Source organism: Magallana gigas, chromosome 9 (genome assembly GCF_963853765.1).
Source record: "Magallana gigas chromosome 9, xbMagGiga1.1, whole genome shotgun sequence".
In the NCBI taxonomy this organism is placed as follows: Eukaryota; Metazoa; Mollusca; class Bivalvia; order Ostreida; family Ostreidae; genus Magallana; species Magallana gigas.
In genome coordinates this window covers 25775526-25847614 of record NC_088861.1, presented here as the reverse complement: position 1 = coordinate 25847614, position 72089 = coordinate 25775526, and the positions used below count along the sequence as shown (strand labels likewise).

The following is a 72089-nucleotide window of genomic DNA, read 5'->3' as shown; positions in this document are numbered from 1 at the left end:
CATTTTTATATTCACCTATAAAGTTTACATTCGTGTCATATTGAAAAGAATTTATACATGATAGGTACTTATTTAGAATTAACAGTATGATATGAAAGTGATTTACAATGTATCTTATGGGGATTTTTTTTCTTCTCGAAAACAGTCTTTTATCTGATACATTTAATTTGGGACGGTGATAAAACTCAATAGTGACATTTAACCTAAAGAACAAAATCTAGAAGAGATACGTCCCACTAATCATCCCCTTCTTCTTCTGTAATCAATGCCCTAATGCATGTACAGCTGTATTTATGCGATTATGGGTTCATATTTCATACAATAGATATTGAAAAAACGGTAATATTTCCAGCTGCATCCTTAAACTGCATATTGAACAGTGGAAAGCCGGAAAAGTTTGTATTTTTTCCCGTCAGATGCAACAAAAAAAACCTAAGCAACATATATACATGTACATCAACTGGATACAATTATATATGATCAATTTCAGTTAAGTTTTTAAGCATTGTAAACTGCTCAGAATATCACACCAGTTGCTACTTCATTTCATTTTTAAACCATAAGTCAAGAAAAAGAAATAAGGAAAAATTTGGACACAGTATAACGTACAAATATATCTTGATGAACACACAAAGCCCCTTAATGTTTATCATCTAGTATATCAAATACGTATCATTTGTTAAACATGGATTTTATTTTAGTACTTCCATCCCATAATTTACATGTTAACTGCCTGTGAATTCATTTTACTATTTATAAAAGAAGTTGTTGTTAATTGAATAATTAAGATATTTTGGGTAAATCAAAAAAAATCTGAATTTCAATTCATATGCGGTCAATTTGGATACAGATGACTTTAATAATCAGAATACATAGAGACTGTCAAGAATATTTATTTTCCTTAATAACGCAAATCAGCATAAACCTAATTAATATAGTACAAACAGATTCTTTATCAGTTGTTATCAATTTTTCAATGAAAATCAAATCTTGAATGGGACACAATTTTATAATGTAAAAACTTTTACAAACAGCTGATGCATTTATTAAAAGTTAGCGTTTAACTTTATACATCAAAATGTCGCAAAGTTTGATTCATAAAAAGCAATTTGAAATGAAATTTCATTGTTTTGTGTACACGTCATATTTATTTTCTGTTATAAAAAAACTAAACTGGGGAAACAACGTTTTTATTTACATGAGGCCACACGACCTAAACGATTATATGAGTAACTTTAACCATGCTGTTAAATTGGAGATTTTTTTGAAGCTATATTTATACCTTATATCCCAACCTTTTTCGTATGTCACAAAATTTGCCCAAAAAAATGTGAAAATTTTGTAACTTCTTGTATTATCGTCAGCCATTTTCTGTGATAAAAAAAACTAGGCAGTAGCATTTAAATTTGAATATAATTGTTGCAAAAAAGCGAGTTTTTGATTATCGCAAAAATTACCAGATATACATTATTGTCATGATTATCCCCCAGCACAAATTTCAACAATTAACAATCGTTATGAAGTTCAAGTTGGTCGTCTGCATAAATAATATTATTTCTTTTCTAGTCCAGCTAATCTTAATTATTTTAATTTAAGTTTGTGACTTAAGTTGATATTAAGAAGTATCTAAATCAATGTTCAGCATCAACATCAACTTGAATTTAGATGAAATAATGAGATAATGCGCAGTGTGTATCTCGGCTGAGCTGGGCAAGGCACTTAAATAACATGAATAAGGATAAGATAAAAGTCCGATATTTGTTTGGATGACAAAAATTAATTTCTCATTTCGACAGATTATTAATTTAGTTAATAGACAAGTAGTTATTTTAGGGATTTTTTTTACTTACTTACTATAAGGACATTGTATACTACAAGTTCTAAAATATTTTTTTATTGCAACTTTCATATAATTGAACATATGTTTTTTTCATTTATTTGATTTTCAACAGGGATTTGCCTTGTATATTTGGTATTTTTACAGACAAAAAAACGAATATCGCTGCACACAAAACTTGATCTGTATGATGCATACAAAATCAGTACTCTGTTTTCCATCAGAGCTCTGGAAGATTGTAAATTCATGTTGTTCAGTTCTAAATTTCATTAATATTTCAAGTGACCTTGAATTACTTATCATGTTATCATTATCTGTCATATATTATTGTAGAATAAGGGATCCTCGGTGACATTGAGTTTTATACATAAATGCAGTTTTTTGTATATGAACTTTACATAAATAACATTTTTCTGTATGGCAATACGATTTAAATGATAGAGAACAGTAGTCATACGTAAATAGAAAGAGCTATGTTCACTTAATCCATACAACGGTTTTGTCTATATCCCAACTACATGTACATGTTTTTGTTATATAAACAAGACACTTAATTTGTGGGGGAGGGGGGCATTTTAAAGTTTGATTCGAGATCCATGTTTTATGTATCAAATATGAAAAACAAATTTTGCAAATAATATTTGCAATTCATTTCTTTCATAAATATTGACAAAGCAATCTACCGTAAAAGACACCAACATCAAAACGTGTTATAATCTTAGAGGCAAATATATCATTGTAAATACCGGTATGCATCACAGTAAACTAAATGTGTGCTCTTTTCGAATTTGCGAAAATGTTCTGAATTTTCATGAAGCCTGTACTAAACGTTTTTCTTAGTTTATGAAAATCAAACCTTTCTACATATACTTGTGCTTCTTTGACAGACCTTTGAAGACTACGACGAATTTATCTAGCTCGAAGTTCTTTAGCTTCATGTCCCAATATTGATGCAATATTGTGATTTTTTTAAAGGAAGACTACAAACATAATCTTTACTATATAAAAGGATATATTTATAAACGTTTAGTGTATGACAACCTACCTTCAGGTAATGCTTTTGAATGGATCCCTTCAGCCAGCAGATTCATTAACAGGTGCTTAATATTAGTATTGTGACATCTGATTCAAACGTAGGATTATGATCACAGCAACTTCCGAGTCCGAACGTGTAGCCTTTTACGTGGTGTTCGAGAAAATCACGGCACATAACGGAGGAGGCTTTGTAAGAGTCTTCTAAACGGAAAAAAGGAACATTAGAATAATTTGGCAGTGTCTTAACATGGTCAATGCAGACGTATTTGACAAATCGCCGAGAGAAATGCCGAGATTACCACCAATGTTTTTGAGATATTTTTTCCTAAAAATGCACTGCATGAAATAGAAATTCCAAATTTAACTAAAGAGTTATTATCCAACAGGCATGAAAGGTTTTCGAAGCCTTCCGATGTTCTGACACAATCGGATTGCTCTCATAATGACCCGCTATCCAAATTAAAGAGAAACGTCAAAAGAAATCTTCACAATCGTCTGTTCCTTGACCCATTTTTTCAGCGTCCACATCGTTAGTATAAATGTAGGGAATTCTTAAGATTATGTTTTTATTGGTTCGAAAAAAAGCAAAATATTCGTGACGTAAAATTTGTACTCAAAGTAGTCTATTTTCTCTTTATATTTTAACTTCAACAATTTAAAAACGTACCTTTGACTTAAGATTTTTCTCCTCTTCACCCATGATTTACATGCAGTAATCAAATACGTTGTTTGTATCCTTGAAATGCAAAGCTTGTAAACATCTGAAACAATTCTATAGCGCGGAATGACCTGTTTATGCTAATACAAAAACGACACAGTATGGCTCCACGGCAACCGTTCTACACTAATTAGGCCGCACCTTAGACCACTCACTCAGTCTAGATTTATTTCCCAATGAACAACAGACGTGTCTTCTTTCGATATGTAACATGCTCTACCATCTATCAAAGTCTCTCTCTCTCTCTCCCCCTCTCTCTCTCTCTCTATCTCTCTCATTTTATTTAAGTGTTTTGGTAAACGGAAGAGATGTTACTTTATGTCACACACTTTTATATCAGAGAGAGAGAGAGAGATAGAGAGAGAGAGAGACGGACAACTCAGGTACATTTACATGTAGGCAAACAAACGGACAAATAGACACTGTTTGTAATTTGTAAGCATACAGCCATAAGATAAGTCATGACATTTGACTCACGGGTTTGTAAAACTTTGCAAGGCTAACAGGGTTGTTCACATAATATTTCTTATTAATACCAAAAACTAACTCACAATGTTATACGAGGATTGTCCCAAAATTGCGTAGATAAGTAGCGTTATTCACTCAAAAATGAAAATAAAAAATGAAAAGTTAAAATCAGCATAAAGAAATGAATATCGTGACGAAAAGTACTTTTCAAATTAAAAAGAGAATAAAACTTGTTCATGCTCATTTTTTCGCCCATAAAAATTCATTTCGTAGTAAAATGGCGACGTCAGCGTTTGAAGCGACGCAACAATATCAACTTTTGTAATGATCTTTAAACAGATCTTAAGGCGATATAAAAGTTATAAAATTTACATAATTGCTTAGAAATGAAATTTGTGATTTAATAGTCACGCAACAAAAAAAGTCGTCATACGAGTAAGATAACATCATGTGCATGGATTTTATAGAAGAAAACATTTTTATTGATTCCGGAAATATTCACTTATCTCCATCTCATTTATTTTACATACACACAATTGTACACGTATGAACAATATAAAATCATTAATTATATGTAAGTATAAATATTTATAAATGTATTTTATTTCCCTTATATCAAGCTACAAAAGAGCAAAAACGTAGGCTAAAAATCTTTTTTTTTTTTGAAGTCTCAATGGTTATCGCGTGAGCCGAACTTTATCATGTATAATTATATTTCAGAGAGAGAGAGAGAGAGAGAGAGAGAGAGAGAGAGAGAGAGAGAGAGAGAGAGGGGGGGGGGGGCTCAACTTCGTTTCTATATGAGGAAGTTCAACGATGCACAGAAAACTATTTTAACGAACGGGAAATATACTAAGCTGGTGGACAAAAATTGGGTTTTCTCACTCGTCATCTTTAAATTGCATGTTGTTCAAATTTGCTACATGTGCCTGTACATGTATATTAATATTTTACAGTGGTATTTACTTTGCTTCCATAGACTGTACTACATTTATTATCCATTTGTCATTTTTCACATGTACATATACATGTAGTTGTTTGTTTGAAAAATTGTTGATACTCTTAACATCAGGCTGGATTCGGACAATCGTCCGAATATCACCGATCTGATTCAAAATTTATCTCAGATCTATGATAAATGATTAAGCGCTAATTGGATTTTACTTGGTGAATTAACATTTGGAGGACTACCATTCGATCAAGTGTCAATCGGGTTTTAGTACAACCGGATCGATCGAGTTGTACAGTGGTCCTAATTGGTGGTGCTGCATGTAATTTTATGTCGATAATCGTTCCAAATAAATCCTTTCTGCACTGGGCATTGCTAGCAAATGTTAAAGAAATTCCGAACGGATTATTGGTGCAGATATGTGTACCGGGTATACAATTCACGCCCATTCCAGTCAAGCGATTTCCCTTAATTTCAACTTAATTAATAAATGTACATGTATCAGGACTTAGACTAGCATGCAGTTCCAACCACAATTACAGTGCATGGTCGTTTTCAGCGCCGGTGTGCTCTAGGTCGCTAAGTTTAGATGCAAATGTAATTGACGGCATTACAGCGCACGCAACTTTTTTTAATGGAAAAGATGAATATTTTGGCAGAAATAATGGATCCTGTGCTTTATGTAAAAATGAAATCAAATGACACTGAGATTTCCAGCGACTTCCTAAAATCCTTTTGACATGTATGCCAGATTTAAAAGTTTCGAGAAATAATCCTGATCCTGATAATGAAAATCTTGCACTTGAATTGATTCCCAATGACCTATTTTTTGTAAAGGACAGTATCCACAAACAGAACCTATTAAAAAAGTGAATGTTTCCACAGCAGCAAAGAGTACCGAGGATATGATTCACAGCAATTTACAAAAGAGAAGAACAATTTATGATTACGAGTCCCCGTCTCCATCATTAACAGGAACGTAGCATCGTTTTAAAAAGTGGGGGGGGGGGGGCAGACTCATCCATGATAAATTCTTGACAAGCACCCCCCCCCCCCAAAAAAAAAAAAGGGAAGGAAAAAAGAAAAAAGACCTTTCCATAATCATTTAAATCCCAATCCGTGGATTTTACTGTTCATTTCCTTATTTTCGATTTGATTTTTTACTTGGTCCCAAAACTCTATTTTTTTTATATGTAAATTTAAGAAAAATCATTGATGCGACAAAAACGCCCCCCCCCCCCCCCGATACTAAGTCCCTGCATTAAAACTAGATGGTATCCCGCACAAGCTCGAATATTATATATCACTTACACATTAATTGATATGATGAAATGCTTAATATCTTAATTTCTTTAATATTTAGTTAATTTTGTAAGTATCGTGTCCAATTTTTTTTAATAACTTTCTTAACCTATTCCTTAAAATTAAAATAAAACTATCGCAATTGCAAAATGAAAAGTTATAGGAGGAGAGGATAGGGTTGAAAAATCTAAACTCATGATTTATGTATTGTACGTGGCCATAATTCTTTTTATGCAGCTGACTGAAAAAAATATTTTTTTTATATCAAACCAGTAAGTGGGTATATATTTGTGCATTGTATCTCAATATTTTGTGATTTAGGTCCCTTTTATTTTTATCATCCACCCAAATAAGAATTTCAGATAAAATACTGTTTTGAAAAAAAATTTTAGGATGGGGGTCACCCCCTCCCCTTCATCTTCCCCGTTTTGTGCATAAATAATTTATCCATATGTATGGTGGCATATCTCTGCCCCTTGTGTGCAAGTTATTTTTCTATTAATTATGTCGACATGCAAGATAAATATGTTGACAATCAAGATAGTGATGTCAACATGCAACATAACTATGTTGACTTGCAAGAAAACTGCAATCAAAAAAGAGTTATAAAAAATCTCAAATATCGCCAACATGTGACATCCAAGATTCTAGATACGCTACCTATTGATGTCAACATGCAACTTATTTATGTTAACATGCAACTTAATTATATCGACATGAAACTTATTTATGTCGACATGCAACTTATTTATGTCGACATGCAACTTAGTTAAGTTAACATGCGAGATAAATATGTTGATATGCAACATATTTATGTCGACATGCAACTTAGTTATGTTGACATACAACTTATAAGTTGCATGTCAACATATTTATCTCGCATGTAAACATAACTAAGTTGCATGTCAACATATTTATTTCGCATGTCAACATAAATAAGTTGCATGTTGACATAAATAAGTTGCATGTTGACATAAATAAGTTGCATATCAGCATATTTAACTTGCATGTTAACATAAATAAGTTGCATGTTGACATAAAAAGGTAGCATCTAGCATCTTGGATGTCACAGGTGGGCGATATTTGAAATTTTTTTTAGATTTTATTATAATTCTTATCTAATTGCAATTTTCTTGCATGTCAACATAATTATGTTGCATGTTGACATAATTATCTTGCATGTCAACATATTTATCTTGCATGTCAACATATTTGATAGAAAAATAACTTGCACACAAGGGGCAGATATATGCCACCATACGAGGGTCAATCAAAAATACGAAGACTTTTGTCATAGCTATGTTACTTAACGTCATATCATTACTAAATTTGGAAGACATAATTTAGCAATAGTTTCAAACAATTTGCAAGAAAAAAAGTTAATAAATTCCTTTATTTCTAAGAATTATTTAGAATCAAATCCTGCAAAAATGAGGTCACGGCGCACGGTCAACATTTGTGTTATGTCAACAATAAACCATATAATGTTGAAAGTAATATCTATATAAATTGGGCTTAAAACCAAATAATATTGAAACCTCACATTAAGTATAGTCATGGAATTCAATGTTCCAAATAATGACAGGATATTTTGTTTTGTCGAACAGATATTTGTAACTAAAGACAGGTAGTCCTCTTTAGAATTGACCAAAAACATCGACGTCGCCGGACGTCACGGCGCAACGAAAAGTACAAACAAAATGGATTTAACCCAGGAAAAAGCCGATACAAGTTGTGAAAGTCCTCAATGGTGCAAAAAATAAGTCAACAATTATTTGCAGGTTTGTGTTTAACTGTAATAAATTTTGTGGGGATGGTGGTAATTGTATTTTGAATATAAAACAGCCCGAGAGAGAGTAGAATATCTGTAAATATTTGGTCAAAAAATAAGTATCGTTAACCGACGTTCAGGGATATCCCTACTGTAAACTAAAAGATACACGGTTAGAAAATGAAAACTTCGAAGAACTAACTTATGATTCTCGAACAAATGTGTGAAAATAAGATGTTAAAGGGTTCAATGCCATTTTAAATTGTAAGGAGAAAGGCACAAGAGACTAAGCGTGATATAAAGATGGGGTTTATCTATAAACTGTGCGTGTTTAATCTTGACGTCATGTTTTGAACGTTACCGTGCGCCGTGGTGACAAAACATGTTGTTTTTAAAAAGGAGTAACAAAAATACCGTTTCATCAAATGGACTAAAACTTCACATATCAATGACATAAGTATTGATGCACAGATTAATCTGTTAAGTATGACTATCATGAAAAAAATATGATACACAGCCACATTGTCTTCGTAATTTTTGATTGACCCTCGTACATATGCATAAAGACGTATCTACACCATTTGTTTATTGTTTACAAATTATGCATAAGGTGGACAACCAATCCGTCGCGCGATACATATTTTCATGGCGGGGGGGGGGGGGGGGGGGGGTGGGGGGGGGGGGGGTACAGTCCCTGAAACTTTTTACTTTCCCACTTGAACGGTGAGCGCACTCTGAGCGAACGGTAAGCGCACACTGAACGGAGTTTGGTGAACGCTATTGAACGATGAGCTAACGTAGAGCGCAAGCGGAGCGGAAAGTGAGCGATGAACGCACGATGAACGATATGTGAACGCTTTGTAAACGCAAGAGAAACGATATATTTGGAGTGCCTCGGAGATTTTCTTTACGTTGTATTTCGTCGGTAATAAGGACAAAATTATGGTGTTCCGATGGTGCCACATCGACCTTCGCACTTTCACCTGTATGGCGAAGATGCGAGAGTGCGAAGTTGCGTAGGCGAAAGTGCGAAGGTGCGATGGCGAAGGAGCGAAAGTGCGAAGATGCGATGGCGAAGCGCGAAGATGCGAAGGCGAAAATGCGAAGTTGCAAAGGTGAAGGAGCGATACTACTATCGCTCTTCGCCTTCGCAACTTCGCACTCTCGCCTTCGCATCTTCAAACTTTCGCCCTCGCCTTTTTATAATTGTGGAGCTCTCTATCGTATAAAGACAATTTTTAGCTGTATAAAATGTCATATGAGGCAGAAGACGAACTTTTTAGAATTTATTTTCAACAACCTCTGCATTTTGCTGTGTCTCGCATGCAAAGACCGTTTCTTTCATTTTGGAGTTCCGAATGAAAACTGACTGAAAGATAAGTGAACGCTGATCGAACGGTGAACGCTTTTTGAACGCACAGTGAACGCACTATGAGAGCTTTGTGAACGGTGAGCGCGAACGGAGCTGAGCGGAGAGCGCAAGTGAACGCACATTGAGCGCATTATTAAATAAACATCATTTTCATTAAATGAATAAAAATAAATCCAAATGAATGATTTATTCTCAAATTTGATATTTTATTCAAACTGTTGGATTTGATGCGACGGCGAATAAATAAAAAAGAAATAAGTACATGTACATCATTCATGTACATAAAGTATCAGAAGTTGTCCTAAGAATAGACAAATATTCAGCAGCACATGAACCTCCATGTAAGATGCGTCATACCCGCCTCTCGAAAGTTTCTTATTTATAAGATATAGCTTCATAAACATTCTTGTGGGTGCTCAGTCAGTTCATCTCAATCGTATTTTTGTAAGGTACATACTTCTTTACGTAAAGACTTTTTAATAATTGCTTCTAAGTTTTGACAATTATTCAACTGAAAAGATATATATTTATATTCATTGAGTTATAAGTCACTTTCCAGGAGCATGTTTCATTAGAACATCGCAACGTAATGTAAATTACGTAAAATTCAGCAATATCTCAGAATTTTAGAATAATTCCGTGCTAGAAGCTCAGCAAAGAGGGAGGTCTTTCATTAGATAATAACAAACACCTGTAAGATCACTTTCTTGGTCGGCACAGCGGGAGGCTACATTCTGTTGAATTCGCTGGGTCTTCACACCAGCGGGAGGATAAACATTGCTGACCTTGTGCTGGACAAGAGGAACCGCGTTTTGTGTCTCCTTTTCTCTTCTATATCCTAGCGACCTTGTCTTGTGTGTTTACAATTTGAAAAATATTATATGACCTAAATCCACCTTGAAGTTTTTTCTGATGATATTTGAAGAAAGTGCCAAGAATACTAAGTATATATTTTGGTTATATACATGCATATGTTTTCTTAGTGGCATTTTTCAGCAATGTGATATGAGTGTCTCAACAAAAAGCGAAGGAACGCTTAAACATTGCTAACTGATTAATTCAAATAAATACAAAAAATGTTGATTTAAACAGTACCCTTCAAAACATGTCTCTTTGTTATGATACTTTGTACTCAAAATAGATGAACAATCCGATTGATATGAAAGAACCCATTCCAGTTACCAGACACCTAATTCATGATAAGCTTTTAATGCAGTTTATGTACGATATGATGACTTTGTCCCCCAAACTCTTCATCATCAAACAATAAGTAAAATTCAGACACCCCCATCCTCAGTTTTTTTTTCTCTTTGATGCATTCAACTCTTTCTATTTAACAAATTTTCATTTGAACTGTAACGAAATGTATTTTAACGAAACGAAAACTATTTTCAAAAGTCGGGCCCGCCTGTGAAGCGGAAAAATCGAACTTTATCCGATGAAACTCTCCGCTTCAAAATCAGCACTCGGTGTCGTAATCGGGGCGGCCAACAGTAGACAGGGGCGGCTTCCCTGAGTCTGTATGTAAGGTCATGGTAATAGTTAACCCTCCCCAGAGAGAGAAAGAGAGAAAGAGAGGGAGAGAATTATTCACTGCTCTTGGATGTCGTAAAATTCCCACATAGACACATGTCAAAGTCAGCAAGATCGGCGAGAGAGATAAAGATAGAAAAAAAAGTACAAAGATAATTTTCACAGAGAGAGAGAGAGAGAGAGAGAGAGAGAGAGAGAGAGAGAGAGAGTATTGATCTAATCAAATTTCTGTTTATTCTAGGAGAAGAGTGTTTAGAAAATTTATGGCAATTAATTGTTTGTAACGATTTAATTCTAAATTAAGATTAACAAGTTTCCCTTTAAAGTTACATGTAGTTTATCATTTTGAATAGAATGATGCATTATGGACTAGTGTGGTTCATAAAAGTGGGTCGGAAAAACTTGTAAAACAGGAACCATTGATCGCATAATTGAAAAATATTTCGCTTATTTTTAGTACTATTCAACAAATAAATACAGTTAAATGTAGCTAGGTAAAGTATATATTTTATTTATTTTGAATTTGAAATGCACGGCACAGTCAACAAATAACGGTTGCATAAAGACTTCCTGCTGTGCCTTCCTCTGAAACATTATACCATTAACCAATGGAAGGCTGGGTGAATGGGGCATGCACAGAACAGTTAACAGTACGAATGACCAACATTCTAAAATAGGACATACGGATAAACAACAACGGAATTTTGAATTACCACGAAATATAATGATTCATCTGTTTGAATAATGACCGAAATATTGGATATTGTGTGTGAAAGAGGAGAAAAGAATTATATGGATGCCGATGGTTGGATAAATGAAGAAAGAAATAAAGACAACACATGAAGTCGGCCTATAGTTATGGTAAGTCATACATTATACATCAACATGAATACTCGGAATTATTGTGAATATGATACTTAACTGTGTCCACAATTAACTGCAGAAAAAATGCGAAAAGTTATGACGATTGCTTAAGTTATATCTGCATCATTGACCTGGCCTTTCCTTTTTTCTGTTTTCAAGCATAACTTGGCATTATATGCATACTAGTACCTTGTACATGTAACTAAGGCACGTAGCATCGGGTGTGGGGGTAGGGTAAGGGTGAGGGAGCAGCCCCCCCCCCTGTTTTTTTGCGCAGTAAACATTTTTTTAAAAAAATCTACATATAAAGAGGGAAATTAAAATGGAGTTCCCTCCCCCCCCCCTCTTTGGGAGAATGTAAAAAAATTGAATTAAAAGGAAGTTGATGCTATATGAAGTTATAGATAGATATGCTATATTCTGACTCCCCCCCCCACCCCCCCCCCCTTCCCACGGATTAGGATTTTTATGATTTTGAAAGTTTTTTTTGCTTGTCAAAATTGTTGGATGGGTTTTCCCCTACACACTTTAAAAAACGATGCTACGTGCCTGTAACTGCTGTCATAATGGTTTTTAAATATTCAGTTTTTTTTTGGTTTTAATTGTTTTTAATGTAAGTCTTTAACACGCGCGAAATAAATACTAGACCTATAAATGACATAATCATGTCTCAAACCACCTTTCTTCAAAGAGAAAAGAACGAAAAGGTGCAAATTCTTCAGTGACTGTGTAAAGGAAGTTGCACTTATCTATTCCTTCGCCTGACGTAATTAATGGGTTGGGTTGGATATTTATGATATCAAAAATATATTCAGCGAAATGATCTCCTGGATACATGTATATACCATTCTTACCTGGTTACCTAATTTTCTCAAACATAATTGAATGATTTCAGCATCTGGATGTCACTTGCGGGATCTAACACGTTATCAAAAAGGAGATGAACGTTCCAATGAATATGAAGTTTAATTCTAAAAATAAGATTTATGTACAATTTAAATTCAATGAGCATATGCAAAGTGGTGACCAATGGAAAAAAATATGTAGGAATTTCCATTGAAAATAATTGTTAATCACGAGTGTAAGTAGACATGGCTATTTTTTTATAGTTTCAGTGCAGTAAAATTTAAATATAAAATGCATAAAATCATTTTCTAATTTACTATACTTTGAAACAAAAATAATCAGGAAAATGATGGGAAAAATATAAAAGGAGACAGGAATCATTCAAACTAAATCATTATATTTTAACCACTATTTTCGCTTAGCCAATATAACTTGCATGTAAGTGAAGTATTGTAGTTTGTTCACACGTATAAATGACGACACTTGATCTGCACGTGAATTAAGCTTACTTTTTTAAGAGGTCGGTTAACGGTTTTTAGAGATATACCGAGGCTTTTAAAGCGAACACTTGTTGTCTGGCGATATCGAGTTTACTAATCATATCCACAGACCTTGTGGAAGTAAGATTAATCAGTTAAAAAAATAGCTTTAGCTATTAAGCCACGTAGATTGCAATTTTTTAGCACGTTAACAACTATAACTATTATAACTAATAGAGAAGACCCAAAGACGACAAAACATTCAAAGACAGCAATAAATAAGTAGGATTTTGCATGCATTGCATCGTATTGCTATATCTAAACTCTGTTCCGAGTTTTTGCTTCCACCACTCTTCGCTTGATATCTCGATATTCATAAAAACCTTTGAGTCCAAACTACGTTCATCCACTTATATAAAAAAAAATATGTGCAGATTATTTGTTTTGAAACATCCCCTTTACGGCTTGAAGTTTCAATACACATCCCAAAATAGAAAGTCTACGGGGATTTTGCATTACATCAACCATTAATTAGCCCGGATGATAACGTTGAAAAATTGTGCGAGGTATCCCGAATACTTCCGAATGGAGAAAAGAAGTAAACATTTCCCATTATAAATCTCCGTAAGAAATTTGTTTTCGTTCCTGTGAACTTTTATGAGTGAAAAATGATAATTTGTCAATGAAGATATCTTGGATAATTTTCTTTAATCGATTTCAACAGTATTTCTTTCACAGGTATATGGTTTGTTTTTTTTATTAAAAATCATCAAAAAGTGATGGATGCAATATTTTGATACAACCTTTGCATTACAAACATTTTCTAACCATTTCACGTCCAACAAAAACCAAATAACTGTTATAATTTGGAAAATGTGCAAAATTAATCAATGGAATTTTCATTTTCCGTGTGCGCCTAGATTCCCGCCGAATGTACATCTTAAGCGCACACTTTCTTTAACAGATTTAGAATTTACATACGCGCAAATATGATTTTGTTTCGTCAAATGTTGCCAGAATGTGCGTTTTCGGGTTATGTTAATTTTTCTGCAATTTTCGCTACCTTCATATAACCTGTATGAATCATCAAATAAAGCATACCCTCGTTTATATGTACATCGTTCTTTTAACAAATTAATTGATAAAAGAATTGCCATAAGTAATTAAAAATATCTAAATCACAATGCATATACATCAGCAATATGTATATGTACATGATTATTTCGTGCAGTTTGTGATTTTTCTAGGTCACCTTAGGTCTTCATAGCTATCAATTGCAATAAAGGATGACTGCACTTGGCGGCTGGTTTTGGGCCCTTTTTGGCGTTTATTTCTTAACGTAGTATCACTTTTGTTAAAATTTTTAAGGAGTCTAGTCCATTTCCAACATGAATTCTGATTTTAGACTGTGATACTTTACTCTAACAATTTTTATCTCCTTAAAACTTTCGAAAAAAGGAGATTTTTCGCTTATCTGCCCTTGATCAAACATAGACCACTCTTTCACCATAACCCTATCTATTCTATATGGTACAAGTATACTATTTAATATGGTTTCAACAATTAGACTACGCCCATGTAAGTACAGAAGAGACACGATTTCAGGTGAAAGTTTTACTTTTGATTTGTATGTATAAAATAGTTTTTTTTGTCTACTTTGAACGATTTACCCAGATTTGAATGTTAGAAGTCATGTAACAAGCGAGATAGCAGAGGAAAGAATGTAAACAATACTCAAATCTTATATTTGCTTACAAATAACGTAATTTTTGTAAAGTAAAGAAATTGTAATTTCTTTGACAAAATAACTTGTGGAAACAAGATAAACTCATTCAATGTGCTCATAAATAATTTTATCAACAACAAAAAGTAACATAAGATTGATATTCATATCAGTATAACACACATGTAAATGATATCAAGGCTCGAGTTTTGTTTACAGTGGCCCTTTTCACAGAAAATCTTACGATTGATTTTTATCGTAAGTGAAAACTTAAGTTTTTGTTCATTTTCACAAAACATCTAATGAGATTCTTACGTGTAAAATTTGTCGTAACTTTACGATAGCACATACCCTATCGTAAGTATTTCAAAACTGTAAATAATAATCTTATTATGTAAAATAAACAAGAAAAACAGCTAAATATAGTGTTCTGAGCAGCATTATGCCGTTATTTCGCATTATATAGCAGTTATTGTTAAAAAAAAATACACAAATAAATTCAACAAGTTTTTTACGGCAAATTTTTCTCGTAAGATTTTCCTACGTCACACTAAACACACATTGTGATTGTGACGTCATATTTTGATTTCTACTTCATCACATTGATTTCACTCGATGTTAGTGGTATATAATTTCAGTTTTGCATCCTTTTGTAAAGAATGTTGGTTTATGTTTCTCCTGTTTTATAAGAATTATTAGGTGAATTCAAATTATTGCTAGGGAAAGAATAACTCGTAAGTTAATTCTTGAGTGAAACCTGTTACGAATGCGTTCGTGAAAAGCACTTAAGATTTCTAGTAAGATGTTCTTAAGTTAAAATCTAACGTAAAACCTTAAGATTTTTTGTGAAAAGGGCTACTGGATAATTGAGGGGTTGTTTAGTTAAAACATGCATTCTATAGCCATCTTCATGAAACAATACATATGTAAAACTATCTTGGCAGCAAACAAATTAGGAAATATTATTTACTATCAAGAGAGACTTTTTCATATTTTATTGATTACATATTGATTATTGCGTCATCATTTAGATACTAAACTGAAACTGGGTACTTAGTTTTCTTTTTGCAATTTTGTTTGTGATATCAACATTTTATTGATTATTTTAAATTTCTACGCATTACCTCAACATTGACTTAATTTGGCAATATTTTCTTTCATTTTCTCTGTACTTGAGCTGACAAAATCAAGTAAAATGTGAAAGTTTATCATATCAAAAAGAAAGTGGATGATTTCTTTTCATTTTCATAACTATCCAGTAAACTAATTAGTTTTGAACTTCTTTTACAGATCGCTGTGTTGGTTTACACATAAAATCCCTGTGGCACCACTTCCATATAGAAATCTGAGGAGGATAGACAAATTATGTATGTCGATAATTCGAGAACTCTTTAAAATATGACCAGAGAGTAGTATCGGTGATTTTCTACGAGAATAATCAACGAAATCATTGGAATGATGATAGTGACTGTGATTAGTTTATTTACAACACCTACATGTACCTTCGGTGGAAACCCTTATAAGTTGCTCCTAGGAGTTAGTGATGATACTATTTGCTTTTATCTTTTATAATATTATTCTGTTCTGTCATTGATAATACCGTTAAAAAGGAAAACTTTTGACTCACAGGAAGAGCAGACTCCGACAAATCTATATCTTTATTTGACAGTGAAAAAAAGTGCTTTTGTGGGATTTTTTTATGTGTGTGCATGCATCAGGTTTGTAATCTATTTTGGTCAACAAGTCTTCGTAGATCCACACAGTATATGTAAATTTAAAGTTAAAGTGCTTTTTTAGTGAGAATAACAAGGTAAATTTATTCCACTGGTCTGCATCAGCGAAAACTAAAAATATGTTAATGTGATATTTCTGGGGGATTCACCAACTTTCTTGTCTTGCATAGAAGCTAAAATTTTCATGTCTGTTGGTTGCCCAACCAATGCTCTGTTTAACACAGCGATTTATAAACAGCCTTTAACCCTTTAAAATTCTTGGTGAGTCCACCAATTTTAGAACTAGCGACAGCATTTTTCATTTTGGGCATGTTCTTAAAATTTGTTCAGTGTAGTAGTTATTTATATGTTGACATCTTAGAAAATTTTACCTTTTTGACTATTGGTGGAATCACCAAACAATGTTTGCATAATTGTTGATTTTTAAGGATTCGAAAGGTTATTGTATTTGTCATATGTTCTATTATTGCTTTGTTGGTGGATTCACCAATTCTTTGAATGAAATACAAAACTGTTTACGGACAGGTTCACACTTGATTTTTGGTGGAACCACCATGGTCCTCTGTGAATGAGATTTTTTATGCTGTTCAAAATATTAGAATCGCCAATATCTTATTATTGGTGGAGCCACCAAGTATATTCGTAAGTGAGATATTCGATGAATAAAATTGGTGGAACCACCAGGGTCCTCTGTGAATGAGATATTTTATGCTGTTCAAAGTAATAGAATCGTAAATATATTATTATTGGTGGACCCACCAAGTGTATTCGTAAGTGAAATAATCGATGAATGAAATTGGTGGAATCACCAATATTTTGACTGTTAATGTGGAATATGAAGGCTTAATGGTACTGTAAATGTGCTTTTGTGTAAAAAAAAGATGGTGGGTTCACCAATTTATGTTGTGTTCAACGACCAAAATGAATAAAATTCATGTTCATTTCTGTTATTGCATTGTGTTCATTTTTCATTTTGAGCTGAAAAAAAGAGGACACGAATAGAAAATCCTCTTTCTTAATAGAAACAGTTGTATGTTAAATTTGCATATTTATATATATTTTTTAATGTATGAAATATTGTATTTTAAACACTTGATGCTATAGATGGTCTATGTTGAAGAGTTCATCTTGTTCATGTGTTTTTATTACAGGCGTTGTTCACACCTCTTTGTATTATGGCTTCTTTACCTGAGCGATAACTGAGTGAATCGATTAAAATTTGTAAATTTTGTGTCTAAAATTTTCATTCCGGAAAAGGTTTTGAGCATTCAAAGTTACTCTGTCATACAAAACTATATATTTTCTGAAAGGTATATATTTCAGGATGAAAAAAATCTCTACCGAATAAAAAAATATTCGATGGCATTAACGATACAGGTGATTATGTCCGAATGACTGCACAATTACGGCATTCTTTTTCAACGAAATAATTTCATTCCGGCAAAGGTTTTATATATCAAATCAAAACATATGGGTTCAATAGTTACATATTTTAAAGATACGGTCGTAATGATTAAAAACATCGTGTCCGAATTAAAAAATATTAAAAACTTTTTTAGATATGAACTGTTTTATGAAGACGACTACCTCATCCCGGCACCTGATTTTTACGACCATAGCTCATTCCGGCAAAGGTTTTGCATATCAAACATTTAATTGTCACAAATATATTTATAGCCCTATCTCTATTGATGAAAAAACTGAAAACCGAATGGCGATAACTTATACACAACACAAGTTATCGACCTTTTTATACATGCCATTACGTATATTACATCGCCATTCCGGCGAATAGACCTACCCAAATATTTTTCTGTTTCACCGAATTTTACATTTCTTAACCAAATAATTGGTGGACCCAACAATTCAATTAAAGTTCAATGTTGATGCTTGGTAACAGTTTAAGTTTTCATTTTTGGTGCCCCCAACCATCTTTTGTCAATAAAATATCACTACTTGATATGACAAAATATTATGTTTAGAACACAATTGTTTGGTTGGGCCACCAATATCTTTACAATCAGTACTATCAGTTCATAATCGTTTTCATCATTAACTATAATTGGTGATCCCACCATTTCTAAGTATACAATAAAATGAAATTTGATTAAAAAAAAAACCAAATCGTCTTCGAGATCAGTTCATAATTTTTTCATCATTAACTATAGTTGGTGATCCCACCATTTCTAAATGTACAATAAAATGAAATTTGATTTAAAAAAAAACAAAACGTGTTCCGAGTCGTATCTTTGTTCCAATTCTTTTAAATTCAAACAATTGATATTCATCTTTGAACAAAACCAATGAAACATGGTGGACCCACCAATTCATCGTTATAATTTTGGTATTGCCACCATTTTTCATCCAAGCCAATAATTTACAAGGTTTTAAATATTTGATGGATCCACCAATTTCTAAAACGCCACCAATTATTGTAGAACATTTAAAGGGGCATGGTCACGATTTTGGTGAAAAATTATTTGTTTATTTTAATGTTTATAATGCTTCAGCAAGGCATTTTTATAGGCAACCAAAAATTGTCATTTGTTGAGTTATAAGCAAGTTACAGAGCTTACAATTCCTCGTTATGTAAACAAAGCTTTTGTTTACATTTTGAATGTTGAAGTGAAAATTCCAGTTTTAGACCTAAAATGAATGTGTTAATCGTTAGGAACTGTTTATTTATGCTTAAAATGAACAAGAATGTAGATAAATCATCTTGAAAAAGATTTTTACTGGTATATTGAAACACGAGTCTTGTTTACATGACGAAGAATTGTGAGACCTATATCTTGCTTAAAACTCATCGACGTGCACCCAATTCTCTCTTGGATCATTAGAAATTCATTCATAAAGCTTTTTAAATAATAAAAGCAGAAAAATAAAATTTGACCAAAATCGTGAATATGCGCCTTTAATACATTTTGTGACCGACTATTTCTTATATGCACACAATATAAATTTTTATGTATTTATACAAAATATACAGTATTTGTATCAGATTATTTAAAAAAAAAAAACTAATGATATTACTTGTTATTATGCAGTTAAAGCATTTATCTTTGAAAAATTCAATTTAAGACTTCTTCAAAAACATCCCAATTTTCTGAAATTTGTTTAAGTCAATTTGCGTGTTGTTAAAGTGACTTGACAAAATCTATTCTCCTTCACCTGATGATGACAATTGAGTCCATCACTTCAGCATCCAGTATGTTTCGAATTGCATCAGGCAATTCACAGCCTTCCTAACTCGCATTTTCATCGTTTTTGGGTAGTTTTGGCAGAACTCATTGTGCATTTACTAAAAAATGCCTACGATCAATATTCAGCTACATTTCTTCTCATTTCACCATCATTTGAATGGTTCATTTTCCACCATTGGAACTGTGTTTGATCTATCTTGTCAATGAATAAACATTTCCAGAATTTTAGGTGGCTCTCAATTTTCTCAATATCCAATCCATCAAAATTAATGAATAAGAGTTTTGGACTACCACGGATCTCCATTAATATTTGTGTTGATTTCTTCTAAAAAGTCTCCCATCAAGATTTCTCCAGGCTGAAACATGCTTAACTTTGTAGTAAGCTTCCACGACATGACCGCTGTTTTTAAATCTATAATGCAAGTGCTTGGTTTGCTTCCGAACGTCACGAATATTTCCATCAAGCCAAGATCGTACGTCAAAAACATACTTGATACCCGTGACATTAGGTAACCGATTGACCAGGTCATCCAAGGTCTCTGCGTCGTTCCTTCTCGGAATATCCGACACTTTTCTGAAGCAGACATCAATATCTTCGTGCGTATGGGCAAGCATAAGAAAAAACAAATAGACCATAAAAAGGTTTAAAATATAATATGTAATTATATACTTTAAAACTTAATGATGAAAAGCCTTTACCCAAGAATTGTCATTTTTCAGTTAACATTCGTCAAGAAATCTGTTTTAGTATCATGTATATATATTGTCTTGTCTTATCCTCAATCAAAAGTGAATAATATCTAACGGTTAATTACGTTGAAATGTTATTGTTTGTAGCTTACTTCTTAAAAATTATTTTCGTGGACAAGGTACTCGCAAATTGCTAGCAATAACTTGTTTTTTTTTGCCCTCCAACAGCTGTCTTGGCTGCTTGAAAAAACAACACAAGTGGTAACTTTCCTCCCTAATGAAAAAAAATATTTTATTATTGCTATTATTTGAAGCATTCCATAATGCAAGAACTGGAATGGTCAAATCGCACACATACAACGTTATCTGTACTATACTATATGATAAGAATCGTTACCCACATGTATTGGTAATAATGCATTATTTATAAATTACATTATAGAACATTTTATTGCAAAAAGTAAATAAATATTATCGTATACTTATAGAATAAAGTATATTCACAAATTGATTTTGACTCCTCTTCAAATTAAACTGTTTAAATCAATGTACCAGATTAAAATTGGTTCCATATTAACTGTGGATTCCAATCCCGTTTCAATATATGCAAAGTTCACTGTACATGTGAGAAATAATTTAACTTGTATCTACAAAGCCTTTCTGTTCTTACATGCCGGTGTAAACTTTATAAATAAATCCCGATTTTTACAATCTCTCTTCGCTATTACACAACTGTTAATAACATCGATTTCTTGCTTCAATTCTCAGTGTGAATTTCAAATTGTGACTTTCATTTTTTAGGCGGTTTTAGGTTGATAGATCGCTAGGGCACGGAAATTGAAGACGATTCTCTTCACAAAAAAATGCACGTTTTGCAAATCACTCTAAGGTTAAAGCCGCGTACAATTTGATCATAAACAACATTCTACTTTCAACATTGTCATAGTGAGAAAAACTAATAGCCCATATTTAAGCATTGAATGCTTATTTTTTGATGTCGTCGGTGCTATGACACACTAATGCGGTGGAGACACATTGAATACCGCGCGATACCGTATATCCGGGTTTTTTTTTTCGCGGTAACCTACGCAGCTAGGTTAAGGCCACCCATAGATTTCACCTCATGAATATCACGTGACATTTTATGACGTTAGCTCCGCCCATTATTCATGTTTTCATCTTTTTGCCTACTTTCGATATAGTAAAGCGATCGCTGTTAAAATTTATCGATTGACTGCTTTAAATAATCATTTTAAATTTTATTTTAAAGAATATTATATCGAAAATATGTGACTAAAGATGTTTATTTCTTAAAATTACATTGTCGTTTGCTTACCATCTGCGTCAACACAGCGCTCTTACTCGCCTTGTTTTGGTTACGAACAGCTGACAGCGGTGTGTCAAAATTTTCATAAAATGCATGGCCTGCAAGACGCCGAGAGTGGAAAATGCAGCTCAACCATCGTTTGAGAGATAATAAAGGTATGTTTTAATACAGGATATGTAGTGTTGACCTTTTCTTTTCAAATCATTTGCTCTTTTCAGTCCATGCAGTGTACATGTACGTTACACACGTGTTGTTTTGCACATCATCGCTGTTTTGAATTATTATTTCTTATTAGGCTATTCTTTTGTGTATTAAACTACACACCAGACACTGTAAACATTGCACTTGAAATAGGTGGGGTTCCCAGGGTACACAATTGTAGAATTCATTAGGGCCTACAAAGTGCATATGCATGTTTGCATGGTGATTATACACATGTTTTGCACTTCAGTAAATTTTTGGATCTTAGATGATATAATTCATTTTGCTGGTATAGTTTACAGTAATCTATAACACTGTTTTGAATTCTTATTTGTTATGCTATATATACATACTGTATGTACATGTGTGTCTTAGTTCGGGTTTGTATTGAACTATTGTATATACACACCATAATAGATGTAGCATACACTGTATAAACATGTTGGGTCCCATGGTACACAAGTGTAGAATGATGTAATCATCAAGTGCATGTATGCATCGTGATTTTCTTTACTTTATTTTAATAATTTTGTATTATATTGCCATCCACAATTCATTTATGAATTCAAAAATTCAGAAAGATTTGTACTACATATTCAATTTGTATGTGCTGCATTAAAATTATATGATTAATATATTTGATGTGTTAAATATGTGCAGTTATGCTTCATAATAATCTGATAATCAACCCCAACCAGTAAAATCTAACATATGTGGTGGTCAGACTCGGCCGCTTGAGACCAGATTGCATAGTGGCTTAGATAATATTCGAGGTGCACAAGCTTTAAACTGACCTTGTTTGTTATTATTATTCACTACCTTATCCACATGCATACAATAACATATACATTTCCTCAATAGCAGACTTTTTTTTTAAATTAACCAATGTAAATTAAACTTATATGCTATTCTACAATTCATTTATGTATTTTCTTAAAAGAAGATTTTAATTTTAAAATTGAAAAGAACTTAATATATATATTACCCTAAGGTCAGAATTTTAGGGTATTTATATTCCCTGATATTCATAATACAGTCTTTTCTTGATTTTTTTTTTACAGAATCATTGTTATTTGTTTTGAGTTATGGTTTATCTTTATGTAAATACATATTGATTCACTTCTCGGTAAAGTGTTCATGCATAGCACATGTACATGTACATTGTATACAAACAATTTTGAGATAACAAATACATGTGTATGTTGGATTAATTGTTACTAATTGATACATCAGCTTATGTGTGACATTACGGACAATTCATTGATAAAAAAAATGAAACTAATGGAATTATAATGTCAAAGCTTATTTCGAGAAGAGATATATAGTATATCAAAGGAAATTAAATATTTACTATATGTATCACACTTTGAGTAAAGCAGACTCTCTCTCTCAATTTGATATGTGTTAATAGGTTAGACCTAAGCTATTTGGTTTGGTTTTGTACTGCCATCTTGTCATATGCACATCCAGAAATTTTTTTCCAGGAGGGGGGGGGGGGGGGGGGGGTCCGAAGGGTAACTGTTTTTTCATGTGGTCTGAGGCATATTTGCGATAATTTTACATTGTAAAATCTTCCTCCCTTCTAGATCGACGCATGTTTTCATAAATATGACACTGCATAGTCAGTGTATTTTTTTGGTAAAAAATATTCATGTATTTGCTATGCATATGATTTTTTGAATTTTTTATTTCAGCCCAACATGGACTTCTGCTACCACCTGGCGACATGGGTTTTGCGGGTCGATTCTTGTGTGGGTCGATTCTTGTGTGGTTTCAACTCTTGAGGTTACCCTGTCTTCCCTACCCACATATTCCCTGTGTTCTACAGACTATTTAATAAAAAAAAATCTGATAATAAACATGATGGATAAAAAGGTGCTCATCATCATGCTTTGGTGTATTTTGAATGTGTGAAGACATTATTAAAAACAAAATTAAAGCTGTTTAAAAAAATTACAATTGTGAGTTTTGAAATTTTGCTTTTCAATAAAAGTATATATTGATGCCTTTATTTTGTATTCATTTGATATCATATGCACTATTTTTTATGACAATTTTATACAATTATTTATGAAAATCTGACAAATATGAGGTTCAGTGTGTCTTTAAAAGAATTCTGTATCTTAATATGATGAAAAAAATATTCTGACTTTATGGTAGAGATACTCTTATAGTTATAAGCAAGATAAACTTATATCGTGGCAGAGACACCATGCGCGGATCCAAAAAGATTTCCAGGGCAGGGGGGGGGGGTGTCTGAAGGATGATTGTGATTGCCGCCGGGGGGGGGGGGGCGTGTTCGAGGCATATTTGCGATCATTTTACTATGTAAATTAGAAAAAATTTCATATTCCAGGGGGGTTGGGACCCCTCTTACCCCTCCTCTAGATCCGCGCATGGACACACTTGATAACAACGCAGTACAGTTAAGGCGGTCAATAAAAATATGGGCAAATTTTTGTGATGAAAACACGTATACTTTAGTTAAACCGGCATGTCCTTTTTAAAATCAATAACAGTCACTCAAATGCAATATATTTCTAAAATATATATATAACAGTACAATATTTTATGTTCATAGTGGTCACGTGATATGGCAGTCGCAAGGTACAAGCAGATGTATTTGTGGTTTTGAGGTCATTTAAAAAATTCAATATTGCAAGGGCATAATCATGTCAAAATTCACGACTGAATTATGAAATAACTTGATGTTATATCATAGATTTTAAAAAACGGTGCAAACTTTTTAAGATAAGAATATTTGTTAGTAGAAACCGTAATTTATAATGCATATGTTGAATAATTTTGAAGGTCACAGGGTTAATTTCATTAAAAAATAATTAATTTGTAAGATTTTACAAGGATCGTAGAAGTTTTTAAGTTACATAGCATATTTCAAATTCACATGTAAAAGTTTGTCGGGATCAGGTAAGTGTATGCCCTTGCAATTAAGTGATTTATTTAGGTACTCAGATTTTAGATATACGATATTTTATACAAAACCGAGGTGGCTTCTTTAAACGATGCATACTTTTAACAAAATGAAAATAAGACTATATAGGTAGCATTCTACTAATAATAATTTTAAACAAAATATTCATTTATACTTTTCCGTTAATGTATGACATTTATTTTTCTTCGCTATAAAACTGCACGAAATATTCATTTATACTTTTCCGTTAATGTATGACATTTATTTTTCTTCGCTATAAAACTGCACGATAGCCTTCAATGATTTAACTTAATGCGTCATTTTGAAGCATATGACGTCATATTTTGTAGTACAGCGAGAACGACATCTCGCTTATTTTTCAGTGTGTACGATATAACGGACATCAAAATTGTAAGTAATAGCATTTGTTGTTTTTAATTAAAAGATTAGTATAAGTTAATTTTACTAATAAATAGATTAATAAGTACTTTCGAGGTTTGTAATATACTGTGATGTCACAATGCACATTTCCCGTACTTTTTGTCTGAACGGAGTTTATTGACAGCCTTAACTGTGCTGCGAATATCAAATTACATATTTAATAAACAGGGATAGACTGAAGCAGGCACATAGCATACGTACCCCCCCCCCCGATTTTTCTTGCCGAAAATTATATTCTTAAATTTACATATAAGAAATTAATATGCATGGAGTTGGCGCCCAACTGTTTTGAGAGTATGTAAAGAAATATTGACTTTTTTCTTTGCTTGTCAAGGTTTTTTGGATGAGTCTGCCCCCCCCCTCTTTTCAAAAACGATCCTACGTACGCGAGGATCTGGCTTCTTATTTTCTTTTCTATAGCCTGTTATATATACACTTTAATTAGTCTAAAATTATAAGGAAGACATTTATAGAAAACCAGCACCCACCCCAGACCTTAGATCCGCGCATGGGGTGCATTGACGAATCTATCACTCTATTCTGTTTAAAGTGAACAAAAAATAATAAATGGAAATATTCCTGTGTATTTTACGAATTGACAGGTTTAAAAGGTTAATGAAATGTGCAGGAAAGGAATAACCAACGATTAACAATGTAAATCTTTAAATTTTCCGCGCTTCACAACACCACATTATCTGCCCTTGATCCTGTTCATCAGTGCGTTTGAAAATTGGCTAATTTGCAAAAAATCATATACATTTGTCTAAAATTGCAAAGGTTCAACGATATCCCGTCAATTTTAAGGATTGTGTTTAACTTTTTTATTTTCATCAAATACCAGTGATTGTAAAAAGTGCTGGGAGCAAGTTGTTGCTTGAAAGGAAACATTTTTTGACACGTGAATTAACTTAGTTATCGAAATTTTTTATTAAACTTGAACGGTCAATGCTAAAGTTAAGCATGTTGCTGGTACTGCTATAGTTGCTCCCAGCACTTTTTAGATTTAGCAATTAATTTTCTTTTAAGTGATATAAACAACAATTTAATATTTTATTCGTATATCGTTGAACTTTTGCAATAAATGAAGTCATATGTAACTGCTCTATTTTTAGCGTATCACGTGATAAACAGCTGATGCGGTGACTGGTTCCGGTGAAAAATGTAGGGGAGATCGGAAGTAACATAATGATGTATAAACTTTATCATTGCCATATTTGGATGAGTTTGTATACTTTGTCTGGAAAAAAGTCAGTTTTTAGTGTATTTATTTCATACGGTAATCCATGGGCATCCTTAACCTAGCTGCGTATATTTCGCGATCATTTTTTTAATTCGCAAAGATTAAAACAGGCAAAAATTATGTCATTTATCATGTACCATTGAATAAACCTCGTAGTTTACTCTGAATAGAAACTCACTCTGTCACGTGTGCACTTAGCTGCAATAATGTAGCCCTCTCCGATTTTTTATATCTGATGTTTACTGGAGAGGGCTACAATTCCACAGGATCTCCGTAATGGTGCAAAATTAAGTTTTTAATGCGGCTGACTTCGGTCTGAAAATTTCGATTTTATATTTGTCTTCCTTGAGATAAAATGATTTTTTAATTCAGGTTGAACAAATTAATCGTATATAAATCAAAACCAGATAAAACACATCAGCATGTTTACCAGTCGTCTTTTTCAGCAGCCATGACAGTTCTCGCGTGATTTTATGGGATGTACGCTTGGAGTTTTGATGGGCTTGATAACGTGAATGTCAGTGTAAATAATTGATCTTACCTCGTTATATCACTAAAACATCATTTAAGGAAAAGGTATATAATGGAAAATTCATATTTACCGCGTTAATTATGTTTATAATAGGGGAATTCCTATATTCAGTTCAAGATCCGCTCCTGAATTCTCATTGGCTGTCCCAAAATAAAACCGGTCAAGGTCAGTAGACATGGCGGACAAATTCAACTTTCGTTGTTGACATACACGAAAAGTAACCGATATATGGACTATACTTGATATTTTTGGATTAATTTATGCCATAGACATCTACAACGTTTGAGTTCAGGTAAGAAATGCAAATGTTATTGTCATTTATAAACGATTTGAGACGAAATCGTTGCGGGATCCTATGGAGTTGTAGCCCTCTCCCAAAAAAAAAAAAAAAAAAAAAATCGGGAGAGGGCTACATTATTGCAGCTAGTGTGCACTGTAATTACGCTGTTATACGACTTACCTTTATACTAAATGTTATTGAGCGTAATCCTCTTACAACTCTCAACATGTCGATCTCAAGGTGTATCTCTACACCAAATAAGTGTAGGAGATTTTTGTTGCATGCATTTGTTACCAATACTAGGCACAGTATTCAACAATAATATACCTCAAAATACAATACACTATTTTCTAGAGAATTTTTAAAATATCAGTCTGGTTCCAGATAACCCCTTATTTATCAAATTTTTAAACATTTCTGTTTTAAAATTCTTATGAAAGTTAAATGTTATTAAGTTTACAAATGAAAAATAAAAAAATCATGAATGAAGTTTGTATGATTTTTTATTGGAATCCACATAAATATGAAACTAAAATATAAAAAAATTCTGTTAAGGCAAACTGCTGGACAAAATCCCACAAAAACCTGAAAATATAAACAATATTCGTTGGTGAATGGGATAAAGAAAAGAAATTGAATGAAATTGAAAAATTAAAGGAAATACTTAATTATTGCAAAAATCTTGGTATGAAAGATCCTGTTTAAGAGTTGTCTTTCTTTATTTTACATGGTCTCAAATATCTTGGGATCAATTTTTTAATTAACAAAAATCACGAAGAAAAATTAAAAAAGGAACAAATCTATGCTTCATATGTAGATATAAGATAAGTAGTGCTTATGATAATGTTTGAAGCTGAAAAATTATATTATTGATGAATGCATTATATATATTTAACTCTTCAGAACAAAATATTAGTAGTTAATTATATTATAAATTGCCTTTTACTTTTTTATATACAATAGCAATTATAAACAACAACCATACGCATATTAATACATGTACATACATTAGATGTCCATAGTGATACACATGCATGTGTGGAAATGAAAAACATGCTCCTTTTCAGAATCCTGTCTTTCCCTTATTTTGCTTGCAAATCCGGGCTTCCACTGCTATTGCTACCTAGCTGTATCTATTTAAATCAAAATACATTAGTTTAATGTCAAAGTTTCAGTGAAAGTCTTTTACTGCAAATTTTTTTTTTAAATTTGGGAAGTTAGGATCAATTCAAGAGATCGTACTACGGTACTTTCGTTTTATATTCATCATACATATATAGTTTAAATGAAAATTTGACATCTGCTTACCTATATCGATAATCCGCCACATATGTATGATCGTCTGTTGCAGATGACATGACAAAAATGTATTGCCAATAGCAGCAGAGCAGGGAAACGGTATATTATTTAGAGTCCACGTTTTCCGTACAAAACAGCTGATAATCAATGTTAGTTAAAAGCTATAAACAGGAAGAAAATTGACATGTTTTCTAAGCGTTTTGGTGATTTCAGTCCTATCTCGTCTCCTTAGTTAGAAGAGTTCAATTAAACGGTGTATAGCTATTTTGTACCACGACATAATGTTATCAATCCGGAACACAATGGCGTTTCGAACGGAAGTCAGACATGTTTGTGACGATGTAGCCTTCCACCTTAAGATATTTTAGTAAAAAGGACAGTGAAGAATCGATTTCAAATCCTGAACTTGATATCGCCAAATCTTTAATGGAAGAAGTACAAAAAAAATACGGATACCAGCTCTCTTAAATCTATACCAAAAAAGCGGGGACAATACGGAACTTACACTCCTAAACAACGATTTGATATCGGAAAGTTTGCAGCTGAGCACGAACATTCCAAAGCAGTTTCTGAATTCAGCCCCATTATCAATAGAAAATTGAGCTATTAACCGTTCTAGATTACTTATTCCAAATATTTTAGGTACGACAGTTTCCTTACGTTTACGTACGTGATTGTACATTCCTGCAACTTAATCCGAATAGAGAACTGGATATGTTGTTTAGTTTGATAAACTTGGACTAGTGGTCAAATCCGAATAGAGAATTGGATATGTTGTTTAGTTTGGTAAACTGAGACTAGTGGTAAAAGCATGCAATGTTGATTTTGAGAAAATCATACATTTTCTAAATGAATAAACTTGAATATGGATAAGTGTTTTAACAATATTGTAAAAAAGATCCATAAAGTATATAGTGTTTAGCTTGTTTAGCATTCAAGTAAATAATTATATAACAATTTAGCAAATTCCAATTTATATACGGTGGAAAAACTGATAACTGTCAAATTCCCCGACACATTTCACATAACCCATTCGATAAACCATTGGGATAATGACAGTACCATGATTAATTATGTTAATAAAATTACATGCCCCTATGTCGCTAACGTACATGTAAGTGGGGAATACGATTTACCCTTTGGGCCAAACAATTCTGTTGGAGTTTGAGTGTTTCAGAGGACAAATCACCGAAGATTTTCGCAATCTTTCAGTAAAATCTAAAAGATTATTATACGCTTAAGTTCCTCCAAACTGTACAGATCAGCTACAACCTATGGATTTATCTATTAACAAATGTGCAAAAGTTTTTCTAAATTCGGAATTTCAACAATTGTATGCGGCAGAGGTTGTCAAGCAAACGGGGCCTGAGGGTAAAATACTAGCTTCAAATTTGACCTTACGCTTACGTGCATGAAGAAACTCGGAGCGAAGTGGTTCATCAAACCACAGAACACAAAGAAATTAAAGAGGATGAAGGGTTTAGGAAGAAACAACAAATAGGGAATTCAAACACAATTGTTTGTGCAATAACCAGATAAAGACAACAAAATGAAGTGCCAGAAATAACAAGGGATTATATACTAGTCTTAAAAAAGCAACAAAGTAAAGACCCAGTACTTAACTTTCTTATTGAAGCAAAAGAGAGGGACCTTGGACCTGAATGCTCTGATATATCTGCAATGAAAGACAGTATCAAATACTATTATCAAAGGTGGGATTCGTTGGATTTAAAAGATGGAATTTTATAAACATAAGAGGCTTTATCCCTTGGTTAGTTGTTGCTCCTCCTTCAGCGCAAAAGAAACTATTTTATGTCAACTTCATGATGGCATAACTGGAGGTCACGTTGAAATTAAGAAAACTTTGCTCAAGGTTCAAAAGCCATACTTCTAGTTTAATTTGAAGAAAGATGTACAACATTGTTGCAGGAATTGTCTTTACTGTGGCGGTTAAAAAGCCACCACCAAACAGGTGGAGGGCACATCTCAAGCAATACAATGTTGGTGCTCCGTTTTAACGTCTTGCGGTAGACATCTCAGGATCTTTTTTCAAGGTCAAATGAAGAAAATGAATGTTTGTTAGTAGTGGGGATTACTTTTCAAAATGGTAAGATGCTATTCCTGTGAAAGACCAGGAGGCTACAACTAAAGCAAATGCTTCTGTAAATAAAATCGTGTCCATCTTTGGCGCACCATTACAATTACATACTGACCAAGGGTCAAACTGTGTTTAGAGAGATTTGCAAGGCCAGAGAGAGTTGCAAAAAAAAGAGAAACAAAGAAGAAGGAATCTATCCCTAAATAACCACACAACAGCCTTGCAAAAAAGAGACAAAACACCAAACCACAACTAACACAACAGCTAGAGTCAACAAATCAAAGAGCAAAGAGTAATGTTGAAAGAACAAAGGAAGACGACTGTCTCTCACTCTACGCCGAAGGGTTATCACACCACACAAAATACAGGAAGCATTCAATGAGATCATTTCCACGCCTCAACCATCAAATCAAAAAACATCAGCTTCCCATCTTTTAGAAAACCGGCCACCACTCCCTTAAACCTAGTGCTAACATCCAAAGTTCTATCACTTTCAACGTCAACCAGTTCATCTTCACTCTATTCTCTCACTTTTTAAGATTCAAGTACCACAGTACCATGTATTGTACCGACACCAAATATGGACGAAAAGCTCAAGAAGATAAATGAGTCAGAATAAGAGAATAATTCTCAATGTTGGGGGGGGGATGTAATCTGAGACCGTAGTGTCAGCCCTGGAGGCAAAACCGCAGTCGGTGTTGGTAAAGATGATACCACCTGGCGGTGTGAAGCCCTACAGTGTCGATAATGTGTATACCTATTTTCTCAACAGGAATCCGCACAACTTCAAAAACATCTTAGATTACTTAAGAAAAGGAGGAGACCTTTCCTTGGATGCCCTGCCCCTGGATCACAAGAACTTTCGCAAAATCTGCATGGAAGCTAAATTCAATGAATTAAGACACCTGGAGTTAATTTGTGAAAAGAAAATCATAGAAATCAAGAACCTTGACTTAAGTGCGGAGTTGGCTGCACTCAGCAGAATATATATCATTCGAGGAGGAGGGTAGTGATATGACCCATGAACATTTCTTATTAATTTATTGATTAATTTATTCCATTATTATTAAAATACAAAGTTCTTTATTTATTGTTGATATATGTTGTTATAGTATGTTCTTATGTAATTGTTGGTAGAAAAAGTATCTTATTATATAAAGGATTTGTTAGCGCATGCAAATCTTGATGTTTATTCTAAAGTACTGTATTACAGTGTTTTATATACAAGGAATTCTATCCAGCAGAAATACTAAGGGGAAATTATTCAACTAGCAATAATAAACATCAGAACAACTACATGTATCGGTCGTCTATATCTAACAACAACTCTATTTGCTATGAATTAATGCGTCTTGAGTACTCTTGGCCAAAATGATCGCTTACAAGGTATGTCGACACGTGCTCAGCACCTCGCCGCTTCAGAGAACTATTTCCAGCTTTACATACCACATACCAGGATGTTTAGACAGAATTAACACAATATGCGTTGTTTTATTACTTTTGAATGTTAAGACAAATACTTGTTAGCTGCATCATCGTCTTTTTGAGCGGAATCCCTGTAATGTTTTTTACTTCATGAATATTGATAAGCGGGTCACGTGGTAAAGGCTCTTTAAGGCCGGTCCGATCAGATCTTAACATTTCGGTCACTTCTTGTTTTGAGATGAGCCAGTTTCAGCTCTTCCAGCCCGACTTCCCGGCAACGAAGGTGAATATTTTGCTTCTCTATTAGAAAGACATATCTGAACATAGGTTCCATTCATGTTAAGGTTTCAGTAGATCTTCATCATCACCTTCTGCGTCATATTCAGCATCTCTGTTCACCTTCCTCAGAAGGTGCAACTAAATCAAGTTCAACATCTTTTAACTCCTACTACTAGAATTATAACTTGGTTTATGATATTGATATAGTTCATCAAAAACCTAAGTGTTTTTATCTGGTGCACCTTAATAAGGTGTAAGTGTAGTGTAAGTTATAGTAGTCTACACCTTCTATTCATAAGTCAGCACCTTTCCATACGGCCTGTACCTTCTACATTTAGGTATAAAGATTTTATTGAAAGTAATAATGTATAAAACCCCGGCTCCCACCATTTGAAGAACTACCGAGACCTTATTATTAAAGTTAAAAATAGCGTACTAGTATTTTAAATTTCAAATAGGTACCAGTTGCGTTTCAATATATATGGATGTACATTTTCATAGATTTTTTAATATTTATTTTAATTGTACATATTTAATTGTACATATTTAATTATTACATAAACGCAGGTTATGCGAATTTCCTGTCGGCCTTCGTTGCAAATTATATTTTATTACAATGGTCATAAAACAGCTAATGTAATGTTGTTTATAAAACAAAAAGTACCTGGTGCATATTTGCAATTGAATTAAAACCTTTATGATAAAATATATCGATACATTCTTCTCTAGACTATATAGATGGGGTACTCATTCCTGGCTCTATCAGGCTAGGAGGTAATAAACGCTAGCTCGAAAAGCAAGTTTGGAGTATGGCTCCAAATAATTATAGGTTATAAAACCTGGCTCGAGCTCTGTCTCCAAAATTGTCTCGAAAATTTCGAGCTAGTGTACATACTCGAATTGTGGTTATAAAACTTTCGAGTACGGAAAATATACTCCAAATGGAGTATGTAAAGCTTAAATCTCGAGTAAGCTAAAGAGCTTACTCGAACTTGCAAGTTTGTACCCAGAGTGTCGTCTGCTGTCATAGAAATGGCTGCTGTCACAACTGACCTGTTGTGATGGGTTCTTTTAACATTTACCCCTTATGAAATCATATGGATGCCTATTGTTTTCCAATAAACAACAACAGTATGAAAAAATAAACAATAAATTTATCTACATATCTACAAAGAAATTATTAATCATAGTTTTCAACGGGCCTCAATAATCCCGTGCGTCTTTCTACCACGCTCCACCACTTTCCACCACGATCCACCAAAATCCACCCGTCCCCTCAGGTTAACAATAACTTAAGAATTATAAAATTGATCACTGAGTTGTGGCAATAAAAATACAAAAAATGTAGGCAATCAGGTCTCGCAACGCCAGCGCCAACAAAATCCACACAGGCTACATGTTCCCTAGATCACACAGCAGGGGAGACACAAGAGACACACCCAAGTTCACACAGCAAGGGCTTAACATACACGAAAATACTGCTCGGCGTCCAGACCTCTTCTCCCCTAAAGTCAGCCCACACCCCATATATATAGTCATCAAAACTAAGCAAACAAGTTTTACTACTCTAGATACTAAATATAGCGACATCCGGCAACACCCCTCATAAGCTTCTACGTAAACCTGCCAAACAGGTTCGAAGAGAATCCCAATCTAAATATAGTAACATCGAGAACGGAACAACCCAGTGACCAATAAAGCGTAAATAAATGAACGATAACTTAGATCTACAAACGATAACTCTTACATTAAATATAGTAGACAAATATAAAACCAATTATAATAAAAAAATATCATTGGCATAATGTCTATTGTGACAGCTGCACATCAACGCATAGCCAACAGAGAACGCGTTCCGCGTAATTTTAGGGATAGGTCAAACCCACTGGAGGACTTGTCAGCTGCTGACATATTTGCAAGATACAGGTTTCACCCAGATACCATTATGGATCTCCTGAGGCAGCTACCTGACTTATCTACTCCTACAAAGAGGAACCTCCCAATTCCACCCCTCCTTCAGCTGCTTGTGACATTGAGATTTCTTGGTACAGGTGCCACCCACATCCTTGTTGGTGATGATGTGAAGATCTAAAGATCAACAGCAGGGCGATGTATAAGGCAGGTCTCGGCCCTTATTGCAAATTTGGCACCAAACTACATCAGCTTTCCAAAGGGAGATCAGGCGCACCAAGTGATGCTGGAGTTTGCACATATTGCAGGTTTTTACTAAGATAACTATAACGAAAACATTAACTCTAATCAGTACTTTTACTTGGAACGTAACTTGTTTAGGAAATGATTACTTTACCCTATTTATATACATCGACCCTTTAAATGTAGGGGGGTTTTGGAGGAGTGAAAGTTCAGTGAATTTTAACCAGTTCAGAAAATTTGTTCTATAATTTCATTTACCTAAAAATGTGCTTCACAGGTTTTCCAAAAGTGTTGGGTTGCGTAGATGGTACACATGTTCGAATGACCAAACCATCAGGGCCTCAAGAGGCAGATTTCGTAAACAGAAAACAGTACCATTCATTAAACGTGCAGGTACCGATAAATTAGCTTGAAAGCATTCATGCACAAGGCATTCAATATATTTTTTACATAACCAAGACTCTTGTTGTCCAAATTCAATAACTGACTTAAATATTGATATTAATTAAGAAATACATATATATGTCATGTACCAGGTTAATTTCATCACCCTTCCCTTTTCTCATGCAGATGGTATGTGACCCAGCTTTCAAAATTACAAGCATATGTTGCAATTGGCCAGGTGCAACTCATGACAACCGGATTTTCAAAATGTCTTCATTGTGCCATCAATTTGAACGAGGTAAAAGAAGTTGTTCGTTATTATTGAGACCTTGACCTTTCAAACATGACCCTATTTAACAAGAGACCTATGGACCACATTGTTCAACTGATTTTTGAGAAAAAATAAAAAAAACTAATAAATATTAAATTCATTGCTTATAATTTAATTTTCCTACTCTTCATTGTAGATAAAAACGGTCATTTGACCTTTAAAATGACGTAAAATTGTACAAAATTCAAACATTACGTCAGGCGTATTGATACATTTTTGACGTTAGCCTTACTATGACGTAGGCAACATTCTTTATATGATATAAAATTATTTTTTCAGCCAATCAGGAAGCGCGTTACAACCAGAATTAAATAATATCGGTGTATGACTGTTTAAGGAAGGAGTCTTTTCTGGTTTTTGACTTGTCAAACGTAAATTTGATTAAATGTTCTAAATTTGATTAAATGTTCATTAAATCAAGCTGAAAGGAAATTAAAATAGTATATTTTCTTTTTTTACCTTCATACAACTTGGCATAGAAAAAGTAATGAATGTTGAGAATCTAACAAGGGCTATATTTTTGGCATAATATTTGCGTAGGAAAATATCAAATGTTTCGCAATTCAGAATTGCTGCAGATTAATGAGTCTGTTTTAGCATTTTAAAAACAATAACATTAATGTTGGATTTTTTTTACTACTGTCAACTAATAATATGATACATTGGTTTCAGAATATGTTTTTAAAATATATCAAATTAAATTTTAATTAGCTTTTTAAAGCGCCCTTTCTATACACTGATTTTTGTACAGAAAAAAAGTTTTTCTCTCTTATTTAATTGTAAAAATATTAGTTTTTCAGTCAATTTTATATCTTTATAGTAAGTCTTCATAATACTTAAAAATCAGAAATATTTTATTATTTGAAGCACAAAAAAAATAATCAAAATTCCTTCGAAATTTAAGAAAATTAGAGGAAATGCGGGCTAAGCAATATTAGTTTTAGTATAAATATTTATTCCAATTAAGTAGTATAAGCTAATAGACATTCTGATATTCTATCATTTTAGTAAAGAATAGAATCTTCAAATTTAAACAAATGTCTACAAAACTACAAAGAGCTACACTTATGAATAAGATTATTGTAAACTATATTATATATGAATAAATTCATTCATTGTATAGTATATAGGAATAAATTCAATTTGTTATATCAATATTATTTCGAGGTTTATTCTCTCTCTATAACATTCATTATTGACAGTAAATTATTTTTATTAATTTGTCCTAATTTAGTCTTTAAATATTCCATTTAAACCTAAATAAAGCTTGGGGGCGCAATGAGGGAAAATGTAACCCCTTATCCAAGCATCATTTACAGATGCTATTGATGAGGGTAATTTTTTAATTTAGCCGAAAGGCTTCGAGGGTTTAAATACCCTCCCAAAGTGACTTTTACATGTATCTACGTTTAGTTTTTATTTATTTTATTTTAATCCAACCGCTTAATAACAAATTTAAAAAAAACAACAAACATAGTATGATGCTTCAAATTAGACTCGGATACTGGTCAGCAATCAAGAAATATATAGCCAGTTATGAAAACCACTCAGGTATGAATACGTTTTAGGTCTACTGAGTGCTATCCGTTTTCGTCCGTCGTCGTGCATTAGTCCAATCCACACTTTGCAAAAGTTGTTCCCCTTTGCGGGGTCAACCCATAGGTCAAAAGGGAAAAAGCAACTTTTCCCTTCTTTAAGCAACCAAATATTTGGGCGTCCTCTGAAGTAATCTCTTGGAATTTGATTTACTCCTTCGATGTGTGGGTTGCCCCAACTTGGGGCAATTAAAATTCACAGGGAAACGGATTTTTAATGTCAAATGACAAAGTTACAACCCTCTAAACTACAAAGGCTTCTGTGAGAAATATATGGGTTTTTCCCCAAAGATGGCGGCCAAGGGACATAACTTTGTAAAGTGTGGATTGGTCTATTGTACGTCGTCCGTTAACAATTTTACATGTATAACTTCTTAAAAACTACCAAGACTGATTGTTACCATTTTTTATGTGAGGCATCTCGATGGTAAGAGGAATCTAAATTGTGAAATTCATGGCTCTACCACCGTCGGGGCGCCACATGTGGGGCCAAATATGCAAAAAGCCAAATTTTCAAAAATCTTCTTCTCTACTCCAACACATGTGAGGAAAATACTGATTGCAAAGTTATGATGTCCATGAAGCCCTCTACCAAAATTGTGAAATTCATGGCCTCTGGGTCATGGATTCTAGCTCTTAAGTGGGGCCAATATGGCCATATAGTAAAAATGTATTAAATCTTTAAAAATCTTCTTCTCTACTACCATATATATTTGTTAAAAACTAAATGCATGATTATGATGTCCATAATGCCCTTTACCTAAACAGTGAAGTTCATAACCCCTGGATTAGGGTTTCAGGCCAATATAGCCATAATGTTAAACTGTATAAACATTAGAAAATCTTCCATCTCTATTCCCATATATATTTGTTAAAAACTAAATGTATGATTATGATGTCCAGGAGGCCCTCTTCCAAAATTGTAAAATTCATGACCCCTGTATCAGGGGTTCCGGTCCTAGGGGTGGGGCCAATATGGCAATATATTTAAAAAATCTTCTTACCTACTCCCATACTTGTGGGCAAAAACCTGAATACATGGTTATGATGTCCACTAACTCATCTACCTAAATTGTGAAATTCATGGCCCCTGGGTCAGGGGTTTTGGACATGAGGGGGAGGGGCAATATAGTTTAAATGCATATAATGTTTAAAAATTTTCTTTATTCTCACAAATCTGTCTAAAAAACTGACTTATAATTATGTTAACCAGGAAGTCCTTTACTGAAATTTTAATTTTTATGCCCCCCTGGATAAAGGTTTGGACTCTAGGGCAGGGCCAAAATGGATGTATAGGTGTTAATGCATATAATGTTAAAAAAAATATCTTTTTTACTCCCACACACCTAAAAGGAAAACTGAATTCATGATTTTTAAGACCAGATCTATAAAATTTTTGCCAAAATTATAGGTTTCACAGTTCTTTTTAAAAGATTTCAGGCAGGGAGGTGGTCGTCATTACGAATTTATAATTTTTCTACTCCAGAATGAAACCTAATTAATTAAATGCATATTTGAGACTCGACAAGTTTGTGTACGGGTTATGTGCTACTCAGGTGACCGTTAAGGCCAATTGGCATCTGTCGATGTGAGGCATCTCTGTGAAATTCATGGCTCCACCATCCCGGGGCATCACAGGCATATCATGCCAAGGACACATGTACAATCTCACTCGCCAGGTTGGACAATTGATTGTGAATCTCAACCGCTCTGTTATCCCCTACTAATTGGGCAAACAGGCCTGGCTTGATCGATGATGTTGCCCTAGAAATAATCGAGACAATTTTAGATAATAAATGTGTACCAAAATTCTTTACAAAGGTATTATCAAATTTAATTTATCAAATATCCAAATTTGTTGTTGGAATATGCCCATTCTTGAATGCATAAAAAATCAAGAAACTCAAAGGCTTTTCGTAGCAGACTCGAGCAATGTTGCAAGGTAAATCTGCTCTCTAATTAAACCACTTAATGTACCATCCTGAAACAATAAAAAAAAAGTTATAAGCTTTGATTTAATATCTAATTGGCTTCAGATGGCTGTTTTGTACACTAGCAGTACTTTTGATGTGTTTTTGACGTAAAATTACCAAATATTATTACTCACATGACCGCTTGGGTCCCGACATAGAGCTTCTCTTGTCCGTCTCCATTTGCTGTTATTCGTTTCCACTGAGTCTCCAGATCTGTTGCTGACTTTCTCAAGTTGGGGATGAGCGTTCCTCTGATCTTTTAATGTATAACTGAAGATTGTATTAAATATATCAAATTGTTTCCCCCAAGTTCTTAACTGAATTCGTAATTTTCAAAAAATCTTCTTTTCTTCTCCAACACGTGAGGAAAAATTATGATATCTACCAAAATAGTAAAATTTATGGCACCTGGGTCAGGGGTTTTGGCTCTCGGGTACAAGCAGATGTATTTGTGGTTTTGAGGTCATTTAAAAAATTCATTATTGCAAGGGCATAATTATGTCAAAATTCACAACTGAATTATAAAATAACTTGATCTCATAACGTAGATTTTGAAAAACGTTGAGAACTTTGTAAGTTAAGATTATTTGTTAGTAGAAACCGTAATCTATAATGCATATGTTGAATATTTTGAAGGTCAAAAGGTTAATTTCATTAAAAAAAATTAATTTCAATTGTAAGATTTTTACAAGGATCGTAGAAGTTTTTAAGTTACATGTACATAGCATATTTCAAATTCATATGTAAAAGTTTGTCAGGATCAGTTAAGTGTATGTCCTTGAAATTAAGTGATTTATTTAGGTACTCAGCTTTAACATATACGATGTTTTACACAAAACCGAGGTTGCCTCTTTATACGATGCAAACTTATAACAAAATGAAAATAAGGAAAATAAGACTATATAGGTAGAATTCCTCTAATAATAATGTTAAACAAAATGATTTAACTCGATGCGTCATTTTGAAGCATATGACGTAATATTTTGTAGTACAGCGAGAACGACATCTCGCTTTATTTTCAGTGTGTACGATATAACGGACATCAAAATTGTAAGTAATAGCATTTGTTGTTTTCAATTAAAAGAATAGCATAAATTAATTCTGCTAATAAATAAATTAATAAGTACTTTTGAGGTTTGTAATATATTGTGATGTCATAATGCACCTGTATGAGACAAACGTGCTCAAAACAGCATCAAGGTATCCATTATTCATAATACGAAGAAAATGAGAGTCTACGCCACTATCAAAATAAAGAAACATTAAAAAACGAACAATAATGGATCAACACATGATTGAAATTGACAGTAAAAATTTTATTTCAAGTTTGTATGATGTCGTTTGTCAAATCATTTAATACTTATTCGTTTGATGAGATATCGGCGCTTTTGATTGGTTGAAAAATTTCTTTGATACCTGCATCAATAAAATTTTTGCCGGATCTACTTTTCTCAACTGTTCTGATCTAACACTATTTATAGAACGGGAATTTCCAAGATAAACACTGTCAACAAAATGTAAAGTTGTGTCTGTTTTATTGTCAGCAAACAAAATGCAACCTTGTGAATACAAAAACTTGAAAGTTTAACCTTCAGAAATAAATAAAACACATTATTTGATTCACGAAATAGAAAATTAAGCGTCTTCTCACGATTTCGTCTGCTTGAGATCAATCAACATTTACAGCGAGGCTGTCTGTTCCTTTTCCAGGAATATTATTATAACGAACATATAGGCCTATAAACTTTCACGGTAACACTGCTGTTCAAATTTGGTAACTATATTTTTTTAATATACACACGTACATGATCGGTCATCAGAATAAGCGTCGTAAAGAAAAGCTATGAGTAATGCATCAACTCCTTCGGCGCATTCCAAGCGGCAGATATACCATTTAAGTACATCACTGGCTAGCTAGTTACCACAACGTTTACAAAAGTCGCTTATACATACTATTCTTTGTCGACATATCAACTATTTTCGTCCATGATCGCCTCTCCTTGGATGGTTATGTCCAGTTGCATATTCCGGCGATCTCACATGCTAACTAGTTTTATTACGAATTTTTCAGCACAGTGAATAATATCACAAGCTATCGCATGTATTTTCCTTTTGTTTTCAATTCAGCCGGTTCAGATTTTAACTCACTATTTGTGTTTAATCCATTAATTCAACTAAGTAGCTCTGCATCAGCTGAAGGTGCATCCATTTTGAATATTGTTGCTGTTGTTGTTTTGTATTCATCCGCGCCGCTTCATTTACATTATTTACATTTTTGATCAATGACACTTAACATTTTTTTATTTGAAATGTTTTATTAAATGATAAGAAATGAAGAGAATAATTTTTCTATTGATCGACGTATCAAAGAAGAAATTGACCGGAAAACTTTGTCATCAATGCGCGTAGCGCATTGATGAAGTTTTCCGGTCAATTTTTTCTTTGATACGTCGATCAATAGAAAAATTATTCTCTTCATTTCTTAAGTCACAGAGCCATAACCATAGTAAACCAATTTTCACCAAAAAATGAAGTTTGTTGTATATTTTTTTTAAGGTAATCCATCAACAACTTAAATTACTACCCATCTTATTAAATATCAAAATGTGTACGTTGACACGGGTATGATAAGGTAGCAAGGGACAGTTTCGGATAAAGTACCCGGTCAATATTTTTGTAAAATTGAGAGTTGCTGTACTTGAAGGCTAATGAGTTGCTAAAATTCATGAAATGATTTTTAATGACTATCATTAGTTAGAGGGGTGTCTCTTGTTAAAATTGATATGCAATATGTAGGCCCCATGTGTTAGGTACATGAGAATCAGAAGTAAAATGCGAAACCTGCGGCTATGACTGTTGTGTTGACTTTACACAGTGAAATTGCAAGTCACAGACGGGAAGTAAAGTAACACGAAAAGTAGTTGGATGGGACATTGTAAACTATACACCGGTAAGTTTATGACATGTGATAGTGCAACATGCACGCAGTACGGAAGGTCAACCCTCTGAAGGGAATTAGCTAGGGGAGGTCCAAAAAGCTGAAAAATCATGAAAATTACCAAAATATGAAAGGGTCAAAATCTCATAAAAAACAGTATGTAGAGAATTTTACAGGTTTTGACAAGTAATTTTCTTCAGAAATTGGTGATTGGCCTTATTAAGAGTGAATAAAAGGTATTTGTGCTGAATGGGAACTGAGGAAATTCTAGTTACAGAGTTCCGAGGACACGCATCCCCTGGCTACATAAAAAAAACCTATCCTGTACCACCTAAGGCAACTCTCAGACTTAAAATTCCTCTGATCAATACGACGTCACAATAAGCAGCATGATGTATTATTTTAATCAGAAACATGTCAATTTTTACTTTATCTCTGGTTTTAATTATAAAAACTACTGGCGTAAAATGTTACTAGAGACTCTTCTAACTGAATAGTCTAATCCACACTTTGCAAAAGTTGTTCAACCAAAAATTCGAAAGGGAAAAAACAACTTTTCCCTTCTCTATTCAACCTGTGGGCTTCCTGTGAAAAATTCTCTAGGAATTTAATTTATTCCTTCGATGTGTGGGTTGCCCCAATTTGGGGCAATCAAAATTCACAGCGGAAACAGATTTCTAATATCAAATGACGAAGTTACAACACTCTAAAGTACAAAGGCTACTGTGAGGAATATATGCTTCGCGTCGGTTTACAATGGTTTTCTCGGATCGAGTGTCAATTTCAACTGTTACCCTCCCAAAGAGGCACTATTTATAAAATGTTAAATATGTCACTTATGAATATAATATCTTATAGTGAAAGACAATTCAAAGAAGAAATATGATAGAGCCAAAACGTTATGCATTTAGTCATTTAATGGTTAGAGTTTGTATGATAATGACTGCAAATCCCTTGCATTTGAAATGTATCTACATTTTTTAAAAACATTTTTAATAATATACTCTTGAAGGTAATAAGTTTTTGATCTACTTTAATAAGACAATAATAGGTTTTGATATCAGTCTATACATGGTGTTATAGACCCTATAAGAGTATACATGTACCAACCGGGGACTTGAAAAACCACATAAAAAACGGAAAAGCTATGCAGTCCAGTGTAGAATTTTGTCTTGGTGTCACCGTCCTTTATCTTGTCAACATATCGATGCAGGCATTGCATTTTCTGATCTTGAATTTTAAAGCCATGTTTTCTAGCACGAGTGATTTTAGATTACACTGTACACCTACTATGAAATGCATCATGTTTACAGGCATGTTTTAAAAATGCACTTTATCTTTAGTTTTATTTTGCATTGATCCATTCAATTCTGCCTTATGACATAAAAGCTTCAAAAAACCCGCATCTCTTGTATGTCTAACCTCAGTGTTAACATCACCTGGTTCGATCTCCAATCCCTCTGTATCACTGGGTTTCACATCTCTGCTCATGGTGTAGGATGAAGGAATAGTTATAGGAAATCTCAACTGTCTCTTCTCTTGCTCCTTCTACTTAATTATATTCTGCCTCTCCAAAGTCCTACATGCATTCATAAAATGAATGTTACAACTTCATTTTAAACAGCTATATTTTTATTACTAATGATATCATATTATTTTAATATATTTTCATTATTTGGTTTTGTTTATTGCCTAACCTCAATTTAAAACATTAGATAAAATATTGGTAGGACTCTAGTAACATGTACCTTTTGAAATGTTCTTCTGGTTGCTCTGTTCTCCCTTTCTGCAATCTCTGGTTTCTTCTTTTATGAAAATATGGCGGGAATGTAATTCTCAATCTGCTGGGTCATCACTATGCCACAAAATTAAAGTGCTCTAAACACGCAGAGGAGTGATAAGATAAAATCTCATTCATTTATTTGAAAAAAAAAATGCATCCCCTTCTTTTCCCTTAGCATCGTCCCGATTGGTGCACATGGTACACACTACAGGTTCGCACCATAGTAATCAATTTAGAGCCGATTAAAGCGAAAGAAAGCGTCTTTACTAAAAAGTTTGTACGCATGCGCGGAGAGCAGCTCCGCGGTTATTTTGAAGGCCCCTATGCTTAACTCGAAAAGTGCTGTTGGAATCCTGTATTAAGTGTTACTTTAATGCAACATGCCGTTTTACGTGCAAACAGTGTAAAAATTGGGAATGTTTTTTTTTTTGAGAACCCGAAGAAAAACTATTTAATCTAAGAGAATATAGGATTCTAGCAGCATTTTTTATATAAACTAAGATGATGTGCCTTTACTTGATATGAGTATCGGTAGCGTTGTTTTCTTTCATTTTATATTAGGGAATATACGTAAGATATTGAAAGCTATCACCTAATAATGCACTGAGTTGATTGTAATGTTTAATGCAATATCACAATATATCATCGATTGATTTACATTTTGCTTAATTACTCAAGGTTTTTAAATACCACGGAGTTCAAATGATGTTTATTGAAAAGTATAAAAAAATGTAAAATATATCAATTAAACAATTTCTGCTTTGATTTTAGATAGTACTTATTCTTATTAAAAACCCAGGCCGGTGAATAAATCAAGAAATTATTGTCAAATATAAATTTAAATTTCCTGCCGCAATAAGAGAAGCCATTAAACTGTAATCTATGACAATTTATCAAATGACATCCATTCCTGTTTGTTTTATCAACATGACATTAGTAGTAGCAAATCATGATATTCCCTCTAGCCTCTGGATAACAAGTTTTGTAAAATATAAAAAAATGTTGATTTAAGGTCGACTTTCCGCTACATGTATATTACAAACCATGCAGTGACACACGGAGCAGGTTCAATGAAATCTAAAAGCGGAGGGTTAGTGTCGGAGATATCTCCGCGTAGTTGTGGAGATTGTCAAGATGCCAAGTGTCGTTGAAAATGCCTGCTGTCATTTGTTTTCGACATGGTAATTCCAAATTTAGGGAATGTTTTTTTAAAACATCCCAAATACAAATAACATTCTAATTCAGTTAACGAAGAGCTTAACTAGGATTAATTTTTATTTATTTGTCATTTTTTTAACATTAAAAGTGCAAAAAGTTGGTTTTAAAACTTGAGGTATCGTAAACTTGTTCTCTTAATAAAAAGAGCGAAGCTCAATGGAAACGTTCTGTCTATTCTTTCATTTATTTACAACAAATATTAATACCATATTACCGTCATCCGTGACTATAGTAGCAGGGTAACATCTATCATTTATTCATTAGGAATACATATGTTTAACATGCATAAATGTTTTCATTTCCAGATTGTAATGTTTGTGAACATAAACATTTATGGAAGGGAATTACCGCCAAAATTCTATGTATCTTGCTTTTATTCTTATTCTGCTTACTTCTTTATTCTTCATTACATTTTCACATGTATGTCACTTTATTGTATTCATATCCTTGCTTATAATATTTCACTTTGATTCTGTTTTATTCTTTCTGTTATGATTAATTCTATGTTGCGTTATTCCGTTCCTATTCGTATAGCTTCTTACTTCTGTCATGTATTTTAATTCCGGTTATTTACCACATCTCCATTACAAACGTAAAATTTGATTACGCATACAATGAAGCGCTTTCAATGAAGACGAATACAAGTCCAATGAATTTAATGAGGTATTATTACGCCAGGCGGCAGTGCGTTCGCTACAATTGCTGCTCCCATGTTCGAAAACACGCAGCAAGCTTTGTATGAATGGCGAAGTACTACATGTACTGAAACACAATCTGGCTAAATTAGCGAATAGTAAGGTAAGCAAAAGAGAAATCCTTCGATTCTGTAACATATCATATAAATACTGATATAAGCTATCATGATACATGTATGATAATTTTGGCATCTAGTTGTTTATTTGATATTTATTCGTACAAATATTCGACTTGCTGTTTACTCAGTACCCGAATTTACTCAACGTAACATTCATTACATACCATGCATACCGTGATACGAGTTTTTGCCTATAATGAATATAGGCACGAAACACAGTATTGAAAGTTGATTGACTAATTGGCTCAAAAAGCGATAGGGTCTGCTCCCCCGACTGATGTGTGCCTAATCCGAGTATCTCGGATTAATGTGTGTCTAAAGCTATAGTGTGCTGAAGTGGCACATATCAACATAGATATAATGTTTTATCGTTAAAATGACAGAGTGATCACTGATGTTCTGTAGAATTTTTTCCTCTGTACACGCTGCATAGGAAATGAAAAAAAATATTTTGCGTTATATCTTGTCAAAACTGCATTAATTGGTGTGAAACACCTACAGTTTTGCTCTTTTATAGTCTTTATTATTATTGCAACGAAATCACTGCCATTTAATATCTAGTCAAATTATGTATAAATATAAGTAAGTCCGAAATATCTGAAGTTTTCCTGGCTTTTTTAACGATTTTGATATTTCTTATGCCAGGAAACGTCAGAACCGGCGCCACTACGTGAACTGGAAAATCACTGCCTCCAACTGGAAGCGGCATTCTAGGCTCGATTTGAAATAGATATATATTTAAACTGAATAATACAGCTTAAATTATAACTTTACTGAACATTTTGATAATCACACTGATAAACAATAGTGTTGTTGACCTATTTAAAATCGAGCCAAGAATGCCGCCTCCAATTGGAATCGACGAATTTCCAGTTTTCGTAATGGCGCCGGTTTTGACATTTTCCTGGCATGTGACAGTGAAATATCAAAATTGTTAAAAAAGCCAGGAAACTGATATCAGATATATCTGACTAGAAAATTGTGAGGTGATCAAAAAAGATTTGATCACACCCAACAATATTTGATCACCTCATGATACTCAAAGAATGATTCCATATTTGTTAAGTAATAAAAATCTCTCGGGGAATTTTATGGAATGAAAATATACATGTAGCTATTAATATAGATATACATACCGAGCATATGATTCCTTCTATTTCTTACAGACACTTATGGTTAATTCATAGCTCTATAGAAACAGACAGGACTGAAATCTACATGCTCCGTTTATCGATTGGTTGAAACCTACAGCAAATGAAACTGACACCAAAGAAAACATTTATTTGTTTAAATACACATACACACACACTCCTGTATTTCCTATATTTCATATTACCTGGTACAGAAAATTTTGCTAAGTTATGTGTCACATGATATGTAATAGACTGTATAATGTGAAAAGAGTATTTCTTCATTGAAACTTTTCATTCCAATGATCTTTTAGCTTTCATGAATAACCAACTTCGGGCAGCTGAATTGCTGCGGCAAGCTGCCGCAGCATTGACAAACACCACAACATCGACAAACAACCCAACTGATTCAGATTCCTCTAAGCCATCAACATCTGTTCAAAGTGTACAATCTGCAGTTAGAAATGCATTTGCTCCGTACAGACAAGTGAGAGCCAGATATACATGTAACATGCGTGGCAGGGCTGGTCAATTAGCAGCCTCAAGCTCATATTGGACCCATCGGTTTTGCGTTTTGGCGAGTACAAGTCGGGTAAATCTGAATTACTTAGATTATTTATATCTCATCATGTACTCACTAGTGATTCTATGGAAATAATTGTATAATAAACATGCTTAAATATATATATATGTAAAGAAAATGAAAGCAGGCCAATGTAAGCTGTAGTCTTTAAAAAGCTTACATCTAAGAGGCCTGTTTCTTGAAAAACTTCTAACATCAATTATAGCTCATATTATACATTTTGTCAGAAATGCATAATTTGTTTGAAAGATATTTATTGTACTCAAAATATTATGTTTCTTTTTCAGGAAACTGCTCCGACTAGGGAGGAGAAACAGATGTTGTTTGAAGGGGGATTGGGGGAAAGGAAAGTTACTTTTCCCAAAAATGACAGCCCTTCCTCATTCAAACAGGTTCTGGAAACGAAGTTCCCTGGTTCGAAAAATTGTGGAGGATATGAGCTGCTCAGATCAATGGTGGGAAGCAGGGTTTCGTTAGAGAAACTCAAAATGCCAAATAATGGCTTCACCACCAGTTATCTAGCAGCGGAGAGCAATCTGGGCCAAGCCTGCTGCTATATAAGGCCAATTCAAAGAGATGTGGAAATGATTCAACTTGATGACAAGGTAAATTAAACTTTGTTTTTATTAGTACACTTGTAATTTTAACTTTTAAGCAGCATATGCTTATTTTTTCATATTATGGGTCAGAATACATTGTACATATTTTGCCCAAAATCTTTTGATAAGTCAGAGATTAAGACATTTTGATACTTACAGTTACTAGGCTGAGTGACCTATCAATATAAAGGATTTAATGATTGAATATGAAAAGCAGTGTAGAAATTTGTGGTTTTTGGTAATAATAAATATATCAATTTAATATCAACTCTCCTATCAAAGAAAATTATTCTCTATATACAGATGAAACATTTCATTAAGTAATGAATGTATCTGTTATTTAGAATGCGGATGAGGATGAGATGGTGTTTGAGGAATGTTTACAATGTAAAGAATCAATTCCTTTATTGAAATTAAGGAAGCACATCCAGGCCTGCACCCAATCCCTCTCCAGTGATGTAAGTGTTATGAACAATTTGCTTTGTAAGGAATCTTATCTTGATAAATCCATTGGATTTGGCAAAAGTTCATATGTGTTATGGATATATTTAGATATCAGAATATTACAGATGAGTTAAGACCCCTAATCACCCAATTTTAGTGTCAGGCAACTCACTTTCTTGACAACATTCTCATGAATTCTGGTTTTACAATACCTCTTTTTAGCCCAGAAGAATGTAATTAAAATTAGACTTGTAAAACTGCTCCTCTATGATACGCTTAATCTTCCATGAATATCCATGTGAAAGTTAACGCATAATTATGTAATGTGTAAATGAGTCCAGTCGCTTCTTTGCTTGTCAATGCAAAATTAAAAGGCATACAATTTTTCTCAATCACTAATTAGATTTATATTTAATATCAAATGTCCCTACTTTGGGTAAATCAAAAGTGAATCAAGAATAACAAATGATTGGCAATGAAGGAGGAAAACCTAACTTCTGCTTAACTATTAGATAGACAAGTTCCAAGGACAGGTCGGCTCTATTCGGGCCCCTAACCCTGGCACTTGCTATCTTCCCTGACAAACTGTCAGTAATGTGTTTTACAAACAACTCTAATATACAATACCACCTAATAGAACAGCTTCGGCTCTATTCGGGCCACTGATCTAATTGTGTGGGTCCAGAAGTTTAATATAGTGTTTCTGTTACCTTCTCCTTCTACTGCTCAAACAGGAATGACACCGACTCTTAGCTTCTCTCACTTATATACACATGGGAGAGTCCACTGGAAAGGGATGTCGGGTTATTCCATTATTAACATTGATTTATAATAGGACAAAATTCTTTACATTACCCACGCCTCTGGGTTCATTCGTCCCGAATGACAAAACATTTAAAACTTTTTTTTATTCTTTTCTTTTTATTCAATGTGATCCACAAAAAAAATGCAAACTTTAAAACTGCTTAATAGTGGTTAACAAGTACAATGCTCATAACACTATCTGTGTTGAAGATGACAATTTAAAATTTAAAACAAGATCAATTGCTCTGTCGTGGTTTCTTTAATGTCAACCTCGCCCTCTCTGTACTTCCTGACAGTTTTTACTGAAATTTCTCTTCTAAACTCTGTTTGTGTACTAACGTCAATCTTCGCTTTCTTCGTTTGACAATCATCTACGTTGGGTTTTCTGACATCATCTGCTGATGTACGTTTCCCTGGAAGAGAAGGGGTCGTTTTCTTGCGGAAAACACGGCCCACCATGAGATCCGATATTTCTTTATTGACTGTTTCTTTAATCTTATTTCCATCACTGGCACAAGTTGTACTACTGGACGTAGTTTCCGTTGAAAGTAGATCACCTGGGTCTTGTGACAACCATTCTTCATCTTCTGATTCGTCCTCACTTGACACAATATTATTGGCATTTTCAGTGTTCTTCGCCTTTTCCGGGACTTCGTCTGTTTCAACCAGCTTCTGGCCCAATGCAATAGGACTTTCTGTCAATCCAGTGTGCGCTCTCTTCATATGTCTTCTGACATTACACTCTTTCTGGGACGTAACATCGCAAAAATCACATGAATGCTCCTTCATTGCACACTCTACCACATGGGTGGAAAACTCAACATCACCCTGGAAAACACTGGAACACATTGGACATTTCCTTGTCCCGCTTCTCCTTGTCATCTTTGTCTTCGCCATGCCTTTAAATCTAAAACGACAAAGAAAGAACATTAGGTACTAGTATTTAGTATGGCATATAGTATATAATCTAATAATCAGTCTCATAATCTTTTAACCATACAGGGGGTCTTCTACTACGAAACTGTCTTGCAGGCAGTTCTTTTTCTTTACAAGATTGTTGCTCAGTTTCATATTTCTGCTGTTCACTGACAACAACACTCTCGTTTTTGTAATTTGAATTTTCTATTTGAGCCTTTGTATTGTCGCTACATGTTTGATCTTGGAATGTTTCCTCTTTCTGCTCTTCAACACAGTCAGCCGTTTCACCAACTAACGTTTGGGGTCGTTTCAGTCTAATTCTATCAACATGTATGACTTGATTTGACTCACGTTGACCACAATTCACTTTGTATGTAACATCTGACATTTTCTTTATGATTCTATATGGTCCACGCCAATAGCTGGTAAACTTGGGTGACTGACCTGACTTCGTTCTTGGAAAATACACATACACCTCATCATTTTCCTTGAACTGTCCCCAGTTTAATTTCTTGTCATGGTAATGTTTTTGGCGAACCATAGCTTGCTCTGTATTTGCTCGGACAGTTTTATGTGCATTTTCAAGTCTATCTTGCAATTGCCAAACCCATTCATTTTGAGGAACTGGTTTAATAGCGGAAGGTACATCATACATGATATCCAAGGGAGTGCAAACCTCTCTTCCAAGCATCAATGAATTTGGCGAAAACCCAGTTGTTTCATGGATGGTTGACCTATATGCCATCATGACATACGGTAAATGTTCATCCCAATCTGTATGGTTTTCATTTACAAAATTGCTAAGCATAGTTGTTAGTGTTCGATTGAAACGTTCCACCATACCATCCGATTGGGGGTGGTATGGTGTTGTATGTGTCTTTCTGATGCCCAACAAAGAACACATTTCTGAGAACAACTTGCTTTCGAACTGTAGACCTTGGTCCGAATGGATAACTGCTGGTGTGCCAATTCGACAGATCACTTCTTCCACAATGACTCTAGCTATTGTGATGGATTCCATATTTGGGATTGCAAAGCTTTCTGTCCACTTTGTATAATAGTCTGCAACTACCAAGATGTATTTGTTACCTTTCTTTGTTAAAGGTAACTCACCCAAAATGTCTGTCGCTATCCTTTCCAAAGGATAACCAGAATGTACTACTTTCATGGGTGCACATTTGGTAACATTGTCAGTCTTCCTTTTAGAACATAATTCGCAACCCGCTATATACTGACGCACATCTCGCTGTAAACCTGGCCAGTAGTACCTACTGCGAATCTTGGACAATGTTTTCTTAATACCGAGATGTCCTGCTGTTTTCTCGTCATGATATTGGGTAAGAACTGTACGTCGCTCGGAGAATGGAACTATATACTGATAGAGAGTCTGATTAGACGACATGTCTTCCCATTTACGACAAACAAGATTATCTTTGATGCACAATCTGTCAAACTGAGAAACCAGTGACTTCAGATAATGGTTTTCTGGCGATACTTTCTTAACACCTGGAAATGAACCTCCCTCTACCCATGCACGCAACTTCTGGAGATCATTGTCATTTTTCTGAGCCAACAACAATGACTGACCTTGCCCAATTTGGTTACAGTTTAGATTTTCACCTTCCCAATCACTGTGGTATCCGCACTGTTTACAAGGTAGTCTGCTCATGGCATCAGCATTTGTATGTAGCCTTCCAGGGCGATGTGTTATTCTGAAGTTGTATGTTGACAGTACATCGATCCAGCGTGCAAACTGTCCTTCTGGGTTTCTGAATTGCATCAACCACCTGAGGGAACTATGGTCTGTTCTGACCAGGAATTTTCTGCCATACAAGTAGTGCCTAAAATACTTGACAAAGTATGTCACTGCTAAAAGTTCCTTTCTAGTTACGCAGTATCGTCGTTCAGATTTTGACAAGCATCGACTGGCGTAAGCACAAACTCTCTCCTTACCATCGATTACTTGAGAGAGAACAGCACCTATGGCTTTGTCGCTAGCATCAGTATCTAAGATGAAATCCCTTTCAAAATCAGGATGTGCAAGTATTGGTTCAGATGTTAGGAATTGTTTCAATTTGTCAAATGCAGTTTGACATTCCTCTGTCCACTTGAACGATTTGTCGTTTGTTGTCAAATCATGCAATGGTTTTGCAATGGTAGCAAAATCCTTCACAAATTTCCTGTAATAACTACAGAGACCAATAAATGACCTTACTTCTGTAACATTAGTAGGGACCTTCCAACCCTGAATTGCTTTGGTCTTGTCTGGACTTGTAGATATTCCATCTGAAGATACTATATGACCCAAAAATTCAACTTGTCTTGCAAAAAGAGTACACTTTTTCGGTTTCAGCTTCAATCCTGCACATTCACAGGATGAATGACCATCTTTAAGTCCTCCTTAAAGATAGCTTAAAAGTGTTTAAAGGTAGCTTAAAGACGATCTTTAAGCCACCTTTAAGCTACCTTTAAGCTATATGTATTGCTTAAAGGTGGCTTAAAGAAAGCGTAAAGATGGCTTAAAGGCAGCTTAAAGACTATCTTTAAGCCACCTTTAAGGACAACTTATAGGTCCTTAATGTCCAAACTTCTTTAAGCCACCTTTAAGCTACCTTTAAGCCACCTTTAAGCCATTAAAAAAAATTAATTCAATATTGTGCTTAATTTCCAACAAAATGTATTAACTTTATGAAAGAAAAGGTATTAAAACGGTTTTTGTTCTAGAAAGAAAACTGAAAAAAAAAACACAAAAAAAAACCCGACCACGCCGAGAATTGAACCCGGGACCCTTAGTTTTCTAGCATTATCACACATCCTTTACGCCACGGCAACTTACATATATAAGAGCGTTTTTATATCCTATATATCAGTGGATATTGAATCACTGTATTGAATGTGTTTACTTGAAAAGATTTTGACAAACCATTCAGTTTGTAACAATCAATTATATCTAATTTATAAATTACATGCATGCATGTATTTAGAATGAAATACGGAACTTGGTCTTCAGTGAACAAAAATATATTATACCTAAATGGAAACCGTTAGGTTCACTATAGTAGGCTTTCTTACATGTAGTTAATAAATTTAAACCGAGTAGATATACGTTCATCTTATTTATAACTATAAAAATGTAAGAAAGAAAATGAAATCATTTCTTTTATTAAATGCATTGCATTGATACTATTAGGGTATTTGTTCAATTTCCCGCAATTTCCCGGTTTTCACGATCGCGGCGCCGTTTTAATATGTTTAAATATTTACATGTAATTGTATGTACATGATTAATAAACTATCAATTCTATAACAAACAAAATTACCAATTACCGGTGACGTATTTACTGCATGTGGCAATTGCAAATGACTTGTACATACAATTGTATGATGTGCCAGGCCGGGTATATTTGACATATTTACCCTTATACATATATTTAAATAATCAACCCCTATTTATGATCACCGGTACATTAACTAATGAGCCTCAAGATTTTACTCTTACACACATGTATCGTTAATTTGTAGACGTAACATCTTTGAAACCCAGAGCTAGGAAATAATACTTTGAAAATGAATTACAAATGTAAATTAACTTTTATTCACTAGACTTATCGTATACTCGTACATACTAAGATTCAACGCCTTTAGAAACCCTGACGTGCACCTGGGCACACGACACACCTGTTGTATATATCTTGTATATTCTGTGTTAGTTCCAGAGGTTTTCTTAAGTTGGACAAACAATAGACTTTAATTAGATATACACAAACATGCACCTGGGCACACGACACAACTGTTGTGTATATCTTGTATATTCTGTGTTAGTTCCAGGGGTTTTCTTAAGTTGGACAAACAATAGACTCTAATTAGATATACACTACGAACAAAACTATGTCTAGACAAACAAAGCAGTAATATCCTGCCCGATATAACAAAGGCAGTTGAGAGTCTTTTCATCTTTAACATGTATCTAGCAGATCTAGAGTTAGAAATAATGAAAATTGAAAAAAAAAAATACAAACCTTAAACCGATTAACAAATTAAATCATGCATTTTTGGTTCATTATCTTTATTTTGTTTAATAACCGGATGAACTGAGAGAGAGAGAGAGAGAGAGAGAGAGAGAGAGAGACACAGAGAGAGATTTTTTTCACCGATTAATTTATAATAGAAAACAAACATACTTTAGTTAGTTTTATGCACATATTAAGATACAGAGACTGCGCTCATCCCTACAATAATTTTGAAACCCCCAAAAAATTATAAAGAATTTTATAACGGCAATCTGTGTCCATCGGAGCGGTGCTGATGATAGCGATCTGCGTTTAATGGAGCGACGATTAAAACCGCCTGGAACACCCCCCCCCCCTTCCTTGGAAATTATATTATCACTCGGATGACCCCCTCCCAACTCTATAAAAAAGCTTTTGCATTTAATATATGTTTTTATTGTTCAGCTTGATCAATATTGACTTAAAGGCCACTTAAAGACAGTGTAAAGGCAGTGTATAGAGAGCGTAAATGCCACTTAAAGATGCTTAAAGGTGGCTTAAAGTTTGGACATTAAGGACCTATAAGCACTTGCTTAAAGGTGACTTAAAGGCGGCTTAAAGGTCGTATAGCCTTTAAGCTCCTTTAAGTCACCTTTAAGCCACCTTTAAGGACTTGCTTAAAGATGGTTTTTCGCCCTGTGATTCTAACCGATTAAAAACTAGGGACAAATTCTTTACCATATCCCCAAAGTTCTTTCCAAAGACTATTATGTCATCTAGATAGATAAGACACATTTCAAATTGCAGTCCACGCAGAACTGTTTCCATCAACCGTTCAAAGGTTGCCGGAGCATTGCACAGGCCGAATGGCATTACAGAAAATTCAAACAAGCCTCGTCTAGTTGTGAATGCTGTTTTCTGTTTGTATTGAGTGTCGACAGCAACCTGCCAATATCCTGAACACAGATCTAGAGTGGAAAACCATGTAGCACCCCTAAGCTGATCAAGAGAATCGTCTATCCTTGGCAAAGGATAGGCATCGTGTTTTGTAACATTGTTCAGCTTTCTGTAGTCTATACAAAATCTGGTGGTACCGTCCTTCTTTTTAACCAAAACTATATTTGATGCCAACGGACTACTAGATGGTTCAATGATATTTCGTTCCAACAAATCGTCGATATGTCCATCAACCTCTTTTTGCATATGAACAGGTATTCTTCTTGGGGCTTGCTTGATAGGAAGACTGTCTCCTGTGTTAATTTTATGTTTAATTATGTCCGTCCGCCCTAAATCTCGATCAGATTTGGCGAAAGATGCGTGATAGCGCATAAGCAACTGACGAACAATCTCCTTATTTTCTGCTTCCATGTTCACAGTTGACCGTTCAAAGAGATCTTGTAAATGAACAGGCAGTTCCAGCATGGTTTAAAGATCATCACTACCTTTTTCAGATAAAGCCATTACCTCAAACACTGGGTTCAACTCGGCAATGAATGTATCTTTCCTTAAATGTGTTACTTCATTGTGAAGATTCATAAGACGCACAGGTACTTTGTTTTCTGTGCTCCTGGTCACAAGAGTTCTCGCCACCAATGCTCTATCAGAGTCACAAAACTGTTTGCATGGTTCCACTATGCCAAGTATGGGGGTATTAGATTCTACGTTATTTACATTGCAGTATGTCATCACTTCACTCTTTGGTGGTATCCCTAGATTTTCACAAAGACTTACTCTGAAGCAACCAATTTTGCCTCTGTATTGACATGCAACTGCTTTTTCTACTTGACCAAACTTCAGTGTACACTTTTCCAGGTCCACTGCACACTTGTTAAGCCTTAGGAAATCAAATCCCAAGATTCCATCAACATTCAAATCAGCGACTACTATAGTATGGTCAAACAGCATTCCCTGTATAGAAAACTGTACCTCTTGTGTCCCATAAACTTTTAATGGCGTACCATCTGCTATCAAAATATCTGTACTTAGCTTACTGAGTGGCTTGTCAGACAAAACATCAGCAATCATGCATTTTGACACAATGGTGACCGTTGCTCCTGTGTCTACCAAAAACCTTAACTGTTTGTCATACAGTCCTACCTCAATGAAGATACCTGACTCACCAGCTTTGTTTATGGCCTCTGATGCTCCACAATTAAGTTGTGTTAGATTTCCTTGGGGTTGTTCTTTGCTGTCTGTACATGACATTTCGCTTGGTTGCCTACCATGTTTTTGTCTTCGCTTTTGACCAGCTTGTGACGCCAGAAAATCTCTGCATTTGTTCTTCATATGGCTTGGTCTGCCACAAAAATAGCATTTAAACGTTCTGTTTTGCGTTGCGTTTTGTTCTCTCTTGTCTAACCTTGGCTGTGAGGAAAAATGCCCATCCTGCCTCTCTTTTAGTGATTTAACATCTTTCTTTAATAAGGATAAGGCATCTGTTATATCTTTTAACACCTTTTCAGTATTATTTTCTTTGACTTCACTGATGTCTTTTTCCGCTGCTCTGACATATCCCTGACTTTCCTGCATCTTTTTGTCAGCACTCTGAAAAGCTTGTAACTCAACCGCATGGCGCACAGCATCATTCAAATCTACTGGCCGCGCTTGTTTTATCCTCAACCTCATGTCAGGATCTCTCAAGGCATCTATGAACTGCTCTTTAGCCAGTATTTCCTTGAGATCAACTGTTGCGGTTGGGTATGCCAAATTTGTCAGCCTACGAACATCCTGCCCTAACTCTGGAAGAGACTCTACAGCCTTCTGTTTTCTCTCCCGCAGTTGAGCCCTATATAATTCCGTCTGGTTTGTAGGTGCAAACCTTTGCTGTAGTGCTGTACACAGTGCATCGTAAGTACGCTGGTTGTTTGATGGCAGGTTTCCCAACACACCTTGTGCATTTCCCCTAAGAGATACTGCCAAATACATTCCTTTTTCAATCATTGACCAGCAATTCAACTCTGCACATACCTCAAAGTGTGACTTGAAATCACTCCAGTTCGTACTACCATCAAACGTCGCAGGCTTGATAAAATTTCGTTTTTGGTCGGTTTTATGAGGCAATTCAACATTTTGTGTCCTGTCTCTTTGCATATCGTCTGTAATCATGTTTTCATTATTGCGTGCCACGTGTCTATGACTGTGTATGTTTGGTGTATGCCCATGTTGATGTTGGCGTGTCATTTCGTATCTGTGTTCATCTTGGTTTGCCATATTTCTCTGGCCTGCCAAATGACTAGCCAAACCTCCATGGTCTGCCAAACTTTGGATTGCCGTTTGGTATTCATTTAGTCCGGTTATCGCACTTTGGCGAGGCATATGGTCTGCCAATTGACCACGACTTACATTTTGGCGAGGCATATGGTCTGCCAATTGCCCACGACTAACATGCCGTTCAACTACTGGTGTTGAATGCCTATCTCTTGTCAACTCAAACTCTAGCCTATGTATCTCATCCTCTAGAAAGGATATCTCATCATCAATCAAATCATTTACGTTAGATGCCATGCCAAACAATATAAATTTGGCAAGCCAAAATAAAAATCAACTTAATAAATGCAAATAGTATAGCCAAAAAGAAATCAAACAAAGAAACGACCACCGCTGCCACCAAATAATGTAATGTGTAAATGAGTCCAGTCGCTTCTTTGCTTGTCAATGCAAAATTAAAAGGCATACAATTTTTCTCAATCACTAATTAGATTTATATTTAATATCAAATGTCCCTACTTTGGGTAAATCAAAAGTGAATCAAGAATAACAAATGATTGGCAATGAAGGAGGAAAACCTAACTTCTGCTTAACTATTAGATAGACAAGTTCCAAGGACAGGTCGGCTCTATTCGGGCCCCTAACCCTGGCACTTGCTATCTTCCCTGACAAACTGTCAGTAATGTGTTTTACAAACAACTGTAATATACAATACCACACAATAGAACAGCTTCGGCTCTATTCGGGCCACTGATCTAATTGTGTGGGTCCAGAAGTTTAATATAGTGTTTCTGTTACCTTCTCCTTCTACTGCTCAAACAGGAATGACACCGACTCTTAGCTTCTCTCACTTATATACACATGGGAGAGTCCACTGGAAAGGGATGTCGGGTTATTCCATTATTAACATTGATTTATAATAGGACAAAATTCTTTACAATTACATTATTTATATGTTAGTGTTGAAATTTTACTTCTCACTTTCTTTTTATCAATATGTTTCATGACAATATAGGAAGAAGATAGTATACCTCCGAAATTGAAGAAGAGGAAACAAACACCGATATGTCAGTATATGTGTGTAAGTATTTAACTACCGGTACATGTAAATTCACCCCAAATTACAAATTATCAATAGTATTTTCAATAGTTTCCTAGATAGCTCAGAAAAGTATACAGTTTTGTATGTCTGCCCAGAATGTGATTATGGTCAAATTTAGGTCACAAGGTTTCTCATGTATGACACTTCTTTAAGCATTGTTTAGTTTTCTCTTAGAATTTGAATATTTTGAACAATTTATTGAAAACAATATACCTATGCAATAGGATACAGACAGAGATGGACAACTAGAAGAAACACACGAACAACAGTACTTAATTTGTGCTTTATATTATCCAGTTGAATAATTTGGGGTTTTTTTTTAAATTAGATTTATTCATGTACTAAAACTATGCTACACTTTGTGAGAGGAACACAACAATGTTCTTTTAAGTCTGAAGACAATTATCAGGATTTTTCTTAAACTTTTCAATTTTTAGGCAGAAGTGAACAAAAACTGAATTGAATTATGAATTGACAAAGTTTGTTCAGCAATTAATCTACATATACATACATAAAACTGTAACTTATGTTAGTGCATTAGTCTCAGACTGATAAATTTGAAGTTTGACTTGTAAAATCAGTGCATTCTAACTTTGTTGGAGTTTATGTTTTATTTCAGAATGTACATGTACCATATTTTGACATATATAATATGCATCCTATTTTGGCTAGAAAAGGAGAAAATTTAGTTTGGTTGTATTACACAGATACTTTGTAAGCCCAACATTTTCTGTAATTAAACACTATTACAACAATGATAAGTTAGTTATGCTGTGCCTCTTTCTTACAATGGCATAATGATAATATAGAGAAACAGTGTATATTATATTCAGCAAAACATGGTACTGTACATGTTGTTTACATCTATAATCATTGATACTATCATTTCGCTATTTTGATACAATATAATGAATTTCAATTAAATTGTTATTTATAATACATGTACATATTACTTTCTAAATGTTATTAGACAGATAGAGTTTTTGAAAATATAATCATTAATAGATGTCAAAATTTTATTTATGAAGCTCTTTAGGACAATAAATGCTGTAAAGACTGATAAAGCTTATCTTCATTTTGTTGTGACTATTTTGTAGTTCAGCCAAACAAACATTTGGGACATGTCCTATTTATTCCAAAGAATTTGCCAAGGACACTCTCGCAGCACATGCCTCTAATTGTGGAGATGAAAAAAGAAATGAAAAGATGAACATGTATGTAGCATTAGTGTTTATTGTAATTTCTTTTTAAGTCAACTTAACCTAAGGTTTAAGTGAACTTCTTATATTGCCTGTTGTACACAAGCACATGCAGATATGCTTGAAAGGGCTCAGGTTGAAGCTTCAAGAATTATTACTGAGCTTGGAGTACATTGTATATTCCTTCAGATCCTGTTTAATATATGGTGAACGGGGCTGGAAACCTTTACATCTTAGAAAAACAAAACATAATCTACATTTAATGTATAAGATAATGGTAAAGCATTAGATTATTTGTATAGAGTACGGTAATCAATCCATTTTTTCCAGTTCAGTATATGCACAATTTAAGATAAGGATTATTGTTTATCATATGATGTACATGTAAGATCTTCACAATGATATGATTTTTTATTCAATGTGGAGAAATATTTGTTGAAAATAGCATCAAATCTTTTCCAAATGTCTTTAATAGGACTTTGCAAGAAAAAATTTCATTAATTATGGAGCAAATGAAAATGGAATATGAAAAGCCATGGAACGTGAAAGTTGTGAGAAGGCGGTTTGAAACTACCTCCATAGAGCAGTTAGAGGATGGGGATGAAGATGATTGGAAGAGACCTATCAGCATTCTTTTCATCGGGGAAGAAGGCATAGATGCAGGTGGACTTTCAAGAGAATTTTTTTCATTGCTCTTCAAAACTACCAAAGTATTTGAAGGGAACACCTTCTCTGTAGATCCTCAACTTCTGGACAGTAAACACTATAGGTTAATCGGGAAAGCAGTAGGCAAAGCCATAATTAGTGGCCACCCTGGTCCACGGTGCTTAAATCATCATGTAACACAGTACATCCTACAAGGCCAGGAGCATGACTTTTTAAACATTCAAACAAAGGAAATATACAGAGCGGATGCAGCAAAAGCTATCACTGATGTAAGGAACCTATACATTATATTGTAAATTTGGGTAAAAAAATGTGCATTAGTACAGGTGATGTAATGAAAGAAAGCTGTCTACCGTGTATATATAATATCATCATGGTGTGTGGATTTCAATTCACCTGAGTCGAAGTTCACAGGCTTTTCTGATAATGTCTAGTGCCCATCTGTTTGTCATGTAAGTACATGTATTTAACTTTATACATTTTCAACTTCTTCTAAGAAGTTTTGAATTGGCACTGGTTTAAAATTTTAACAAACTGGCCACAAAGGATTTTTGTGTGGAGGAAATCAAGGTTTTTATAACATGAATAGCTATGCCCTCTTTCAAAGATAAAAAATGGAATGTTTTCAAAAAATTCTTTTGAAGAACAATATAAAACTTGTGAAAAAGCTTAACTACATGTACATAGTGTAGATTTAAGTGTGTTCATATCATGACCCTAAGGGAAAGATGAAACCACATTTAATAGATCCATTTTTTTACACAGGAATATCCAGGAAATAATCTTTAAACATCTCAAATACAGAAATCATCTTGAATAGTATAGTTTAAGGTTGTTCCATTAATTACCCTCATGTAGGGTTGGACACTGGTACACTAGAGGCGTATTCAACAGAGCGAGCGTTCGCGAGTGCTCACCAAATTTTAGCGAGCGCTCACTCTGTTTAATACACCTCTGGTGTCTTAAATCACATCTAAAGATATAGTACGTATTATTGTAGAGGAAACACAGGATTTATAGGCTAGCCAATGTCTTGAGCAAAGTATTTCTGTGTCCAAGTAATCTCAAAATTTTGTTTTTTAGATTGAGGAAGCCACAACAGAGAACATCAATGCAGTATTTGATGAACATATTGCATTATTGCAAGCTACAGGTTACTCAAAGATTTTATCAAGCTGTAATAAAGAGGAGGCAATCAAAACACTAAAAGCGTATTTCCTCCTGTATAGACCAATGACATCCATCAACCAATTTGTGGAAGGTATGTGATATGTAGTGAAAGTGACACGGACTTGTTCTACGTTTACCTATTGAAATATTGTAAATAAAAAATATAACTAAATGTAACATACATGTACATGTAAGTGCAGATAAGTAAATCATATGATCTATGTGAATATACCAGTATCTCACTCTCAATTGCAGGACTTAAAATACACGGCCTCCTTGAAATACTTCAGCAACACCCAAAGGAAGCAGCCACTTTCTTCAACAAAAGAAGTTTCCCATCTGCAGATGAAGTAGAGGCCTTTTACATCCCTGTATTTTCCAAAAATGAGGAAGAAAAGGCAGAGGAAGAGCTTGTTATTTACAACTGGGGGAAATGTCTTAAGAACATTTAAAGTAAGCTTTTAAATGTAATGAGCTGAAATTCTTTTATCAGCAAAGAGTGATTATGAATTTGCCAGTTTATTAACAATTTTATAAGGTCACTTGAGTCACTCAGCTAGGTGACTACTGCAATTGGTCTTCATCTGTCATGTGTTAACAATTTAACTTTTCAACTTCTTCTTGAAAACTACAGGGCCAATTGTTACCAATTTTAATGTAGAGCATCTCTATGATAAGAGAAATCTAAATTAAGAAATTCATGGCCCCTTTTAAGGGGATTCAGACCAGAGTTTTGGCCAATATGGCCATATACATGTAGTAAAAATGTATTACATATTAGAAAATCCTCTCTCTCATTCTCTCTCTCTATAAAACATTTATACTTTTTTATGAGAACAATTCTTTTTTATGTTCTGTGCTGACCAAGTGTTTGAATTTTATAAGATCTTATTTTTATTTCAGAGGGTAGAATTTCAACAGCATGGTTTTCTCTTGAAACTGAGGATGAAGAAATGGTTCAGCTAAACATTGGACACCTCCTCCAAGCTTTGATAGGCTGCCCAAATTTGACCCCCAATTTATCAGGCAGACTTATTCAATTTGACCACAGTTCTCTTGATCTTCCAAAAATTAATACATGTGCTCCCTCAGTTACATTTTCAAGAGTAAAACAACTTCAAAACTATTCTGAATTCCAAGAAGCAATGTTAAATGTTATTGTTGGTGAATAAGGTTTTGGAAATGCCTAACTGTTTGAAATATAAAGTTTTCCATGTATCTTGATTTTGTTGTGTGAATTTCTATAAGGAAAGATTTAGATTGCATTCAGTTTTAACAGCAATATGCCTGGGAACAGGAAGCATTATGATATCATTGTCTGTTGAACAATCGTTTGTACATATTTTGAGATATTGAACTTACGATGCAGCTTTCTAATGATAAAGGAAAAGATCATGCTAAGGTTTCAAATGAACTAAGTCATTACTTATTATTCAATTATACCTTATCACTCAATAAACTTAAACAAATTATCAGTTATATCACTCAATAAACTATTAAATTTATGTACATATTCTATAGATTGAAATACAGAATATATATATATACATGCAACTCTATTACATGCTCAAGAGTAATTTTAAGATACAATGTGTCATGATGCCAGAAAATCTATATTAAATCTACCTGGTAGTGTTTCAGAACATTTGTAAGGCCAAGTTAAATAACTAATTGACCACCTTATTTGCAAAAATTTTACCCATGCAAGTACAGAGCAAAAATTTGGATTAATAATGTTTTTATTGGAGATTTTTTGTGGAGAATAAATGACTAGTACCTTACAACTTGATATAAATAGATCTTGTACAATTCTATCAAAAAGACATGGTTCATTAGTGTATAAAAAATCTTTGATTTTGATTATATAAAGGGAGATATTCCAAACACATTTTATTGATATACCAATACAAGAATTATCATTTCCCTTGATTCTTCAGCAATTTTATTGATCTTGAATCCATATGAACATGATGAAAATAACACATTACTGCAAAATTTGAAGAGCTTGCTGAAACAAGTCTACACCGAAACATTCCGAATCTTGATCATGAATATTGTTGAGTTGCAAAATTTGCAAATCTGAAAGTTCTTCTGTGTTGGAAATTTCAACGCAAATTTTCGAATTAAAAGATGGTGGGCCATCAAAATCAAAATCTACACCATAACTGCTTGTCTCTGCCTCAAAAGAAAGAACATGTACATGTATTATAAATGTTTTTTACAATCAATAATGAAGATCCAAAAGGTTAGAAAAAATGATGTAGGAATTGTAATTAATAAATAAAGAGACACTTGAGATGTAGATTCGATAGGAATCTAGGCCCATTATTATCATTTACTGATTTACCCCTCATTGCCCATTTCAGATAGCTTGTTTTTTATAGTAGGAATATACGTGAAATTAAAAAAAATTAAACCAATATTTAAGTACTCAATTTTTGTTTGACCTTATAGTTCAAGGTTGAAGACATTTAATTTTGAATCCATCAACTATTTTATCAAAGATTCAAATATTTTGCATTGGTAATTGACATAATAATCGCATAATCATATTTTTACTTCCAAATCCAATTGCAAAAAAAACAAGAAATTGTAAAAAGGTCTGTCAATCACTAAATTAATCATCTGATTTCACATGTACCTCAGCCTGTGGATCACATTCAGGGTCCAAGTGTTTTCCAGAGACCCAAAGTTGTAATAGTGTCCTATTGTTCTCCGTTCGTAAGGGTCTTCTTTTTAACGTTTCGGTCAAACGATCCAAGTTCAACTGCATTCTTGGTAAAAATACAAAATGAAGGACTTGCATGTGCAATTCATTTGAAACATCCAAAATGTGTTGCTCCTCCATGAATTGGAAAAGTCGATAATATGTTACTGTAAATCCAGAACAAAGTTCTCTCCACAATCTCTCAATCCAATGCAAAAATGTAAAAATAACTACAATTTAAAGTCCTCCACACATATCAGGTACAAGCCTGAACTTATATATTCTTTGAAAATATGAATTTTTAACACGAAGACTAAAAATTAAAATAAAAGATCATTTTTTTTCATTCAAAAATTAAGAAAAATACCCCCGAGGATAGCATTATTCTGTGTATAGATTTTCAATGGCATACACTTTTCACTTTTCTTTTATGTTATTTCTTGTAATGCATTCTTACCAAAGCTTCATTTTATAACAACTTCAAAACAGCACAATGGCAACGCTTAACTACCGTGCAACGGAAAAATCATTTAAAAATAAAATTTTCTTCAAAAAATATAAAAATGTTTATCCGTATTTTGTTTATTGTGTTAAATTTTATTAATGATATGGAAAAAAAAATATAAAAAGTATACATACACTACTTTACTAAAATGCGCAAAAGCATGCGCAATGAAAACTATAGTCAGCCTCCTTAAGTTCAATTTTTGGCATCAAAACTGCACACTTTGCAGATTATTGGAATTAATATGTACACCTTAACCTTACCTAATGACCTGATTTTTATGGATAGTTTGTAAAACATAACAAATTAAATTTTTTCGTGGTTGAAGACAATATTTTTACCTTTGATTGTGGACACTCCTTCCAGCAATGAAAGGCTTGCTCTCAATTCCTCTTTGTTGAAACATGTACTCAGCAACTTTTATATTTTCACTACCTTTGTCAGGACGAACTCTTTTAGGTACTCCATATTCTTCAACAGCTTGTATAAAGGCTCTGAATACTGTTTCTGCTCGGTTATTGTTGCTGATTTTCAGAAATACTGGCAACCTTGAAAACCCATCTATACCTCCATGTATTACAAAACGCCACCTTAAATTATTAAGTTTTTAATCATAAATATGAAAATATTATCGTGATTATAATGTTGATACTTAAATAAACAAAAGTAATACATGAGCTACTGTATACAAGGTTATTTTCACCACATGTTATTGTTATTTTCACCCTTTTTTACTTGCAAACAGTTTTGCCCATCTTAAATTTGCCTACTAGAGATAATGTTGTGAATAAAGAAAGATAGTTTGAGACATAGGAATTTGCCAACTCTTAAATTTGCCCGCTGACAGGAAGGCGAAAATAAAGTGGAGACGAATATTTCCCTGTATACATTAGTATATGCATATAAAATTGCCAGTACATGTATTTACTTAATAACAATCCAATATAAATCATAGTCATTTACATGGATATTGATTTGCAAATGTTATGCATGGCTATTTTTTAAAATATGTAAATCCTATCCTTGGAGTTTGTATATATGCAATTGTATGCAGTCTGTATATGTGACTGTCACAATCGCATATACATGACTGTATACAATTGCATATAACTGATGAAAAATCCATGAAAAGATATTGCTCACCTAATTAGCTTATGATTCCCATCGATGTGCCAAAGAGCTTGTGGGGCTTTTACACCAGAACACATCTATGAAACTATCAATATAAATAAATACTTAGGAACTTTATACGACAGGGAAAATTCTATGAAAAGTTTTATGCAACATTAAAATTACGTTGTATTGTAAAACTTCAGTGGGGGGGGGGGGGGCGCCTAGGAATCTTTGTTTACACTTCCATTGCCAATATGCATTTAAAATTGTGTTTACTAACCTAAAAACATTTAGAGATTTTTGTAAGAATAATAACTTGAAAGCTGAAAAAAAATCAACCAACCATCTTTTAAAAAAAATAATATTAATATGAAAAATCAGGAATTTAAATACCCTTTTTTTTTCAAAAACAACCCTTTTTTTTTTAATTTTGCTCATTGAAGTAATTGCTTCAGATCCGAAATTTCCAGTTATCTGGGTGTTTTTTCCGTGAACTTTTATCTGTGCCTTGTTCTATTTTATAGTTGGTTACAAAGTAAAGTAAGAAATAAATATTCATGTTTAAATGCGAAATTATTTAGAATAAGGAAATAAATAATTCCATATATTTAAGCGAATAGCTTACTTTTCACTTAGAACGGCTGGAAATATAGGCAAACTAATATTTAAACCACAAATATGAACATTGTACTCGGGATTGCCGTTTTATTCGTTTTGGTTCATGCCGAAGACGACCTTGGAACAAGACCGCAAGTGGTGTATTGATATTTAAAGTGAATCGGTGCATCAACACAAGAATTATCATGTTTTTAGTATTTTATTAAAATCTTAAGTTCTAAAAATTAGAATACCATAACATGCATAGGCTTTAAATTATTTTATATTTTGTTTTTGTTTAATGCACAAAGTTAAATTGCAGTCTTTAACTAAAACATTAAAATGAGTGATAGGTTAACATTTAACTTTATTTTAGAGTATTAAATATCCAATTATTTGTAAATCATTCTTTCAAGGCTGTTATCAAAAAAATGTATTGCATATTTTGAAACGCATTTAGAAGTGTTAAAAAATTGCTAATTTTTTTAATTTGATCTAAAAACTGACTAAAATTTTGGAAATCATCATAGGTAGTCTTAAGTCAGTTTATGTTGCACGAGCACGGTTTAAAGTTAAACTCTTTTTTCTATTTCAGATTGTGCGCAAAATTTTTTATTGCACTATTTTTTTTTAATTTCAGGGATTATTGTAATGATGGATATAAGGGAGTGTTTTGTGAAAACAGATGTCCCTATCCAACATTTGGAAGTCAATGTAGTGAAAGATGCCACTGCAGCATCGAGTTTTGTGATCATACAAGTGGATGTGCTCAAGGTAAAAAAAAATTGGAAATAGAAATGAACAAGGAAATCATTTTTCATAGGCATAACAAATCGTTTACAAAAATTCGTAGGGGGGGGGGGGTGTTACATTTTTTACTGACTCATATACATGTATATATGATCTTTATTTAATGTGTTAGGTTGCCTGCAGGTATTTACACTATCTAAAAATTTGGGAAATGGTAGTTTGTTTAAAAACCACCTTCTATAGTTATTGGGCATATAACAGTACGCAAAATGACAGATGTGTCAATCATCTCACATTTGAAATCTCGATTGTTATATTAAGAAAATCTATAAATAGACCAGTTACTCCTAAATTGCATGTGTAGTTAGTTATTACTTAGGAATGCATGCATTTCACGGTCTTAACTTAATATTTTCAATAAAATATTGAAAAATATAAATGTTTTATTATTGTTTTATTTTAATGGTCTTTTTTGGTGTCCCGGATTATGGACAAGTATTGTTTAGATAGAGTTCAGACAAATTCCGTTAATAAAAAAAACCAAATGCATTTGCCTCATGTACTTGCCTGTAAATATATTAAATAAATTCTTTTTCAATTTTTTGAAAGAAATCAGCCAAAAAATTCCGCGGTTTAGAAATGTATTGATTTTTGAAGTTATTAGCTATTTTAAACATTTTTAAGCTGTTTGATTAATTGGAACCGTTTTAGCTGTACATGGTACATTTATGTAATAAGATTTTCTAGCAGTGAAATGGATTTTAATGCTCATGAAATAATGTAGATATAAATAGATTTGCATTCATTTTGACTTGTAGCCTATACGTGTTCCGTTGGTTTTATGGGGAAAAACTGTAAAGAAATGTGTCATTTTCCAAAGTTCGGATATGGTTGTCAGCAAAAGTGCCTTTGTCCTAAGTCCTACTGTCATTTTGAAAAAGGATGTCATCGCAAAAAATTATCTCCAAAAAGTAAGTAACTATTTGAATTTAACTCCCATGAAATAAACATTTGCTGCTCAATCCATGATGGTGTAAAATACATGAAATATTAAAAGTAATAAAAATGCAATTTTCATTTCAGTAGATTGCAGTACTTGTATATGTTAAACATGTACATTTATAAATGCATAATCTGATTATGCTATTAGTGTTATATCGACGATGTTCAACGTTAATAGTGTGCTATCATCTAAGAATTTACAATATAATCTCCTAAATTCACTTCATCAATATTTGTTGAATTTATCTATTTACACAATGATTGAAAGCGCTACACCTTTCTTGCTTTATTATATATTCTCCAGTCATCATATACTGACAATAGTATTCCCAATGAGACTAACATGGCCCCTTTGTGCAGTCTATTGCAAATAGTCGATTTTCCAATTATACATGATATAAGTAGAAATGACGTCATTTTTTTCAATGATGTCAGCGATACCAGACATTACGACGCGCGCTAATATATAAGTCACGCTGTCATTATGGTTAAACAGTGTTGTTGGGAGACTTGCAGAAGCGATTCCCGTTATTCCGAGAGTGAGCATATGGAGGGGGTTTCATGGTTTCCGTGTCCAAAACCCATAACGCAGTTAGAAAAATGTCAGAGATGGGTTAAACTTTGCGGTAGGAAAAATTTTACTGTTGCTAATGTAAACATACATTTGTTCAAAACATTTCCTGTCTGGGAGACCTACTGAAGAGCACCCAAACCCATTACCTGCTGCGGGGACATCCTTGGACATACTGAGGGCACAGAAACGGAAACGAAGGGTGCTTGTGAGAGTAAATAGTGGTCATGACTTGTGTCCAGAGGAAAAGAAAGTAAAGAATGGTTCTTCTGAAAGCTTTATTTCAAAAATTAACATTATTATTCAGCATTTTTATAACTCGAATTTTAATGCTACGTGTATCTGAAATTTGATATACACATAATTAATTATGTGAAATTGATATCTGTATTTATTCAAAGTAGTAATATTTAACATCATACAACCTTTCTGAGCTACTATTTTCTAATACGTATACTCAGATTGCTGTAATCATGTTAACCGTTTACGCTGAGCTTGCAATCATCCCTCTTTAATATGCAGAAGCAGTCTAGACTCAGAACTTAAGTTGGTGGTATTACATATAGATTAATAAAATAATAATAAAATGCATGCATATATTTCTTTAAGTTTCTCAATCTTATTTTTTATTTTATTTTTAAATGGCTTTCTTATAATTTTTAAATAGATGCATTTCGCTTGGATGTGAGGGAAAACATAGAAATTGCTGCTGAGGGAGCTGAAGAAACTGTTTTCACCTGCACCAGTGCACATGATGAGGATGTTGAATGTGTGCCTGTAATAAAGGAAATGAAGGACATCCCCAAGATTATACACTCTTAATGACTTCTACAAACTTTTCACACAGGTTTTTAAAGCTAATTGTGCATTACTAGCACATAAGTGTACCAACAACTAAAAGTGGTTATAAACAAACTGAACTGGTATATTTTCATTTTATAGAAAATGTACAGTGTAGGCTGTGTATTTGTTTATATCATAGCAAATTATGTTCCCTTCGTTACATGTAGTTGACCATGCTTACTGCCCATTGGCCAGCACAACAAATGTTTCAAGTGTCCAGTGTCAGACTGTCATTACTTTGGAGGACCTGTCCATCTATCAGGATGTACATCTTAAAGACCAGGGCAGCTTAAGAAGAAGCTTAATAGTTTCAGATGTCCTGCAAAATAATAACTCTTGTAAATTTTACACAGGTACACTTAATATAACACATTTCACTTTCTATTGAAGTATTTTAACACAGTAGGTGTTTACACATGTATGCTGTATATATTTATCTCACACAACATATAACAATCTATTATTGGATGATTATTAATCACATATTCTATGTCTGTTACTTTTATTTTCACAGGGCTGTCTTTTGGAATTTTCTTTTTATTGTTTAATTCTCTAAAAGAAAAGGCATTAAGACTATCATACTGGAGGGGAAAAGAAACAAACTTGGAAAACCTTCAGGTAAGGTTATATATAAGTAAATACATGTTACTATCAAGTTTACATTCTAGTCAGAACATCACTTGGTTAATTTGGATTATTCACATTAATCTTCTGAATGTTGTTTGTATTTTAAATGATTTTCATAAAAAAGATAAAGACCTTTTTATATTATAATATTAAACTATATGGTTAGAGTACATTAATTTCTTAGGCAAAAAGAAAAGGACCAAAAAGACACTTATGTATTTTAGAGGAAATGGTAATGACACTGACACGACTTAGAAGAGGCATAGATACAACAACTTTGGCTGCCATGTTTGGTGTAAAGGCAGGAACTGTCAGCACTTTTTTTTTTAATTGGACTACTTTTTTTTTTACTTCGAACTTAAATTCTTGATCTTTTGGCCATCCAGATATCAAACTGTACAAAACCTTCCTAAATGTTTTAAATATTTTCCTAGCACAAGATGTATAATTGATTGTACTGAATGTTTTGTTCAAAAACCCAGTATTCCATCTTCACAGAGAATAACATGGTCATCTTATAAGCATCATACTACATTTAAGTCTTTAGTTGCCGTAACTCCAAAAGGTTAATTTTTTGTCTGATTTAATCACAGGCAGTATTTCTGATAAACGCATTGTTGAAGAATCTGGCTTTGTAGATAATATTGAAAGAGGTGATGATCGTGGCTTTTTAATAAGGGTAAACCTGGCACTAAAGGGAGCCACATTAAACATTCCTCCTTTTGCATTTAATTAACAACTTTCTGGTATGGCTGTTACAAAAACTAGACGTAGAGTTAGGGCAAGAATTCACGTGAAAAGAGCAATTGGTCGTCTAAAATGTTTTAATATTTTGCAGGGGGTTAAACCCCTTAAATTAAAACCAATTTTAGACCAGGTTGTATATTTATGTGCAGCTTTGTGTAATTTAGATAGTAAATTGGTGAAATAGAATTTATATTATGTATTAATATTATTGGCCACATTATTGTTTCCATGTTTAAATCTTTGCATGAATTTTATGGTTTATAAAGCATACAATTCTTGTTCTAATGCCATATTGGATCACAGGGGCATCGTATCCGCTCTACACTCTATGATATATATAAAGAATACACAAGGGAAGAATCGAAAGTAGGACACGATTTGTAAACAATGTTAAAAAACAACTTATTTTACAAAAGTTACGTAAATCCTCCCACATAATGTTGCAAATATTGTCAAAAAACACGTTCATATTAAAATATTCCTAACAAAATCGGTAAAAAGCTTTTTTATCCCATTAAAACCGCTGTCTGCTGCAGACACTCAATCTCTTCGCCCAAGAAAAGATAACTCTGTTATGATATATGTTATATATATTTGTCAAATAAGTCGTTTTCTGACTTTGTTTACAAATCGTGTCCTACTTTCGATTTTCCCTTGTGTATTTTTTCTGCTACATTACGGGTGTAAGGGAGGCATTCTAACTGTAGTGAAGGCCTTTCCCGAGACACAGTTAGATTATTGAAACTAAGAAAAGTGTAGTGAAATCAATAGCATTGTTGTAGGCTTATAGCTTTGTTATGAAAATGTCAATAATAAGGTGTGTCGAAGTCTAGTAAATATTGATGTACATGGATACAATACATTACACTGATGGAACTTGAAACTATTTATAATAAATCAGTAAATTTTAAAGTTATACATCAATTAGTATTCATACATGGTTTTAAGTCCGTGAATTTACCTGTTTGAGCACATTTATTAAAACATCAACCAGACAGGCAAAAAAACACAGCAACTATGAAGAAACAAAAAGAATACAAAAATAACAG

The 72089-nt window shown here is 33.6% G+C and overlaps 1 protein-coding gene and 3 long non-coding RNA genes across 4 annotated transcripts; 2 read left to right on the top strand and 2 right to left on the bottom strand.

The window, feature by feature from the left end:
• Positions 1-27964: 27964 nt before the first annotated feature.
• Positions 27965-29135, bottom strand: LOC136271532 (uncharacterized). Its single transcript, XR_010709437.1, has 3 exons — positions 28785-29135; positions 28484-28609; positions 27965-28061 (listed from the first exon to the last, which is right to left on the bottom strand). It is a non-coding gene; the product is annotated as an uncharacterized lncRNA (long non-coding RNA).
• Positions 29136-47769: 18634 nt separating this feature from the next.
• Positions 47770-62796, top strand: LOC105341672 (G2/M phase-specific E3 ubiquitin-protein ligase). Its single transcript, XM_066071704.1, has 8 exons — positions 47770-48085; positions 48424-48537; positions 58457-58522; positions 59641-59757; positions 60218-60677; positions 61492-61669; positions 61834-62031; positions 62482-62796. The coding sequence occupies exons 4-7, from the start codon at positions 59750-59752 to the stop codon at positions 62028-62030; spliced, it is 843 nt and encodes a 280-aa protein (XP_065927776.1). The 5' UTR covers positions 47770-48085; positions 48424-48537; positions 58457-58522; positions 59641-59749; the 3' UTR covers position 62031; positions 62482-62796.
• A 486-nt stretch (positions 62797-63282) lies between these two features.
• LOC105341662 (uncharacterized) lies at positions 63283-66001 on the bottom strand. The gene is made up of 4 exons (XR_010709436.1): positions 65934-66001; positions 65132-65380; positions 64220-64792; positions 63283-63757 (listed from the first exon to the last, which is right to left on the bottom strand). It is a non-coding gene; the product is annotated as an uncharacterized lncRNA (long non-coding RNA).
• A 449-nt stretch (positions 66002-66450) lies between these two features.
• LOC136271531 (uncharacterized) lies at positions 66451-71887 on the top strand. The gene is made up of 5 exons (XR_010709435.1): positions 66451-66652; positions 67141-67274; positions 68069-70019; positions 70181-70284; positions 70478-71887. It is a non-coding gene; the product is annotated as an uncharacterized lncRNA (long non-coding RNA).
• The last annotated feature ends 202 nt before the right edge of the window (positions 71888-72089 follow it).

Bases quoted from the DNA above. Each gene is read 5' to 3' on its own strand.
- LOC105341672 (XM_066071704.1), top strand. The intron at 60,678-61,491 runs GTAAGGAACCTA...TTTGTTTTTTAG, and splicing joins CAGCAAAAGCTATCACTGAT to ATTGAGGAAGCCACAACAGA. The intron at 61,670-61,833 runs GTATGTGATATG...TCTCAATTGCAG, and splicing joins CATCAACCAATTTGTGGAAG to GACTTAAAATACACGGCCTC.